The 68,783-nt window shown below is 48.9% G+C and overlaps 4 protein-coding genes and 1 long non-coding RNA gene across 6 annotated transcripts in view; 2 read left to right on the top strand and 3 right to left on the bottom strand.

Moving 5' to 3' along the window:
* LOC109245697 (chymotrypsinogen B-like) overlaps positions 1 to 2,783 on the bottom strand; it is a 4,059-nt gene extending 1,276 nt beyond the window's left edge. The window contains exons 1-5 of the mRNA XM_053906678.1: positions 2,675 to 2,783; positions 1,748 to 1,851; positions 1,582 to 1,661; positions 1,140 to 1,218; positions 530 to 710 (exon numbers count right to left, since the gene is read on the bottom strand). Of these exons, the coding sequence (XP_053762653.1) occupies positions 530 to 710; positions 1,140 to 1,218; positions 1,582 to 1,661; positions 1,748 to 1,851; positions 2,675 to 2,726 (496 nt within the window). The 5' untranslated portion in view covers positions 2,727 to 2,783. The remainder of the gene's footprint in view (positions 1 to 529; positions 711 to 1,139; positions 1,219 to 1,581; positions 1,662 to 1,747; positions 1,852 to 2,674) is intronic.
* Positions 2,784 to 3,154: 371 nt separating this feature from the next.
* LOC109245696 (chymotrypsinogen 2) lies at positions 3,155 to 6,237 on the bottom strand. Its single transcript, XM_019413161.2, has 7 exons — positions 6,113 to 6,237; positions 5,351 to 5,454; positions 5,157 to 5,236; positions 4,736 to 4,814; positions 4,271 to 4,451; positions 4,051 to 4,184; positions 3,155 to 3,403 (listed from the first exon to the last, which is right to left on the bottom strand). The coding sequence occupies exons 1-7, from the start codon at positions 6,162 to 6,164 to the stop codon at positions 3,242 to 3,244; spliced, it is 792 nt and encodes a 263-aa protein (XP_019268706.1). The 5' UTR covers positions 6,165 to 6,237; the 3' UTR covers positions 3,155 to 3,241.
* A 12,870-nt stretch (positions 6,238 to 19,107) lies between these two features.
* On the top strand, positions 19,108 to 23,826 carry LOC109245699 (chymotrypsinogen B). The gene is made up of 7 exons (XM_053906677.1): positions 19,108 to 19,224; positions 21,071 to 21,174; positions 21,289 to 21,368; positions 21,470 to 21,548; positions 21,799 to 21,979; positions 23,120 to 23,253; positions 23,608 to 23,826. The coding sequence occupies exons 1-7, from the start codon at positions 19,170 to 19,172 to the stop codon at positions 23,767 to 23,769; spliced, it is 795 nt and encodes a 264-aa protein (XP_053762652.1). The 5' UTR covers positions 19,108 to 19,169; the 3' UTR covers positions 23,770 to 23,826.
* Positions 23,827 to 30,032: 6,206 nt separating this feature from the next.
* Positions 30,033 to 52,468, top strand: LOC128778182 (uncharacterized). Its single transcript, XR_008423563.1, has 2 exons — positions 30,033 to 30,712; positions 51,360 to 52,468. It is a non-coding gene; the product is annotated as an uncharacterized LOC128778182 (long non-coding RNA).
* On the bottom strand, positions 47,500 to 68,388 carry ZFP1 (ZFP1 zinc finger protein). 2 transcript variants are annotated; one of them, XM_019413165.2, is made up of 4 exons: positions 68,238 to 68,388; positions 63,070 to 63,128; positions 52,154 to 52,280; positions 47,500 to 50,586 (listed from the first exon to the last, which is right to left on the bottom strand). In XM_019413165.2, exons 2-4 carry the CDS (start codon positions 63,082 to 63,084, stop codon positions 49,511 to 49,513), a joined length of 1,218 nt encoding a protein of 405 aa, XP_019268710.1. In that variant the 5' UTR covers positions 63,085 to 63,128; positions 68,238 to 68,388; the 3' UTR covers positions 47,500 to 49,510. The 2 variants fall into 2 exon arrangements, with proteins under 2 accessions (XP_019268710.1, XP_019268711.1); XM_019413166.2 differs by lacking the exon at positions 68,238 to 68,388 and adding an exon at positions 67,598 to 67,937.
* Between the last annotated feature and the right edge of the window lie 395 nt (positions 68,389 to 68,783).

The raw sequence follows: 68,783 nt of genomic DNA, 5'->3' as shown, positions 1-68,783 counted from the left end.
CCCAGACTTCACGGCGAGCTTGACACAAGCGCCCGCCTCAAGTCTGGAGAGGAGTCCAGGCTGGAAACCCGACCGTGGGGACCTCGTTGCAACGTAGTGAGAGTGCCACCTGCTGGTACTTGGGCGTTTCTTCAGCAACTTCGTCTTCAAGTGTGCAGTATTTAAGCTCATCTTTATTCTTTGATTCTTTCATTAAGAGGGTTTTAAGTAAAGAAACGGAAAGGAGGGCCTGAAGGGCTCAGTCAGTTAAGCATCCCCTTCAGCTCAGGTCATGATCTCACGGTTCATGGGTTTGAGCCCCACATCAGGCTCTGTGCTGACAGCTCAGAGCCTGGGCCTGCTAAGGATTCTGTGTCTCCCTCGCTCTCTGCCCCTCCCCCACTCACCCTCTGTCTCAAAAATAAACATTTTTAAAAATGCTTAAAAAGAAAAAATGAAAGATGTATGACTTGGAATTTATGTGCTTGGAATTTAGACCATAAAAGCCGAATGAGTCTCCCTTCTGAAAAGCCCCTGCAAGGACACTCACAGTTATACCGGGTCTTGCCCCAGCCGGTGGTGGCACAGAGGGAGCCGGCAGGGAAGCTGGTGTTGGCACTGGGCAGGCAGACGGGGGACGCGGTTGTCGAGAGGAGGGCCGGTGTGGCCAGCTTCAGCAGGGCGATGTCGTTGCGGCCCGAAACCTGGTCCCACAGTGGGTATTCAAACACCTGTGGAGACGCCATGGGGGCTGGGCAGTCCTCACGGGAGGATGGCCGATCTCATGGACGGGAGGGACCTCAGGCCAGGAGAGGGCTCAGTGCCAAGGGGCCCTTGTTGAGAGCGAACACAGATGGGGCCGCACGGACAAAATCTCTGGAAACTGGTGGGAAAATGGCCCTTGACACGTTGGTGATATTTAGTTTTTTCTATTTTTGTGCTTTTCTACAATGAGCCAAACTTCAGTGTTTGAATAGGAGTCTTCTTACTTGGGAAAGAAGGGAAGAAGGCTTTGGTGGGTGAGGCCTGAGCCGACTGGCTGGGGTCCTCTTTGCCCACACACCCTGCCCGCCACGGTCCTCACCCATCCCTGGCGCCCAGGGGCAGCCCTGCCATGGCCTTACCGCCCCACCCTCCTCAGCCGGCCAGCCTGGCGGTACCTCAGTGATCCTCAACACCTGGACAGCCTCCTCGTCAGAGCCGTGATCAGACACCCCAGCCACCACACGGTGGCTCTTCCTGGAGAGAGAGGAGGCAGAGAGGGTACCCAGGTGAGGGAAGCCCTTTCTGGGCCCCTCACTCCCACGGGGGCCTCTGGGCCTCAGTTGCCCCGTCTGTAAGGTGGAGGCACAGGACTAGACCAGCTCTCGTGGAACAGGCTGGGGCCTGAGGTGGTGGGGGGCATGAGGGTGGGGATTTTCTCGGGGGGGGAGGGCGGATAGCAGCAGCTTTGTCCCCACCTGCCATCTGTCTCAGACCCTTCCTGCCAGGCTTCATTCCCTGGAAGCCTAGTGGGTGGCTGGGCAGGGGTGGGAAAGGGCAAGGAGTGACCGTCATTCCCTGACAGCCAGGGCGTCCCCACTGCCCCCACGCAGGCCTCACCTGACCCTGCAGTGGGCAGCAGTGACGACCCAGTGCTGGCTGATGAGGGAGCCCCCGCAGAAGTGGAAGCCGGAGCGAGTCTGGGGAGAGAGGTGAGACAGTCAGCCTTCCCCCTCACGCCTGACCCCTCCCCGTCTAACCCACCTCTCCTCAGCTTCCCTCTCACCTGCAGGGACACCTGCCAGGGCCAGGAGCTGGGGACCGCATCCTCTCCATTGACGATCCGGGACAGGCCACTCAGCTCAGGGTGGATGGCAGGGACCCCACAGCCTGGGGGCAGGGACACGGCAGCCGGTCAGCGGATGGTGTCCCAGGGGGGGCCAGGGATAGAGCCTGGCACTTCCAGGCCTCTGGAACCTAGGTGGCAACCTAGCACCCAGAGCTTTGGCCAGTGCAGGGCAGCCGGCCCCTTGTCACCCAGCCAGCAGCTGCCCCAGGTGTCCTTGTGGAGGGTCCTTGAGGCTGAGGGCATCTGGAGTTGGGCGGGGCCTGGAGCCAGAAGGCTGGGTGTCCACTGTGTGTCCTGAGAGGAGCGTCCCTCCCCTGCTGACCCCAGGGTCCCGGGGCGTGGGGGCCGGGATGTCCTGCTGGAGTCGCTGTTGTTCTCAGGGCCCCTGGGTCTGCAGCAGGGGCAGGCTGGGGTCAGAGAGTTACCCTGCTCAGGGCAGCATAGACCCGAGAGGCTGCCCACGTCCAGAGGACCGGGGGGCGGGGCCAAAGGGATGGGCGTGGGAGACATTCTTGAGGCAGAGCTCCTACGGCTCGGGGGCAGGTGTGGAGGAGCCCGGACGAACCCCGGCTTTTGAGCGGGTGGACAAGGCCAAAACGAGGCAGGTCCAACCTGTCTGGTTGAGTCTGAGGGGCCCGATGGACCTCCAGGGGGAGGAGGAGTGGGGAGCCGAGGAGAGGCGCCCAGAGAGACTGAGAGGGGTGGGCGGGGGCCCGGCCCCCGGGGTGGGCGGGGGCCCGGCCCCCGCGGGCGGTTAGACGTGTGGGGACTTGGTCCTCCGGTTCCCAGCTTCTGGCGGTGGGGGCCGGGGAGTGGGAGAGGCTTGGTCCGGGGCTGCCGGGCCCACCGGAACCTTGCACTCACCAGAACTGCTGCCAAAGAGGAGGAAGCCAAGGACAACCGGGAGAAGGGCCATGGTGTTCCACTCAGGAGGTGGGATGGGGTCTGCCCGAAGGACCCCCGTTATATTCCCCTGGCCCACCAATTGCGACGCGCCTCGCCATCCCTCCCTTATCGTGAGTCCTTGGGTTCAGAAGCACCTGGCTCCTGCCCGGGCCTGGGAAAGAGTCGGCCCCGGGGGACTGCTCCTGGGAAGGTTCCCTGGGACCACAGGTGTGTGCAGCCAGCAGCAGGGCTCATCCCCCCCGCGGCCCGCTCCCTGCCCACCCCCCGGGCCGCCGTGCCTGCCGGGCGGGGGGGCCCAGATCTCACATCATCTACCTGCGCCCTTCCTGGCCACTCTCTGGGGAGGAAGACTAAAGGGGGGCCTCTCTGGGGACCCTCTGGTACCTGACCCAGTGAAGACCTAAGTTCGGGAGAAGGAGGACTCAGAGGCCCCAACACAGGAGACACCATCATCAGTGTGTCTTTTATTGGTTTATTGACTCTGTGGGAGCAGGTCAGCAGGGAGGTCACGGTGGGGCCGACGGCTCAGTTGGCTTCCAGGATCTGCTGTACCCAGGGCATGAGCTTGGTGACGCGGGCGTACACGCCGGGCCTAGAGGTGGAGCAGGTGTTGCTGCCCCAGGACACGATGCCCACCAGGGTCCAGGCTCCATCCTTCTGGCAGACCAGGGGGCCACCAGAGTCGCCCTGCAGGAGGAGAGAGAAAGCGGCTTGGATCTGGCCACCAGGTGGCCTGGGCCAGGGACCCCTGGACATTGTTCCAGAGACCATTCCGGGGCCTCACGGCCAGTAGACGCCCGGCACGTGCATATTGGAGGGATTATGAAAGAAGCTTCAGTAGCTCCGTCTGTGATCTGTGCCCCTGAATGTCTGGGCCATCAGCTGGGGTCCTATAATAGAGGCCCGATAAAGCTGGTTTGCTTGACAGGAAGGAAGCATGGGTGGTGCTGGCCTGGCTATGGAGCCACCGTGAGGGAGGGAGGGCTGCCCGATTCCTTCCAGAGCCCTCTGGGCCACTACATTCTGCTGCCCAGGTTGTACACTGCACTAATCCAGGGGATGGCATTTGTTCAGACATTGATGATGTCAATGGAATTTTGCAATATGGCAGTTTCGAGACCAGAGGCCCTTGCTCTGCATCCCTCTGTTGAGATCATCAGTTTTTACAACTGCTCAGGCAGGAATTCCAGAAAGAGCATGTCAAGCCTTCAAAAGGGGCCCTATGTGTTATTTCTATCTCCTCTCTCTGGCCAAGCCCCTTGGCCTGGGCTTTGGCCTGAATCCACCCCATGCTGGGAGGGAAGGGGGTGCTGGGTGAGTCCAGTAGACCATACCATGCAGGAGGAAACGCCGCTAGCCCCAGCGCAGACCATGAGATTGGTGATCTTGCTGCCCCAGAACTTCTGGCATTCGGTGTTGGACAGGAGGGGCAGGGCCGCCTGCTGCAGCCTGTCAGGGGTTTGGGCGTCTAGAAGGGCAGGGCGGGGGGTCAGCACCTGCAGGTGCCCGCTCGGCAGCCCCCACCTCCCACCCGCCCGGCTAGAGGTCACTCACTGGTGTGTTTGGTCAGGCCCCAGCCCGTGGTTGCACACAGGGTCCCAGCGGGAAAGTTGTCATTGGCATTGGGCAGGCACACGGGGGACACAGTCTGGGAGAGGCGGGCAGGCGTGGCCAGCTTCAGCAGGGTAATGTCATTGTTGATGGTGAACATGTTGAACTTGGGGTTCTTGAAAACCTATGGGGAGGGCAGAGGCTGACACAGAGCTGAACCAGGGTCCCAGGCTCCCCCAAATCACCTCAGTGCTTCTCTCTGGACAATGGCCTGTTCAACTTGGCAGGCCTTTCTGTGGCCCCAGGAGCCTGAGGCCGGGCCCAGGACCGAAGTGCAGACCTCGAACGCCCTGCTTTCTGCTCTGCCCCCTCACGGTGGACCACTGGGGAGGTCGAGAGCAGCGGGGGCGTTTTCAGGGCTGCACACTCCGGAGGGCCGCCCCACCTGGCCTCCGGGGGCCACCATACCTTGGCAATCTTCAGCACCTGGATGTCCTCAGCATCTGAGCCCTGGTCAAACTCCCCGGCCACGACCTGGTGGGTGGTTCTGGAGAGGGCCAGAGAAAGGAGGGGGTTCCTGCCGTGAGGTCCTGGGGCCGTGCGGGGGTGCCGAGTGCATACGTGTGCGCATATACCTTTGTGCATCTGCTCAAAGTTGTTGATCACAGAGACGGGAGCTCAAAATCTCAATAATTGCCCCTGAAACAAACTGCCCTAGAGCCTGCTGTGTGTGTGTTTCCTTCCCAGTAGCCTTTGGGAGACCAGCAGGACTTGGGTTTTCGACACAGTCCAAATAAGGAAACTGAGGAACGAGGAGTTAAAGGTCTGGCCCTCACCGCCAGGAGTCTTCCCCCCACCAAGGAGTTTCCTGGGGACCCTGGGCCCTCACCTGACACCACAGTGGGCAGCAGTGACCACCCAGTCCTCGCTGATGAGGGAGCCCCCGCAGAAGTGGAAGCCGGTGCTGTCCTGGAGGAAGATGGAGAGGTCAGTGCTGGCTGGACACCAGCAGCCCCCAGCCTGACCCCAGCTGGCCCAATACCCCAGTGTGTCCCCCACTCGTGCGCAGAAATCCCCCCTCACCTGCAGGGACACCTGCCAGGGCCAGGAGCCCGGGACAGCGTCCTCGCCATTGACGATCCTGGACAGGCCACTCAGCACAGGTTGGATGGCGGGGACCCCGCAGCCTGAGGGTGGGGGTATGAGGTGAGGGATGGAGGCCAAGGGCGTCCCAGAAACCCCCCAGGGACAACTCAACCTGACTTGTGCTTCAGCCCAGACAAGCCCAACAGGCTGGCGGGGAGGTGGTGGCCGTACTCAAGCACGGGCCGGAGGCTGGGCTCTGTGGGTTTGAACCCAGCCCCATCGCTCCCTCGCTTTACCATTCAGAAAAGCTCGAGCAGGCAAGGCAGGAACTTGCTGTGTTCCTGGCACATAGGAAGCACCAAGTGAACACAAGCTGTCAAGTGCTGGGCTCACGGGCCCCAAGGCGCCCACACCTGCCTGCTCACCATCTGAGTCTGTTGGGGAGCCACTAGCTGTTCAGAGTTTTCGCTGCCTCCGGACCCGTCCTCCCGAGCCCTTGCACTGGGCGTGAGGCCTCAGTCAGCCCCAGGAAGGCCCACCTCCCCCTGGGGGCCTCACACTGACTGGTCTGGCCCAGTCCTCCCAGCATCCCCATTGTGGCGATGGGGCCGGTGAGGCTCAGAGCGGGAGAGAGACCCGCTGGGGTCACACCACAGTGCTCGGCCGAACTGGGAGCAGGGACCCAGCTGCCCCTTCTGGTCTCGGGGTCTGGAGGGCAGCGGAAACATCCCTCCTGGCCTCTGCTTGCCCCGAACTCACCGAAGGCTGTGCCCAGGAGGGCGCAGCAGGAGAGGAGCCAGAGGAAGGCCATGGTGCCGTGGTCAAGGAGACATAGGGTCCCTGCCTTGGGAGCTCCCCATTATATCCCTGTGCACCAGGCTGTTATCGGAAAACCTTGAGGTGACAATCCCTTTCCTGGGCGTGTGCCCGAGTAGGCAGGATGTGCCAGAGCAGGCCTGGCATCAGGGCCTGGGATGGCAGCAGCTGCGGCCCATGGTTGAGCTTGGGTCTGGGTCAAGGGCGAAGGTGGGACCAAACAAGGTGGCCCTCGACCCACAGCCACAGGGAAGGGCTCAGGAAGCTTGGGCTTCCTCCTCTAGGCCCTGTTTCATGAGGGCCAGGGCCAGGCCTGGCAGGGTTTGAGCCCCAGCCTATTGTCTCATAGGCTGGAGAAACTTGGACAAGTAATTTATCTGGTCTGTTAGTTATTCGAAACCCCTGGGCAGGGGCTCTGGGGTGGCTCGGTCAGTTGAGCATCCGACTGTTGATTTTGGCTCAGGTCACGATCCCAGGGTCATGGGATTGAGCCCCGCCTCAGGCTCTGTGCTCAGCACAGAGCCTGCTTAAGATTCTCTTTTCCTTCCCTCTGCACCCACCTCCCTAAAAACAAAACAAAAGAAAACAGAACAAAACAGAAACCTGGGCAGTGTGATCAAGTAGGGAGGACAAAGGGGCGTCTGGCCAGGGGGCTGAGGATGCGACCCTGGTCTTGGGGGGTGGTCAAGAAGTCTCAGTGAAGGTTCCTTCTGTTCCACAGCTGGGGAGGTCACATGGCCTGTGTGCAGCGCGGCTCAGAAGAGCAAGCCGCCCACTGCCCGTTCACGTGAGGCTGGGTCACTTAGTCCCCATGGGCTTCTGGAATGGAGCATGTGGCATCTGGGGCAAGACTGGACCCAGTGAGAGCTGGTAGAGGCCGGTCAGGCAGGAAATGGGGGCGTGGGGAGGCAGGCAGGAGGCCTGTTTCTGGCTTGGCCGACAGGGTGGGCAGTGGGGCCCTTTCTCAGCACCAGGGAAACTGGAAGAGGAGAAATCTGAAGGTGAGGCTGCCAGGCACAGCGAAGCCCCGCGAAACACACAAGGAAAATGGTATCGCAGGGCTGTTTTTAACTTCCATCGCATCGATGACCGTAGCGTGCTCCACGGCACACATTTCAGCACCAAAGAGCTGTGGAGACTTGGGCAGGTTACCTGCCCTCTCCGGTTTTGTTTCTAAGCATGTAAAATGGGGGATGCTTATAGTGTGGATCCCACAGTATGAAAGGGCATGACCCATCTTGAGCCAGGACCAGGCCTAACACAAAATCATCCATACTCGCTGGTCTTCTGAACTCCTTCCTGCATTGCCTGTTGGTGCCCTTCCCACGTTCTAGAAGACTGTCCCATGACAGCAAGGGATGGCCACACTATATCAGGTGGGAAGGCAAGGCACAAAATGGGTTGCAGGGGGCGGGGTGGCCCCTTCTGTGAGACCATGCTACCTGAGCAAGCCTGTTCTTCCTTACAACCCACGCTTGCCAGGCCCAGGCCCCTAGTCAACTGGAACAAAAGAAAAGAAACAAATTTCTCCTGCTTTAGCAAGCTTCCATGGGGAGGAGTTGGAGAGTTTAAGTTAAAAAAAAAAAAAAGTAAAATGTACATTCCACCAGTTAAGGAATTATCATTTAAAACAAAAAATGTTAAATGTTTATTTATCATTGAGAGAGTGAGAGTGCAAGTCGGGCAGGGGCAGAGAGAGAGAGGGAGACACAGAATCTGAAGCAGGCTCAGCACCGTCAGCACAAAGCCGGATGTGGGGCTCAAACCCACCAACCCTTGAGATCGTGACCTGAGCTGAAGTCGGATACTTAACGGACTGAGCCACTCAGGTGCCTCATATCCTTATCATTTTAAAAAGATTTTGTTAAATGCCGATTTATTTTTAAGAGAGAGAAAGTGAGTGGGAGGGAGGGGCAGAGAGCGAGGGGAGCAGTGGATCCGAATCGGATCCATCAGCACAGAGCCCCCTCCGGGCTCGGGGGGTGCTCGATCTCACAAACCTTACCATTATTAATACCGAGGCAGAAGGGCCTCACCCACGCCCGGACATTTAAGTCACGGGAGCATGCGGGAGTGCTCCAAGCAAAGCTCGGAGGCTGTGTCCACGCCTGAGCTGGACGCAGAGCAAAGAGCAAAGTGTGCCTAATGTCGCAGGTGGTCGCCCGGAGGAGGCCAAAGGGCACCGATGAGCCCACAAGGCAGGGGGCCAGGGCTGAGAGGCCGAGGGGGGCGACCGAGGAAGGAAGGCCCAGGTGGAGGCACTGTCGGGAGAGGCTGGCCCTGATGCTGCGGCCCCCGGTGAGTTGTTCCATCTGTGGAGCCGCAGCGGTCGTCCCCTGAGGCGCAGTGGCAGCGACCGCGGGTGTAGCGGGACCCGAGAGGGGGAGGGGCAGAGTGGCGGGGGCGGGGCCAGGACGGCCCTTGCCAGCAGGTGGCTGAGGCCTTGGGAACAGACTGCCCGCCCGCGCCCCACCCCCCCGCGCCGCTCGCGCGCCCTGAGAGGTCTGAGAAAGCGCGCAGCTGCAGGTGGAGGCGGGGAGGGCGAGCCCGCACCTGCGCCCACTCCTGCCGGGGGCGGGGCCAGAGGTTCACTGGGGCGGGGCCCGGGCCCTCCACCCCGCCCCGCCGCGACCCCAGACCCACCCGAGGGACCCCTTTGCCTGCGCCCTTCCCTGCCTTACGACGCCAAGGCTCCTCCGCGCCTGCGCGCAGAGCGCCTCCTCACGGGCGCAGCTCGGCCTCGGCTACGGCCTCTCGTCGGCGTCCCAGGACAAGCCGACGGGTGTCTGCGCCCAGAAGTTGTTCAGCCAATCAAGTTTACGGTAACGAATATTTTCCTGGCTTGCATTTTTCGTTAATATTTCTAACTTCCCAGCCAGGGGTTTGGAACCCTGCTTCCTAAGCCCCTGGAGTGCACCCGTCCGCGCTCGTGCACACTCCCAGGGAGAAGGTACGGCTTTGCTTGCGGGTTGTCTGCCATCTGAGAAAGTCGTAACTCTGCGCTTGTTACCTCGTTGCAAGCAGGCAGCGTCTCGTGTGTTTAGCGGGCAGCGCTGAAGCAAGCCCGGGGAAAGGTGTAACTCACTGAAATGTATTTAGGAGACGACCCGATCCCTGTGCGCCCTGGGAGCAAACCTGATGGGGACAGCTCTTTCCCAGGCAGCCTGTGTTGAGGGGAAGAGCTTTGCTGGGGGCCCTGAGCCAGTCTCTGCCCAGCTACCTCCTGGGATTTGGCCTCGGGTGGGGGTTGTGCCAGGGATCCCGGTCCTGTCGGCGTGGACGGGGTGGGGGGAGGTGAGCATTACGCAGGCGTCCTCCCACGGTTGCCAACTCTAACACTAGGGCATTGCTCGAGGCCAGAACTCAGATGTCAGTTTCCTTAGGTGAACTTCCTTCTTGAAGTCCTGCCTCGTAAGGAGTCAAATCCGAACTCTGTTTTATTATTAAAAATAAGATACACTGAAGTATAATTTACACATGATGAAATGCACAGATCTTAAGTAAACAGCAGAATGAATTTATATATATATACATACATGCAGGCGCACACCATAGTGTCACAGACACCACAACCAAGATGTAAATTAATGCCGTCACCCCAGAAAGTTCCCTCACGCCTCTTTCCAACTACCCCTCTCCTGAGGCAACCAGCAACCACTGTAACTATTTCTTTCCCCATAGATGAGTTTTGCCTGTTGTAGAAATTTACATAAGTGGAAGCTCCTGTCTTTGCATCTGGATTCTTTCACTCAGGCAAATGGTTTTATGATTCACTTGTGTTCTTGCCTCTGTTGGTAGTTCCCTCACCCCACAATGCATGCGCCGTTCTCCCACCTGGAAGTTTGGGCTGTTGCCTCTTCCCCATCCCAGCCCTCTTTTTCGTTACTTGTACTGAGGTGACTCTCAGCCCTACACACAGGCATGTGAAAAATGTAAGGTTTTAAGTTTTTCTATTAGAGAACATTGTTTCTTTTCTTTTTAAAAACTTGTTTTAATGTTTACTTATTTTTGAGAGAGAGAGAGAGAGAGAGAGAGAGACAGAGACAGAGTGCAGGTAGGGGAGGGGCAGGGAGAGGGAGACACAGAACCCAAAGCAGGCGGAGCTGTCCACACAGAGCCCGACGTGGGGCTTGAACCCATGACCTACGAGATCATGACCCAAGCCAGAGTCAGATGCTTAACTGACTGAGCCACTAAGGTGCCCCTGTTTTCTATTTTTTTTAAGGTTTATTTATTTTTGAGAGAGTGCGAGTAGGGGAGGGGCAGAGAGAAGGAGACAGGATCCAAAGCGGCCCTCTTTGCTGTCAGCAGAGCCGGATGCGAGGCTCAAACCCACGATCCGTGAGATCGTGCCCTGAGCTGAAGTCAGACACTGCTTGCCCTGAGCCACCCAGGTGCCCCGCGTCATTTCTGTTTTGATCATTTATTTTCTCAGGAGCCTGAAACCAAATCTCAGCCCATGGAGCGTAACTACTGTCATCCTTGGCTGGCAGTGAACCCAGACGTACAGAGGGGAGCTGGTTCTCCTCAGGTGTCCACACTGCTGGTTGCCGAGGAACCTGCATTTCGTGGCTGCAGCTGGCCCTTTCTCTGCCCTGTCCCGAGGCCTCCCCAGGGCTAGGTTCCTTTCTCAGCCACTGCCGCACTCTTGCGGGACCCTGGGAGACTTCTGGCTGCTTCCTCTGCTGTGCTAGGCTCGGGACGCTCTGCAGGGTCCAGCCTCCCGGTCTTCACAGGCGGCCCTCAGATGGGATTGGAGGTGCATGTCTAAGGTTGGTCAGAGGCAGTAAGACAAGGGCCCTGCCTTAAACTCCCTTGTTTTCCTATCATTTTTTCCCCCCAGCCATGGCAGAGTAAGGAACAGAAGATGGCTGCGGGCAGGATCTCAAGCCTGTTGTCAGAGATGCACCCTGAACACTCCTTTCTCCTCTAGCTCAGGGCATCTTAAGTTAGTGTTTGGAGGTGGGGGGAACTGTCATATATTTCAAACTGCCGGGCACGTACTGGCATTGTGTTCAGCTGTGAAATATAAACACCTGAAAAACTATAGCTTAAGCGAAGTAGACATTTATTTTCTCATTTAACAAGAATTCTCAAGGGAGAAGGTCCGAGGCTGATGTGGCAACTCAAAGCCCGAGGCATCTTCCTCGTGGCTCCAAGATGGCTGCTGAACCTCCAAGCATCACGTCTGCATTCAGGCAGGAAAAGAAGAGGGAGCGAAAAGGGCAAAAAAACAATGCCAACAGAATCTGTTCCATTTTAAAAAGTCTTCCCAGTAGCCCCATCCAGTGGCGTCTCCTTACAAGTCATTAGCAGAGCTGTCTCTCCAGGCCACCTCTAGCTGCAAGGGGGTCAGGAAAGGAAGCATTTTAGCTGAGCCTTCTCTATCTCCAATAAAATTTGAAAGAATGGGGGACTAGGTTTTGCTAGGCTACCGTCACTGACTGCCAACCAGGGAAAGTATTTCCTCTGAGATGAGAAAAATGGAAACTGATTCTTTCATCTTTTTTTCTTTTTTTTAACTGTTTATTTATTTTTGAGAGACACAGAATGTGAGCTACGAGGCACAGAGAGAGAGAGAGAGTGAGAGAGTGAATTAACGCAGACTCCGAACTGTCAGCACAGAGCCCGATGTGGGGCTCGAACTCATGAACTGTGAGATCATGACCTGAGCCGAAGTCGGATACTTAACCGAGCCACCCAGGCTCCCCTTGTCTGTCTGTCTGTCTTTCTTTCTTTCTTTCTTTCTTTCTTTCTTTCTTTCTTTCTTTCTTTCTTTCTTTTTTTTTTAATGGCACATATCTTATGCCTTGATTCCTGCAGGACTTAGGCATTTGAAATGGAACAGCCTGGCATCCCACAATTCAAAAGCTGTGGCTTTTTGTGCAAGTCAAGATTCTCAGTCACCAGCAAAACAAAACTCTGTGGACTTAAGGGGAGAACGAGTTTCTTAAGAGGCTCACAGTGTTGTCAGGATGGTGAGCTGGAAAACCAGACGAGGGGCTCAGCGGCCAGGTGCAAACTCCCCACTGGGCTCAGAACCCATGAGGCCGGCAACCCCCCGAACGTAGCCAGGGAGCCTGATGCTGGGGGCCTGCACGGAATGGCACTCACCCACTTTTTGGGCTCACCCAACATATGTTTGTCTCATTGAACATATTTGATCAGTTTTTTAAATTTATTTATTTATTTTGAGAGAGTGTGAGCGTGGGTGGGGAAGGGCAGAGAGAGAGGGCAAGAATCCCAAGCAGGCTCTGTGATGTCAGTGCCGAGCCCAACGCAGGGCTCGAACCCAGGAACCGTGAGATCATGACCTGAGCTGAATTCAGGAGTCAGACGCTTAGCCGACTGAGCCACCCAGGCACCCCAACCTACTCGTTTCTAAGACAAATGATTTTCACATTTTCGTTTTTTTGAGATTCAGAGTTGTCTTACAGTTGACGTCCACTTTAAGTTGCCGGCGAGGTGGCCCTGGTGCCTGTACAGACCTGGTTGGTATTCCTAATGGCATCTCTGGGCAGGGTCGGCCTGTCTCGGGCTTCAAACCACAGCCCGGCTGAGGACCGTTTGAGGCAGAGGAGCCTGGTCAGCGTCTGAGCATCCTCGTGGCCCCTTCCGGTAAGGTCAAGGGAGCGGCCACACCCAGTGGACGCTGGCCTTTTGGAAACACCTCGCAGGCGCCATTGCACAAGTGTCTCCTAAGCAGTGCCGCCCCACGGATACCCAGGACGGCCAGATGGCACGGGCCACACGAGCAGAGGTGACTCCCACCCGGAGAGGCCTTAGAGGGACCAGCTTCTCGGGGTGACTGAGTGTGAGGAATACCTTCATTTACCTTCCTTACGTCTGGTCCTTTCTGTGTGCCCAGGAATAATAGGTGATAAAAAGCCTATGTTCAATACGTAACAAGGCCTCTTCCCATAAAGCAAAACTAAAAATCCTAAGTGAAAAGAAAGCATTATTTCGTAGCTCAACTGGCAACGTTTCCTCAGAAAAAAGGCATGTCCCAGGGGCCGCCTGGGCGGCTCAGTCGGTTGAGTGTCTGACTCTTGATTTTGGCTCAGGTCGTGATCCCGGGGTTGTGGGATCAAGCCCCGTGTCAGGTTCCACACTGAGCGTGGAGCCTGCTTAAGAGTCCCTCTCTCTCCCTCCCTCCCTCCCTCCCTCCGCCCCCTCCCCTGCTCGTGTTCTCTCTCTCTTTCTCTGTCTCTCTCTCTCTCTTAAAAAAAAAGGTCACGTTCAGCTGATAATACAAGCAGTTTTGGGCCGCCTGACCGTATCTACCCGGAACCCCCGGCCCCAGAGGAAACAAATAGCCGGATCAACCGGGCAACTCGTGGAACCTTTAACAGACCACTTGTGAAGGTGTGGGCGCGGCCTCGGGAAACCAGGAGAAGGGGAGCTCCCAGCTGACAACGGTGGGGGGACGCACCGCGGGGCTGGCAGTGCAGGAGACCTTACCTGGACCCCGGAGGGGAACGTGCGTGGGGGGCGCCGCCAACAGGAGCCTGGCCTTTGTGGAAGTCCGGGAGGACCGCGGGAACGACAACAAGCCGAGGCTCTTCGTTCGGAGCTCGCCACGCACGGCACGGAGCCGGGCAGAGACTCGCAGGCAGGCAGGCGAGAGGGAAACCTCTGTTCCGGACGAAGGGCAGGCTTGAGGGGTGCCCTGATCGCAGGCCTTTGGCGCGGGGAAGCCTGGGAGGGGGGCGCCTGGAAGCGGGGCATCCTACGCGAACGGTTAGCGATGCCCACTTGCTTCTCTGGCTGGTCCTACCTTGGAAGTGGGGCAAAGGTTAGGGAAGCCGTCCGAGACTCGAGGCCTGGCCGTTTGGGGCCCGGTGTTCCCGGCTCGCTGGGCTGGCGGCTGCAGACGGCAGGTCGGAGTTGTTCTTCCGTCTTCTGTACGGCCTGGCTCTTGTCCGTTTGTGTGTTCAGTCTCTCACCTTCCATATGGAGTTTAAGGGAGAAAGGTGTGGGTACAGGGAAATGTGAAGGATCTAGTCTCGTAGGGGTGATACGGATTGGTGGGGTAGGTTCTGAGGACAACTGGCATTGTCTCAGAAGGTGACAGCCCCAGGATGTCCCAGAGAGCTTTTATGCAGAGAGAGATTGGTTGTCTCAGACAGGGGATGCGAACACCTGTGCTGGCTTGGGGGGGGGGGGAGGGTCACAGAGATTTGGGGGTTCACAGTTCTCTAGCCTTGCTTTGCCCGAAGCACCCCATCTCATGTTTTCAGGGGCCCCACCCCTTCCCCACCAGTTCCTAACGTGACGGGGTTGAGTGTGTGTCAGGTTCTGCAACTTTCCAAGCCCCAGGTCAGGCTCCAGGCTCGTCCTCGGCCACACGGTATGAACCACATACTATACAACTCACCTATTTAAAGTGGACAAATCAGTGGTTTGGGGTATATTACATTAAATTTTGAAAATTGTGGTAAAACATGTATAACATAAAATTTGCCATTTAACCATCAAAAAAAATTTTTTAACGTTTATTATTTATTTGGAGAGAGAGCGCGCGAGGTTGTGCGCACAGACAGGGGAGGGGCAGAGGGACAGGGAGAGACAGAATCCCAAGCAGGCTTCTGGCCGTCAGTGCAGAGCCTGACACGGGGCTCGATCTCACGAACCATGAGATCATGACCTGAATTGAAGTCAAGAGTTGGATGCTTACCTGACTGAGCCACCCAGGCATACTGCTGTCTTAACCATTTAAAAAAAAATTTTTTTTTAATGTTTTTATTTATTTTTGAGACAGAGCATGAGCAGGGGAGAGGCAGAGAAAGAGAGGGAGACACAGAATCTGAAGCAGGCTCCAGGCTCCGAGCTGTCAGCGCAGAGCCTGATGAGGGGCTCGAACTCATGGAGTGTGAGATCATGACCTGAGCTGAAGTCGGACGCTCAACCGACTGAGCCACCGAGGCGCCCCCGTTTTAACCACTTTTAAGAGTACAATTCAGTAGCATGGATTACATTCACGAGGTTGTACAACCGGGCCCACTGTTTCCAAAACTTTTTCATCACCTCTACTAGAAGCTCTGTGTCCATTGAACAATACCTCCAATTTCCCTGCCCCCTCTAGCCCTTGCAGCCTCTTCTTCAATTTCTGTCTCTATGCATTTGCCTATTGTGGATGTTTCATGGAAATGGAATCGCACAGTCGGTAGTTGACGTGTCCTAGACCGTAAATGATGTTGCTACAGACACGGGTCTGCAGATTTGTCTGTGGGGACCTGTTTTCAGTTCTTCTGGGTATACTCGCGGAAGTGGATGGTGAGATCATAGGTTGAATCTGTCTTTAATGCACGCTTCCAGTGGGCGAGGGATCTCATTTCTTCACATCCTAATTCTTGTTACTTGCTGTTTTCTGGTTTTCGCTTCTATTTGCCATCCTAATGGGTATGAACTATATCTCACTGTGGTTTCGATGTGCATTTCTCTAATGACTGATCACCCTGTCGTGCGCTCCTGGACCACTGGTGCGACTCCCCAGTGTTTATGATCAGCACTGAACCTGCGGGAACTCGGGGCCGCAGCCACTTACCCTCCGCTGCCTTATTCCCGCCCGCACTCCAGCCTTTGCCACCCCCAGTGTTAATCTGAGTATCGTGATGCCACCGCATGCCATCGGCCACCCGGGCCTCATCTTCCCTGACATAGAGGTTCTCCGTGGACTTCTCCAGTATGTGGGCAGCCCTTTCCCAGAATCCCGTGTTCAGTGGTCCTGGGGGCACAGCCTGTATATCAGCCTGAAAACAGGTGGCACACTCAAAACTGGGCTGATTGGGGTGAGTTTAAATAAAGGGAATTTTACCAAACTGTGGGCAGGGCTTAGGGAAAACAAAAACGGTGAGTGAGGAGGGGCGCCTGAGTGGCTCAGTTGGTTGAACGTCCGACTTTGGCTCAGGTCATGATCTCACGATTTGTGAGTTCAAGCCCCACATGGGGTGTCATTGCAGAGCCTGCTTTGGATCCTCTGTCCCCCTTTCTCTCTGCCCCATTCCTGCTCATTCGCTCTCTCTCAAAAATGAATAAACATAAAAAAGAAAAAAAGATCCTAACTGCCAGTTCCCTCCTCCGCCCTCGTGGACAAACCCCTCCTCTTAAAAAAAGAAAAGAAAAAGGCGAGTGAGGTGCACAGGGCCCTGGCGACAATAGGGACATCCCCAGAGCTGACAGGACAAGGGGAGAGCAGTTCTGGAACCCAGAACGGGGGCCTGAGCAGAGAGGGCCTCCTGAAAGGAACTGCAGCCGGTGGAGAGGGGTGCAGCCAACCCTCAGAGAATAAGTAGCAGACCTCTCTCCCTCCCCCCGCGACAGGACCCTGCTCCTGTCCCTGAGGGTCAGTCCGCGGGAGGCCAGCACGGTGGAGAAAGCTGGAAGGTGGGTCAGAAGGGGAAAACGAAGACACGTAGCTCCATTCTTGCGGTTACTTTGTATTAGTCCAGATGCTTCTTGTCATAAAACACATGACACGGTGATTAAACAACCGGGATTTGCTTCTCTGAGAGCGAACCAGCAGAGATTTGGAGGTTGCAAATGCGGGTTTTGCTCAGCAGCTCAGTGATGCCGTAATCCCGAGGCAGGATCTCTGTCTTTCTTGTCTGGGCCTCGAGATGGTGGCCCCAGTGCCAAGTGCCACAGCCCCACGAGACCGCCACAGTGCAGGAAGGGCGGGACGGGGGTCCCCGGGACTCCTCTTAGCCTCTCCTGCTTATGGGAATCAGTCTCCCCCTGAGAGCTGGGGGGGCGGCGACTCTCCTCGGGAACCCCCTGTGGGGGTGAGAAGGGGGAACGGCTGTGGGCACGCAGCCCTGGGATCACTCTTGGTAACACGGAGATCACCCTGCCCCCAGGGAGTGCTCCCCTCACGGTCTGGTTTGTTGTCAAAGCACAAAATGCAGCGACAAATAGGCTCAAACGTGACCGGGTTGCTCTGAGCCGCCCTGGCTCATCTCTCAGTGGGGAAGCTCTCCCTCCCTTTCAGGTAGCCTTCTGAGGCCAGTTCCTCCTCCTTCGCTCAGGTGGGCCGGGAGTTCACTTCCACAACAGACCTAGAGAGCCAGAGACTCTCTGGAAAAGTCCCTGAGGCAAGCAAAATACAATTGGCGTGGCGACCAGCTTGGAATGAGGGAAGGAAAAAACGAGAAGAAAACCCAGCACGTGTTAATGTTTCAATAAGTGACCCTGACCTGAAACTTGGATATGGATTCCTTACCCTCAAGGCCATGGCTGACACTCAGCTGGGACCCCCGGGAGGACCACACAGCCTGCTGAGGTATCACAAAGCCTCAGACCTAGTTAGTGGGGACGCCCTCTATGCCCCCAGAAGTACGGCTGCCTCAGCCCTTCCCCAGAGACGGGGTTCCTCTAGGAGCCCCGCGCCACCTGCGGCCACCATCCCCACTGGTCAGAGCCCCCGCTTGCCCCTCGGGGAAGCACTTTGAACCTACCCCGTGGTGACTACACACAGCTCTTCTGTAGAACCAAAAGTACAGATCAAGACAAAACCTCCAGGCCCGTGGAGTTCCAATCAGAAGCAGTGACCCTGTGCTGCTCACTCTGGCCAGCTTCTCCCAGGACGACTCGGCCCTGGGACCACAGCGCCTGGAGGCCCCGGGAGGAGACTGCTCTGGCCGCCCACCTTCCTCTACAAACCGCCTTACGGGGGAGGCCCAGGGAGCCTTCCAGAACAGCAGCACTCTCCCTTCCCTGCCTGGACTATAGGACTCACGACATCATATGCCTGTCCCTTTAGTGTCTGTCTCTGTCACTAGGCTTTTGGCCCCACGAGGGCAGGGTGCTATGTGCGTGTGAGCACCCAGCGTCTAGACCAGGGTCTGCCGAGAGGTCACTCGGCCTCTACTTACGGCAAATGCATCACTGTCCTGTTATGTACACCCTCCTTTTCTCATTGTTCTGGGACCATCAACATTGTTTCTTTTCTGTTCCCTCGTGTGTCATTTAATGGTGTGGAATCAAAGCCCCACTTAAGAAAGATATATTTTTTTAAATGTTTATTCTTGAGAGACAGAAACAGAGCACGAGAGGGAGAAGGGCAGAGGGAGAGAGGGAGACACAGAATCCGAAGCAGGCTCCGGGCTCTGAGGTGTCAGCACAGAGCCCGATGCGGGGCTTGAACCGACGAACCATGAAACCATGACCTGAGCCAAAGTTGGTTGCTCAACCGACTGAGCCACCCAGGCGCACCTCAGAGCCCCATTTTCTAGGACACGAAGCTATTTACAGTTCCTTAAATTGTGAATTACCACAGAAGGAGGTTCAGTTGAGCCCTGGGTGTTTGCCAGCCTTGCATCGCTAGTGGCCTACAGGGGGGCGATGCCCTCACCGCCCCCCCCCCCACTCCCTCCCCCGCACTCAGAAGCTGCTTGGCTGGGCTGGTTTGAAGGTGACCCTCTGGAAAAGCCAGGACATTTGTAGAATACTTGTGGATGATACTGGGTGAAAGTACTCTTTGCTGGGAACCTGCAGCCTGTGTTCGCCATGCTGGAGGCCTCCCAGTGAGCACAGCTGGGGTTCCTGGACCCCGTGGTGGGATTGCCTGTAATTAGGACCTGGGGTCCCTCCCTGTTGCACTGGCAGCGGCTGGGTCTCCGCCTCTGGGACTGGCAAAGGCTGCACAGAGCTGGGCTCTGCGGGGCCCAAGCTCCTGGCCCGGGTGCTGGCATTGCCGACAGAGCCTTTAGGATGCCAGGCACTGCCGGGTCTTAGGGGGGACGTTGCATCAGGACAGCTGCCCTTTTCCCAGGGGCTGGGGCATCTCGGGCCGAGAGCCAGGCCAGGCTGTGAGAGGGGCTTGGCCCCCACTTATCGCTCAAGGTCCTTGAATAACAGTGGATAACAGAGAGGGCGGCTCTCAGGCTTCTCTGGCTGGGCAGGGCCACAGGGGTTGGGCAGGGCTTGTGGTATCCCCGGGGACTTAAAAACAGGGCCCTCAGGGCAGTCGGCCCACACCTTCCTTCCCAACTGCAGCAACATGGCCTTTCTCTGGCTTCTCTCCTGCTTCGCCCTTGTGGGGGCTGCCTTCGGTCGTGAGTGTCGGGATCCCAGGGGTGGGCCTGCTGGGCCTGGAGTCGGCTTGCGGGGAGGCCCTGAGCTCCCAGCGGCCCCGCGGCCAGGCCCATCGAAGGAGCCCGAGAGGCTCTGTCCAGAGTGAGCCTTGGGGGCTGGCTAAGAGGGACTTTAGAGACCCCTTCTCTGCACCCTTGGGTCTCTTACCCAGACAGGCAAACTGAGGCTGCGGAGAGCACAGGGGTCCTCTTGGGGCCCTCTGAGCCCTTACACTCTGAGACAAGAGGGTACCAAAGAGTTCTTTGGCCCAGTTCTTTGGCCGAGTTCTTTGGCCCAGAAGTGGCTTGGGCAGGGGTGCCGTGGGCAGAGTGAGGGTATGGTTGCAGGAGACTCTCAGTGCCTCCTCCTAGGATTTTTATTTATTGTGCCAGGCACTTTCAAAGCCCTTCATTTTCCATTAAAAAAAAGAAGAAGAAATAATAGAAAATACAGAAAATGACATTCCAGCCATGTACCTACCATCAGGGTTTTGTAAATATTACCTTTTTGCAGACTGGCCTCAGGTACTTCTTTTTAAAACATAAAATAGATTCAGCTAGAGTTACCTTCTCCCTCCTCCCCTAGAGGAAGTTGAACCCAATTCCGAACTTGCTGTGTGGGTTTTACTAATTTAGTACATGTTTATAAATCCATAAACTCTGTACAATAGTTGTATAAGCTTTCACAAACAGTATTATACTCTATGTCAATTTTAAAACATGGCTGGGGCGCCTGACTGGTGAAGCTGGTGGAGCCTCCGACTCTTGATCTCAGGGTCAAGGGTTCAAGCCCCACGTTGGGCTTAGAGGTTACTTTAAAAAAAAAGCGCCTTTTCCCACCCACCTGATGTTTTAGATTTATCCCCTTTGGTGCGGAGACCCATTCACTGTAATCACGGTAAAGTACTCAGCTGTGTAAATACATCCTGGTTTAGCTCTAATGTTTTTGCTGTTGCAAAGAAAGCGATTAGTATGATGACATATGTTTTGGCAATAATGATCTGCACGGAGTCACCCGGGGGCAGCAGGGCGGGCACTGACCTGTAGAGAAGCCTGCGTTGCCACAGGGAGCGGGGGAGGGAGGGCTGCCTGGTGGTCGGGCCTGCACCAGCCTGACCTTCCTTGTGCGGGTGCTGAGAAGTCCCCAGGTCCCGGCACAGCAAGTGCGTCACAGACACATTAAGTACACCTGTCTTTTCTCATCCTCTGACAGTTCGAGCCCATGTTTTGTGTTTCCCCCCCTGTGTTCTTGTACGGTGCAAAGTCCTGTTTTATTAAATAATTAAGAAACTAACACTTGACACGATGAATAGTTCCTGAAACCTCTGGAAAAGAAAAGTCAGCGTAGGCACAGAAGGGTGGAACGTACCGGTTCTTACCGGCTTCAGCAAAGCGTCAGGGTTCTGGACTCCCCGTGTACTTGGGGTTGGCCGATTTCACTGCTCCCATCTAACAGGTGAGCTTTGACCTGTGAGGTTAGCCTCGGGTGCTCCCCAGTTTACTGAGGAAAATGAGCCCTGGAGATTCAGTGACGCCCTGAGGTCTCTCATAGCATGAAGGCTGGGCCTGGGAGTCCAGCCAGGCAGTCTGATTTCTCAGCCTGTTTTCTGCTCCTTCATCAGGAAGTCCCCCGGCAGGACCTGCCCCTGGCCTCTGCATCCCTGGCAGGGTGCCTGGGGGCTGGCTTCACGCGGGGATCCCTGTTGCTAGAGGTTGAGGACTGCGGCCAGAAGTCGCCTGGAGGGTGGTGTGGGGTCCTGGTGGAAGGAAGCAGGAGTTCTGTGGACTCTGGGCCTCAGCCTTCTTCCCTCTTCTCCTACTCCCCCAGAATGTGGGGTCCCCGCCATCCAACCTGTGCTGAGTGGCCTGTCCAGGATCGTCAATGGCGAGGACGCTGTCCCGGGCTCCTGGCCCTGGCAGGTGTCCCTGCAGGTGAGGGGGTTTTCTGTGAAAGAGTGGGGGACACACTGGGGTGTTAGCCCAGCTGGGGCTAGGCTGGGAGCTTCTGGTGTCCAGCTAAGCCTGACCCTCCCCATGTCCCTCCAGGATAAAACCGGCTTCCACTTCTGCGGGGGCTCCCTCATCAGCGAGGACTGGGTGGTCACTGCTGCCCACTGTGGTGTCAGGTGAGGCCTGTGCGGGCTCAGGGCTCTGCTTCTGGCCACATGTGGGGGTGAGGAGGGAGCAGGGCCCACTCCCAGTCCTTAACCCCCATTGATTCCTCTAGGACATCCCACGTGGTCGTGGCTGGGGAGTTTGACCAGCACACAAATGAGGAGAACATCCAGGTCCTGAAGATCGCCAAGGTAGGCCCGAGCCCTGCCCAGCTGGCCCAGGAGGCCCAGCTGCGGGGCTGCGGACAGCGGCAAGAAGGTCAAGACCCTTGGGCTGCTTGAGAACACAGGAGCCCGAGTGGCTGGGCTCGCCTCCAAGTTCTCATTCCGGGCTCCTGTGGATCTGTTTTCCCCACGGGGGCCGCCAGGAAAAGGGCTTGGACCCTGCCGATTGCTGACTAATCCGAGGGCCTAACTTTGTCGTTTTGGCTCCGCCCCACAGGTTTTCAAGAACCCCAAGTTCAACATGCTGACCATCCGTAACGACATCACCCTGCTGAAGCTGGCCACGCCTGCCCGCTTCTCCGAGACCGTGTCCCCTGTGTGCCTGCCCGCGGCTACGGATGAGTTCCCCCCTGGTTTGCTGTGTGCTACCACAGGCTGGGGGAAGACCAAGCACAATGGTGAGCACCACCTGGCCTTTTCACCCAGGAAACGCATCTGGGGCTGGGGCTGAGCAGCGGGGGTCTCCAGGTGGGACCCATATGGCTTTTCCTTTTTTTCTCGTCTAAATTGCTACACACTCTGAAACCTTTCCATTTATTTATTTATTTAAAACCCTCTTTTAAAAAAAAGTTTATTTTGAGAGAGACAGTGCAAGTTGGGGAGGGGAGGAGAGAGAGGGAGACACAGAATCCAAAGCAGGCTCCAGGCTCTGAGCTGTCAGTACAGAGACCAATGCAGGGCTCGAACCCATGAAACTGGGAGATTTCATGACCTGAGCCGAAACCAAGAGTCGGACACTTAACCCACTGAGCCACCCAGGCGCCCCTAAAACCCTCTTAATGAAAACCTTCGGAACATGAATAAAGATGAGCTTAAATACTGCACACTTGAAGACGAAGTTGCTGAAGAAACGCCCAAGTACCAGCAGGTGGCACTCTCACTACGTTGCAACGAGGTCCCCACGGTCGGGTTTCCAGCCTGGACTCCTCTCCAGACTTGAGGCGGGCGCTTGTGTCAAGCTCGCCGTGAAGTCTGGGCCGGGAGTCAGATGTCCGGCTGTGGTTCGGGGCCCTGAGAGTCCGGCTGGGTCTCCCCTCCCCCGGCTGCTCCCTCCGCTGACGATCTTCCTCCGGGGCCCCGGGTGCTCCTGCCCAGGCCCCGGCTCACCCTCTGGTCCTTGACCGGGACGGAGGCGGCCAGGAAAGGGCAGCAGGAGGACGGTGCTCCCCCATCTGCCACCCAGAGCGGCGGGTCCCCAGCAGGGGCCCCGTGAAAAGGACGTCAGCCCCCTTCCCCGGAGGGGAGGCAGTGCCCCCCGCCCACCACACGGGCTGCCAGGGCAGGGCTCGCGTGAACAGCTGTGCTGGAAGCCATGTCACCACTGCCTGGTGTGGAATGGGAGAGGAAGGGGTCCCGCAGGGACTGACTGTTAGGTCTGAGGGAAGGTGGGGAGCTCCGTTTCCGAGGTCATGGTGATGGGGAAGGACTGGGAGCAGGCAGGGGGCAGGCAGGGTCTCCTCCACCCTGGGGTGGGCCGGCTGGGTGAGGGCTCCTGACCTCCGCTCCCCCGCCCGCCCCCGCCCCCTGTGTCCCTCCAGCCAACAAGACCCCCGACAAGCTGCAGCAGGCGGCCCTGCCCCTCCTGTCCAACGCCGACTGCAAGAAGTTCTGGGGCAGCAAGATCACGGACGTGATGATCTGCGCCGGGGCCAGCGGCGTCTCGTCCTGCATGGTAAGGCCTGGCTCCGCCCCTCCCCGCCGGCCCCGCCCCCGCCCCGCCCCCGCTCGGGCCAGGCGGCTGCTCCTTTCTGCCGCGTCGGCTCCACCCCTCCGGGCGGCCGTGGTGCTGGGGGCCCCCACGCCAGCCAGCCGGGGGAGAGTGTCAGCCACGTGCCCCAGGCCCACCAGGAGTAGGCGACAGAGCTGGGCCTGCCACGTGGCCCAGATCGGAGAGCCTCCTGCCCGGTCTCTGCCCCCACACTTGTCATTTGTCTGCACAGAACCTGCGCGGGGGCAGGTCAGGGCGCACACCGGGGCCCCGGCACCCCGCTTCAGGCTTGTAAACAGGTCCTTTCTCCTCCTGCAGGGCGACTCTGGCGGCCCCCTGGTCTGCCAGAAGGACGGAGCCTGGACCCTGGTGGGCATCGTGTCCTGGGGCAGCGGCACCTGCTCCACCTCCGTCCCCGCCGTGTACGCCCGCGTCACCGAGCTCATTCCTTGGGTTCAGGAAATCCTTGCCGCCAACTGAGCCTCTTTCTCCCACCGTCCCAACCCCGAGTGTTTCCAATAAAAGCATGTGACGGGAGGCACTGAGTTACCCTGTGTCTCTGTGTGACCTGGGAGTCGCGGGGCTGCAGTATCACTGTGACCCAGGGCCGGTGTTACCAGCGTCTTTCCCAGTTAATCCTGCTTTCTTAGAAAGATCTAGCTTTATTTTCCATCCTCCCTGCTCAGGACTCCACTCGAGGTAGAACTGAGTTTCTATCTGCTGGAGCCAGCTTTACCCAAGGAGCTCTCTGGAAGGGTGCGGTCCTCGGCCAGGCTATGCAGTTCGTAGCCCTCACCCTGTGCTCCAGGCACCTTCCCCTGCCTCTAGCCCCCTGCGCCCCCTGCGCGCCCTGCGCCCCCCTGCCCTTTGCCCTTCCCTGCCTGGGGTCTGCCGCACAGGCTGGATACACATTAACCTGTGCAGGTCGGGAAATACCCAACAGGCACCAGCGCTTGTCCCCTGTGCCCTGGCGGCCCCCTCCTCGTCCTCTGTATTTCTGGGTTCCGCAGTTAAATCTAGAGGCCGGATCAGACGCGGGGTCACCCCCTTGGCCAGGCTGTAGGTGGGGGCCGCTTCCTTGGTCAGGAGCCCTCAGGGCTGGCTGGCTCTCTTTCGGTGAGGTGAGCTGACTCTGACACTCACCGCCTGGGTCCGTTGGTTCTTCCAGGGCTTGCACGCTGGAGGCAACTTAATTTGAACACTCATTTCTCGTATATTATCTAGAATACTTCCACAGAGACACCCCCATCTGTCAGTTACCCAGTGGTGCTGTTGGTTTAGCACATGGAGGGGAAAGTTTACCTCCTTTTCCTTCACGAAATTTTTTCACGTTTTTTCTTTCACTGATTTTTAGGATAATGAATTTGTTCTCTATCATCCTCCAAAGGCAACCCAGTTCATTATGCGTTTTTTTTTTATGTTTATTTTTGAGGGGAAGCGGTGAGGGGCAGAGGGAGAGAGAGAGAGGAAGACACAGAATCTGAAGCAGGCTCCAGGCTCTGAGCTGTCAGCACAGAGCCTGATGAGGGGCTTGAACCCACAAACTGTGAGATCATGACTTGATCCGTAGTTGATCACTTAATGGGCTGAGCCACCCAGTCAACCCAATTTTTTAAAAGTAGGCTCCACACCCAGCACAGAGCCCAGCGTGGGGGTTGAACTCACAACCCTGAGATCAAGTCCTTAGCTGAGATGAAGAGTCGGACCCTTAACCGACTAAGCCACGCAGGCGCCCCAAGTTCATTATGTTTTCGCATATCAGAATTATGTCATTTCCTGTGGATTTAAACATATATGAGGGTTTTGATCCATCGTAATTATGTCCTTATTGAAGCTCAGGTTGTGTCCCCTCAACCAGTGGGAGCTTCTCCCATTGGCTCAGAGGCATTGTGACATGGTCCAAGTAGGGGTGTCATAGCTTCCTTGCTGTCCAATGTGACAAGACACCTCAGGCCCGGAATCAGCGCTCTGACCAAAAATCCCTGGTTTCTTTTAGTTGGGAAAGGAATTTCAAGACCACAGTCTGGGTGTGGGGGATGCTCATGGTTATCGGATTGTTTCTAGGCCTTTCCAGTGGACCGAGCAAGGAAATATTTGAAGGTAAATAATTTGAAAGATGAAGTACCTCATGAGTTCCTACTGGTATTTCAAATCACAGACCAAAGGTGTTTTTACTTCACTGTACATAGAATACATCGGCATGTGAGAATGAGAAGCTTCACTCTCAAGGACACGGGGGCTGATGGAACTAGAGTATTCTAAATTTATGTCTGCTTCATCTCATATCACACACATGAGCTGCGGGAGAACAATACTGTCTTCACCGATATAATGAGTGAAAACAAATTGTATTTTGCTGTCCTTGATTAAAAAAATTAATGTTTATTTTTATGAGAGAGAGACAGAGAGACAGAGCACAAGCAGGGGAGGGGCAGAGAGAGGGGGAGACACAGAATCAGAAGCAGGCTCCAGGCTCTGAGCTGTCAGCCCAGAGCCCGACGCGGGGCTTGAACTCGCAAACTGTGAGATCATGACCTCAGCCAAAGTCAGACGCTCAACTGACTAAGCCACCCAGGTGCCCCTTCTGTCCCCAGTTTTAAATAGTTGTTGGACCTTTCAGCCCTTGAGTGATTGTGAATTTGGGGCTCACCGCTGGTCTTCGTGGCCGTGCCTCTGTAGCCGGTTTGATGAGGGAAGTTCATTCTCTGGTAGGTTTCTAGGAAAGGCTCGTGGGATTAATGCTGAGATCGTGCGCGGCCAGGGCAGTGTGTGTTCAAAACTATCAATTTATTGCCTCTCAGCTCCAAATTCACACTTACACACCTGCTCTGCCATACTGGATGGAATTCCTGAAAGCTTTTCTTTTGCACAATGAACACAATGTCACATCTGCTCATAGAAGTTTCTGGAGGGACACTGCAGGAGGAAGGTTCCTGCGGTTAGAGGATTGGTCAGCATGGCAGGTGTGAGGGTGTTCACGGGGCTCCGCGCCAGCCCCTCCGAAACACAGGCGGTCCCTCAGCGATCTCACAGCCCTGGTTCCTCCCAGGGGCCACCCTCCCACGGTCCATCCAACCTGGAGACAATCTGGCCTCCTGCTCTCTGCCCACCTGTCCTCCAGGTGAGGGGTTTCTTCTGCGGCTGTCCGCACGTGGACACCAGCTATGCTGGCCCGTTTTCCACAGCAGCCGCTGCATTTTGCTTTGCCACCAGTGATGTGTGAGGGTTCCAATTTCTCCCCATCCTCACCCTTTTTTAAAATCATAAGCCCTTGGGGCACCTGGGTGGCTCAGTCGGTTAAGCGTCTGACTTCGGCTCAGGTCGTGATCTCACGGTTTGTGGCTCAAGCCCCGCCTTCGACTCTGTGCTGATGGCTCAGAGCCTGGAGCCTGCTGCGGATTCTGTGTCTCCGTCGCTCTCTGCCCCTCCCCTGCTCATGCTGTCTCTCAAAAAATGAATAAACATTGAAAAAAATTTGTTAATTATAAGCCCTTATCCTGTCTTGCTAGGACATTGCTTTGAATGTGTAATATTTCACTAATTTGATGCTATTGTTAATGAGATAGCTTTCTTAATTTCCTTTTCAGAATGTCTATTACAGGTGTAGGTATATACAACCTCAGCTGATGTTTGCATGTTACTCTTGTACCTTGAAACTTCTCTGAAGTTATTAGCTTGAATCACTCGCTTGTCCATTCTTTGGGATTTTCTAATGAAAAAAACCTTTTTTATGTTTATTTATTTATTTTGAGAGGGAGAGAGACAGAGCATCAGCAGGGGAGGGGCAGAGAGAGAGAGGGAGAGGGAGAAACCCAAGCAGGCTCTGTGCTGTCAGTGCAGAGCCCGACCCTGGGCTTGATCTCACAACCATGAGATCCTGATATGAGCTGAAACCAAGAGTCCAGCAATTAAACGACTGAGCAACCCAGGCGCCCCTAATTTTTTTTTAATTTTAAATAGGCTCCACACCCAATGTGGGGCTTGAACTCAAAACCCTGAGATCAAGAGTCACATGCTCTACTGACTGAACCAGTCAGGTGCCCCTGGGATTTTCTGTATGTAGGATCAAGTCATGTGCAAATAGATATAGTTGTACTTTTTCCTTTCCAATTTCCATGACTTTTTTTTTTCCTTGTCTAAATTGTTCTGGCCATACTTTCCGGTATAATATGGGTCAGCAGTGGTGAAAGCAGGCCTCTTTGTCTTGTTCCTGATCTTAGAGGGAAGGCTTTCAAACCTTCACCATTGGATACAATGTTACCTGTGTGTTTTTCATAAATGCCCTGTATCATTGAGTGAGTTCTTTTGTATTTTTCGTTTCCTTTGTGCTTTTTATCATGGAAGGATGTTGAATTTTGTCAAAGGCTTTTTGTTTTTGGGGTTTTTTTCCTGCACCATTTGAGATCATCATATGGGTTTTTCTTCATTCGGTTAACGTGGTGCATTCCACTGTTCCATCTCTTAGGTCCAACCACCTTTGTGTGCTTGGGATAAATCCCACTTGGCCATGGTGTATAATCTTTTTAGTATGCCTTTGGATTTGGTTTGTTGGTATTTTATGGAGGGCTTTCACTTCTATACTCATCAGAGATACTGGTCTACAATTTTCTTTTTTTGTAATGTTTTATCTGGCTTTGGTTTCAGAGTAACACTAGCCTCCTAATTTCATTGTGTTGTGATTTTCTAACATGGCTGTTTGGCTCATTAATTTTCTGCATTTCCTCTTTTCTATTATAAATATTTCAGGATTTAAACTTCCTTCCAAGCATTGCTGTCATTGCAGCCCATAAATTTTGATATGTAGTATATAGTTCTAAGTATTTTTTATTTCCACTATGATTTCTTCAACTCATGAGCTGTGTAGCAATGTGTTCTCTCCTGCTCTAGTGAGCTTTTTATGAAAGAATGACATAATACAAGAAAAAGCACAAGTTGTGTATAGTTTGATGAATTTTTTAATGTTTATTTATTTTTGGGAGAGAGAGAGAGACAGACAGAGGGAGGGAGAGAATCCTAAGCAGGCTCTGTGCTGTCAGCGTGAGCCCAACACAGGTCTCAATCCCACAAACCCCGAGATCATGTCCTGAGCTGAAATCAAGAGTTGGTTGCTCAACTGACTGAGCCACCCAGGTGCCCCTCCGAGAGAGTTTCTTAACCTACCTTCTAACCCATCAATTTCTCAACTGCATTAATTTTACTATTAATCCTTCTATTATGTTCTTTACTTCAGTCACTGTGGTTTTCATGCCTAGTATTTCTAGTTGGTCCTTCTTTTTCAAGTTTCTTGTTCTTATGTGATACTGCTAGCAAATGATCTCATCTTGCTTGGTATGGTTTTTAACCTATTTTGTCTCAGTCCATTCCCCCCCGCCCCCCCCCCCCCGCCCATCTGTTTCCAATGGAACCTGTAATTCCCATTTGTGGATTTCTTTTGAAGGAGCTGAGGTCCTCAGAATTCTCCTTATTTTGGACTAAGAGCACATATTCCCACGGGGCACAGAGTCCTGGGTCCTGTGACACACACGGAGAGAGGCCAGTGTGCCTGCTGGGTGCCAGTCCCCTGAGCTCAGGACCCAGAAGCCGTGGATGAGCCTCAGGAATGCAGCTACAGCTCAGCACTGCCCTTCCCACGGGGAGACTGTTCTGGGCTGCATTTGGTGCTCAGTCCCCAGGAAGAAGCAGAACCCAGAGGGGGTTGGAGGGGTGGTGGGGCCACGGAGGTGGTCTTTCTGTCCTCCTCGGCTCCTCACCTGCAGAGTTTCCACACGACCCATTTATCCCGGAGGACATCTGCACCAGCTGTCATAGGTGGGCCGGGGGCGGGCACCCATTGCCCCAGACAGAATTCTAACCATTCACTTCTGCTTTATTCTCCCACAGCTGAGCCTCCTGCCATTGGCCACAGCGCTGGCCACACACCACCGGTGGTTCAGAGCGTCCTTTCCCCTCCCAGGTCTTTCTCCCACTTGTCTCCTTATCTCCATGTTTCTCTCCAGATTTCCTTCAAGATTGATCTTGCGGGAGGCTGCCTCCTCGAGTCTGAAAATCGCAGTCCTGGGTTAAGATTGTCACCTAGTGGCCAATGTGAGAAGTGCATGGCTGTGCCCTCCCCTGACTTCCTTCTAACTCTGTGCTGTGCAAAAATAGAAGGTAAGCGATAAGTGATTTTGCATTATCTGGTAGCCTTACTAAAAAAGTTAGAAGAAATAGGTGATTTAATTTTATTAAAGCATTTTATTTAACCCAGTATATCCACGTATCATTTTGACATGTAATCAATGTTTTATTTTATATTTTATTTTATATTTCATTTAATTTCATTTTATTTTACAGGGGATTGAGAGGCAAAGGGAGAGAGAAAGATAGATAGATAGAGATAGAGAGAGAGAGAGAGAGAGAGAGAGAATCTTAAGCAGGCTCCATGCTTAGTGCAGAGCCCAACATGGGGCTTGATCTCACAACCCTGGGATCATGACCTGAGCCTAAATCAGGAGTCAGATATGCAACCGACTGAGCCACCCAGGTGCCCCTAATGGTATATTTTACATTCTTTTTCTCATACTAAGTCTTTGAAGTCCAGTGTGTAACTTGCAACTTCCAGCACATGTCACGTAAGATGCTAAATTTTCATCAGGGATCCTTGGTCTGCCTTTAAGTTTCATAAAAATTACAGCTGAACGGGTTTGATTTATATCCAAGTTGTTCCAAATACGAATTTTTGCAATTAGTTAAGTACAGTTAATCAAGAAGTTCCACTGTTTATCTGGGAGTCTGTCCCACTTTGCTAAGAGACCCTCTGTAGGACAGCTGCCCCCTCTTCTTGTTCTGAGCTGAACCGTGTTTGACACAACGCATGCTTCCCACTTTCTCTCTGTCCACCGGTGAACTTGCTTCTTCCTACCTACCTGAAACATCTGAATGCATCCGACGAGAACGTTCGCCCTTCAGAACTGCAGGATGTCACAGTCACCCATGTCACTACTCACCGTGAGTCACTACTCACGGGTCACCCATCAGCCGGCGTCTGTACCCACAGCCTAGTGGATCCTGGGGCGGTTTACAGCCCAGCCGCTGGCAACCTCAGCTGTCAGTCCTCTCTGGGAATTTCCTCAGCTGAAGAGAACGATTGAGAAGGCCACGCCTCCTTTCTGGGCAGCCACAGCCCTGATTGGTCAGGGGGTTTGTAAACGCCCAATCTCTTCACCTAAAATGGGGGTAAGGAGGGGAGCGCCCTTTAGCTCTCCGCCTGACTCTGCGGCCGGTCCTCCTGAACCAGGTAGGGAGGTCCCTCTGATAAACTTTTCTCCCGCTGGTCTCCATCTAGGGTGGGCCCCAGGAAGCAGATGCCAGGATGGGGTTCTGGAGCTGGACCTAGGGCTGCTGGCTGGCAGCGGGGACTCCTGGCCTGTGTCCCTGGCACAAGGTAACAAGCTGTTAAAGTGCCCACCACCGATGAACGGGGCAGTGTTCTGGTGGACGAGAGTTCACCAGTGGGTTCCATGTATCAGGAGTTTGATAAACATGGAGGGAGGGAGAAACCATCAGGGCAGTGAAACGGCGTGGCTGTTGCTAAGCACAGTTAAGGTTTGGGGAAAGAGAAACGAAAAGGCTGAGACTGATTCACGGGCAATTCAAAGCTCCGCGGGAGAGCCAGCGTTGCCCTGTTGGGAGCACGGGAAGAGGTGCTCCCTGCCTGTGTTCTCAGCCTCAGCAGAGAAAGCTGAGGACTGGGTCTGGGACTGCGTCATGGAGCAGCGGCTTCCAAGGCTGACCTAGGCGAACGTAGCTCGGCCACGAGGTCAGGGTCCTGCAGGACAGCAGGCACCCCCAGCGTCGGCCCCACCTCCCCTTCTGGCGGCGATGCTGCGCCAGGCCTGCTAAGAGATGAAGGACGCTGTGCCCCAAGGGCCCTTCGGGCCCGTGTGAGCAAGATGGCGCCTGGACGCCAGGAGTGCTGGGTCAAGAGGACCAGAACCTCACACCAGCACGGGGAGAGATTTTGTCGATTTGGGAGCATTGTTCCAGGTCAAAGGTGCAAGCCCCTGGCCAGGCCCCCAGTGAACGGTGCCCACATGCTGCCAGAATGGCTCCCGGGAGCACGGAAGGCAACCCTGGGCCACCGTCAATGAGGAGGAAATGCCAGAGTTGTGGCGGGGGAGGGTTGTGAGGGGCAGAAGTAGACGTAATAGATAGAGGGAGTGTGCTGCATAGGGCAGAACTCCCAGGGGATGACCGGTCCACGGGAAGCCTCGGGAGACATGCCCACCTCCTGAAGCAGTAGAGAATGTGCTGGAGAGCGGCCCCAGCAGGGCTCAGAAGTTCACTTGGGCTCCCCGCGCCAGGCCAGGACGGGGGTAGGAGGCACTACTACAGAACCGAGCTGCCGATGGCCGCGTGTTGGGACCCCGAGGGCCTGGGCCAGGTGGACGCGGTTACTCTAACGAGTGGCCTCCAGGGTCCTGCCCTGCCAAGATAGGGAGACAGTTTCTTCAGGCTGGCAGCCCTGGGACAGAACAGAGGGACCGTTACCAGGAGCATTGCTCGGTCTGTACAATGAAAAGAAATCAAGGGTGATGAGGGGCCCGTGGGTGGCTCATTCAGTTAAGCATCTGACTTCGGCTCAGGTCATGATCTCACGGTTTGGGAGTTCGAGCCCCGTGTTAGGCTCTCTGCTGACCGCTCAGAGCCTGGAGCCTGCTTTGGATTCTGTGTGTGTGTGTCTCTCTCTCTGGCCCTGCCCTGCTTGTGCTCTGTCTCTGTCTCTCTCTCTCAAAAAGAAATAAATGTTACCAAATCGAGGACGATGACCAGCAGGCCAAGTTGCTCCCGCAATCTGGCACTCTGGGCACCTCAGATTTGTAGCCTCAGCCAGACTTAGATGTACCCACTCCCCGCCCCTTCTCAGTCCTCCCTCCCCCTGGGCACCTAGGATGCCCTGCTGTTAGGGCACTTGTACTCCGCTGGACTGTCGCGTCACTGTCTCCAACTAGACTGTGGGCTCACATGGCAGGAGTCGTTCCTCTGTAGGCCGGGCTTCTCCTCCCGGGGAGCTCAGCCCAGCAGCAGGCAGGTTCCTCCAGTGAGAAGTGATACAAGGGCCTGGCGTTTCAAGGTTCACTCTTTATTGGTGGGTTGAAAGCATATCTGCAGGGGGTGCGCCTGGGTGGCTCGGTTGGTTGAGTGACTCTTGACTTGGGCTCAGGTCGTGATCCCAGGGTTCTGGGATCCAGCACCAGGTTGGGCTCTGTGCCAGGTGGAGCCTGCTTAAGATTCTCGATCTTGGGGTGCCTGGGTGGCCCAGTCAGTTAAGCATTGGACTCTTGGTTTCGGCTCAGGTCATGATCTCACAGTTGATGAGTTCAAGGTGCCACGGCGAGCTCTGCCCTGAGAGTACAGAGCCTGCTGGGGATTCTCTCCCTCCCTCCCTCCCTCTCTGCCCTTCCCCCAGGCTGTCTCAAGAAAAAGGAAAAAATAAAAATTAAATAAAAAAAGATTCTCCCTCTCCCTCTACTCGTCTCCTTGCTTACCCTCTCTAAAATAAAAAAAAATTAGAATAAATTAAAAATAAATAAAATAACTGCGCGAATGAAAGCCCAGGAAGGGAAAAAGAGGTCGAAGTGTCCATTATCCAAGTCAACCAGAACTCTCTAAAACAAAGGAAACCAGAGGTGGGAGGGGTGAGGGGCGGGTGGGGCCCGTGTCTACAGACTGGCCGTGTGTGTTTTGGAGATAGCCGTCTCTCACGTGGATGCCTTGCCATCGGAAGCTCAAGCCAATCTAGTCCGTGGCCACTGTCCCAGACCTAGAGTCCAGCCATGAAAATAGGTCGGTGAGCTCAGGATCCCCAGGAGTCTCTTCAAAGATTTAGGTAATGTTGTGGAATTTCTTAACATCTGGGGCCATCAGCAAGGTCTCTGACACACAAATTTGGCCAGTAGCTTGTAGCAACATTTGATGTACAGAAATTGGGGGGCAAGTGTCATTTAGACATTTCTTGTGGGGGCCATTGCCTAAAAAGAGGTCGGTCCCTTTGCCTCCCAGCCTCAGTGACCTGCTATATGCTAGCAAAAGCCCAGGAGTCTGTGAAGGTGTGGGCCTGCGGAAGGCCCCATCTTGCCGGCTCCTCAAGGGCAAGGCCACAGCCACAGGTTCCGCCAGGGGGCTGGGTCAGAGCCCCCTCCTCGGCCAGCAAGGCACCTGAAGCCGGGGTGCCATGGCTCCCAGCCAGCTGCTCGAGTGCGAGGGTGGGGTGCCATCGGTGAAGAATGCACTCCCTGTCCATGCAGGCCGTTGGGTCCCCAGGTACCCGGAGGAGGAGGAGGAAGCAGGGTGTTGCCAGCACTTCCTCAAGGCTCTTGGGCAAGGGCAAAGGAACAGCCTTTGATGGCGGCCTTAGTCCTCTCCTGAGGTCCCGTTTCCCCCAGGAGGCATCAGGGGCCCTGCCATGTTCTCTAGGCATGTCTCTACCTCGGGCAGTCCAGGCGCTTGTTTGCGGAGTCCTTCTGGGTGGGGGCTGGGTAGGGCCTTGGTTTCTAAAAGAGCTCTGTAGGATTCCAGGAGCAGGCGCTCAAGGGGCATTTATTGGGCTGCCCCTGGGGGAAGGCGCTTAGGCCAAAACCCCGCGTGAAGCCAGGTAGGCCACGTTTGCTCCAGAGACTCCAGGAGGCATGGTCAGGCGTGGCCCAGGACTTGAGTCCCAACACGAAGCGGGGGGGACTACAGGGGAGGCATGCTGGCCTGTGTGCTGGTGGCTTCCCAAGGGCACTGTGGGGTCTGGCTCTGGCGGAGGGTGGCAGACACGCGTGTGGTTGTGTACGGAGGGCGTGAGGGATGAAGGATGTTTCTTCAACATGAAACGTCTCAATAGATTTTGTGCCTGTTTGAGTCTAGTGGGTGGTTTGATGGTGAGTAATTCATGTGTGATGGCCGGGGGAATTTACCAGCCCCCAGGGGACCAGATGATGCCAGAAATGTGGCAGATGACGCGGGACCTTGGATCCTGTGTGGCATAAGTGGCTCGTGAAGCTGTGCAGATCTGGCCGTACCGCTTCCCCGGAGGGACCCCTCAGCAGACTGTCCTCATTGGAATGGCCCAAACCGTACCTCTTACTATAAGGTATTTACATCCTGGTGGCAGAGATCACACATAATTGGAAGAGTGTTTAAATATCCCATTGGGAACTGCATAAAAGTAGTTCCTTCCAAAGTGAAACCAGATTGGGCCTGGGATTCCTTGGCGATGGGAACAGACAGAACATATTAGCTATGTCAGTGATGCTCCTTGGGTCCTTTCTATGTCCTTAGGACTCAGAGCCTTAATCAGGGGAACCTGAGTCGATGGTCAGGTGCCAGCATTAGTGACTAGCTTAAGTACTGGCCAAACGGGGCTGTTAAAAGGGGAGATTGTGGGCTTCATGACTCTTTTATCTTTTTTTTTTTTTTTTTTAATTAAGCTCCATACCCAATTTGCTCTAGCAAATTCATTGAACTCACCACCCTGAACCAAGAGTTGCATGCTTTACCAACTGAGCCAGCCAGGCAGCCCTCCTGTCATCACATCTTTAAGGACAGGGCCTTGGCTTTCATTGCTTGTGTAATTCCTTATTCGGGAATGTTTTCTGTCCTCGCCTGGTGAGGAAGAGTCCATGGCATCTATTTGGTGAGTCCCACAAAGGTCAAGAGCTTGGGCTTGGTCCGTGTGCCATGAAGGTGTCAATTTATCCATGTCTGGAAAGGAGGAGACAGGGGCTGTTTGAGGCCAATGGTCCTAATAGTTACATCTGATTGGGTTTGTGCACCTTTGATTGTTTTCCTGGCAATGCCTTGTAGGTAGGACTTCCCTTTGGGGGAATTTAGAGGGATTTCCTGGAATGGCATCGACTTGGACCCTGGTGCCTAATAGGGCCAAAACACCGTGCATTTTTATTGTCTCTGTAGAGCACTAGAGTGGTATAGGGGCGATGATCTCTGGGAGGTGGGACAAGCCCTGGGGAGCTGCCTATTTCCTAGGAAATCCTAGGGTAGGTGCTTAAGTGACTGGCAGTCCTGGAGGTTAGGCAAAGGGGCAGGGGCGTGGTGGGGACAGGCTCAAGGTCACAGGGGAGCTGTGTGTAAGAGGGTGGGCAGCAGATGGGGACCTTAGCCGAGAGAATGCTAGTTTTAGGACCTGGTGCTGAGAGAACAGCTGTCCAGAGAGCGAGCCGCCAGGAACCCCGAGTTTCCAAAACTCCCAAGAAAGGTTTACCTTTGTGTTATCATAATGGGCAAAGTTAGACCAGGGATTACTGGGGAAGGAGCCGGAAACCTTTTCTGTTGAAGGAAATTTGTCAGAGGGGAGACCCTTCCAGTGTAGCAGGAGTGGAGGGGCTTGAGTTGAAGTATCTGGGTGTCTGGGCGCGGGTTGGGGGGATCTCCTGCATGTCTAGTAACCACGTTAGTGCCTTCTAGTGCTTTGTGGCTGATTTTGGCAGTCCCAGTAAAACGTAGTAGTAATGCCCTGTAATGAAGGGGAGGCCCTCCAAAAAAAAATCCTGACTATGGGTCAGGCGAGCCTCTTCAGGGTTGGAAATGAAAAAGGGGTCATTTGGGTCACTGTGGTCATGTGAGTGATAAACCCGTTGTGATACTGTGACTTATAATTAATGCGTAGCTGGTCTTTGTCCCTGTTGCTGGCACAGCCCTTGAAACCTTTGGAATGTCCTAAGTGGTGAGAGCTCTAGGGGTGTCTTCTGGTAGGTTAATAAGGTGACTTGTGGAACTCATTGAAGGATTTTTATTTTATTTTTACTTTATTTTTTTCCACTTTTATTATTTTTATTTTTTTAATTTATTATTTTTTTAATTTTATTTTTAAAATTTATATCCAAATTAGTTAATATATAGTGCCACAATGATTTCAGGAGGAGATTCCTTAGTGCCCCTTACCCATATAGCCCATCCCCCCCACAACCCCTCCAGCAACCCTCAGTTTGTTCTCCATATTTATGAGTCTCTTCTGTTTTGTCCCCCTCCCTGTTTTCATATTATTTTTGCTTCCCTTCCCTTATGTTCATCTGTTTTGTGTCTTAAAGTCCTCATATGAATGAAGTCATATGATATTTGTCTTTCTCTGACTAATTTCGCTTAGCATAATATCCTCTAGTTCCATCCATGTACTTGCAAATGGCAAGATTTCATTGTTTTTGATTGCTGAGTATTACTCCATTATATATATACCACATCTTTATCCATTCATCCAGAGATGGACATTTGGGCTCTTTGCGTACTTTGGCTGTTGTCGACAGTGCTGCTGTAAACATTGGTGTGCATGTGTCCCTTCGGAACAGCATACCTGTATCCCTTGGATAAATACCTACTAGTGCAATGGCTGGGTCGTAGGGTAGTTCTATTTTTAATTTTTTGAGGAACCTCCATAGCGTTTTCCAGAGTGGCTGCACCAGCTTGCATTTGCACCAGCAATGCAAAAGAGATCCTCTTTGTCTGCATCCTCGCCAACATCTGTGGTTGCCCGAGTTGTTCACGTTAGCCATTCTGACAGGTGTGAGGTGGTATCTCGTGGTGGTTTTGATGTGTATTTCCCTGATAATGAGTCACGTTGAGCATTTTTTCATGTGTTGGTTGGCCATCTGGATGTCTTCCTTGTAGAAGTGTCTATTCATGTCTTTTGCACATTTCTTCACTGGATTATTTGTTTTTTGGGTGTTGAGTTTGATAAGTTCTTTATAGATTTTGGATACTTAACCCTTTATCTGATATTTGCAAATATCTTCACCCATTCCATCAGTTGCCTTTTAGTTTTGCTTATTGTTCCCTTTGCTGTGCAGAAGCTTTTTATCTTGATGAGGTCCCACTAGTTCATTTTTGCTTTTGTTTCCTTTTACTCTGGGACGTGTTGAGTAAGAAGTTGCTGCGGGCAAGATCAAAGAGGTTTTCGCCTGCTTTCTCCTCAAGGATTTTGATGGCTCACATTGAGGTCTTTCATCCATTTTGAGTTTATTTTTGTGTATGGTGTAAGAAAGTCGTCCACGTTCATTCTTCTAGATGTCCCTCTCCAGTTTTCCCATCACCACTTGCTGAAGAGACTGTCTTTATTCCATTGGATATTCTTTCCTGTTTTGTCAAAGATTCATTGGCCATACGCCTGTGGGTCCATTTCTGGGTTCTCTATTCTGTTCCATTGTTCTTTGTGTCTGTTTTTGTGCCATGAAGGATTTTTAAAGATGGGGCTGGGCTACCAGTGGAGCCAACCAGGTGATTAGATGGTTGGAACTTTCTGTCACACCCCCTGACCTCTGGGGAGGGGAGAGGAGCTGGAGCTGGAGTTCAATCACCAGCGGGCAATGATTTAATCAATCATGCCTATGGAATGAAGCCTCCATAAAAACCCAGAAGAACAAGGCTTGGAGAGCTTCCCAGTTGGTGAACATGTTAAGATTCAGGAAGAACGGGGCCCCCCCGAGAGCATGGATTCTTTGCGCCCCTTGCCCTCTGCATTTCTTCCTTCTGGCTCTTCCTCAGTCACACCTTTTTATAATAAAATGGTACCCTGGTGAGTAAATGGGTTCCTTGAATTCTGTGAGCTTCTCTAGCAAATCCACTGAACACAAGGAAGAGGTCTGATTGATGGCCATTCGGTCAGAAACACAGATAAGATCCTGAGCTTGAGGCTGGTATCCGAAATGGGGGTGGGGTGAATATGCAGTCTTTGGGACCAAACCCTTCAACTATGGACCTGCTGGTTTCCAACGTCAGGAATTCTCTGGGTGAAATCTGAAACTGGCCTCCATACACAGAGGGAAGGAGAGACTGAAAAATGAGGCTGACCCCTGCAGACTCGTAGGTGGCAGGCTTCACAAGCAAGGGAACTTAAATGAAGGCTTGTCTTGGGCAAAGAGATCTCCACACCCGCCCACCAGAATCTTAAAATTCTATATAGAGGCTTGAGTGGGGTTCAGTCATGTATCCTGTCTAGACGGCCTCAAAATCCATTAACCCCTCAAGGCTGCACCCTTCAAGTGGCTCCTAGTAGAGTAACGGGGAATAGGCATCCAAGGGCAGGGGAGGGTAAGGAACTTCTGCCTGTAGGGGTCTAGCTTGTGGGTCAGTAGGTGGTCATGTCTTCTCGGTCTCCTGCAATAGGAATCTGATGCCATCTCCAGGCAGAGAGTGTCAGAATTGGGCTGAACTGAGATGCCACACCCGATCCAGATGCAAAAGAGGTGATTGTTGAGGGAACAGCAGCTTGGTGGACTGGATGAGACCCCTTGTAAAGTGTGTTTATCCTGAGAAGGGGGACTGCTCACTCCCCTCATAAATACCCCATGGACACCCCAGAGGAAGCTGCTCATGTGCTTTGTATGCAAGGCCTGTGGGACTGGCTTTACGATAACCAGGATGTTCAGCCACTGAATGTGCCCGTTACCCAGATTAGAGTAAATGCTGCGATTAAGGGGGCTGCTTTTGCGCATGTAACTTTGCTATTACAAAACTGAACAACAGGAAGGCCTGCATGGCTCAGTCGGTTGAGTGTCCAACTCTTTGATTTTTGGCTCAGATCATGATCTCACAGTTCATGAGTTCGCTTCAAGCCGCACGTCCGGCTCTGCTGGAGGCCCAGAGCCTGCTTGGGATTCTCTTTCTCCCTCTCTCTCTGCCCCTTCCTTGCTTGCTTGCTCTTTCTCTCAAAATAAATAAACTTAAAAAATTAAAAAAAACTGAACAGCAGTTCAAGAAGCTTTGTTGAACTTTTTGGGGTAGGGTGGGGACAAGAGCCTTTGCTGGGACTCCTTTTTTTCTTTGTTTTTTTTTTTAAGTTTATTTATTTTGAGGGAGAGAGAGCACAAGCAGGGGAGGGGCAGAGAGAGAGGGAGAGAGAATTCCAAGCAGGCTCTGAGCTGTCAGGGCAGAGCCTCAAGAGGAGCTTGATCCCATGAACCACAAGATCACATCCTGAGCCGAGATCAAGAGTCGAACACTCCAACAACAGCTATCCAGGCGCCCCTCTGGGACTCCTTAATGCAGGAGCCCATGCACTGTGATTCCAAAACCTGTTGGTGAGGTCTTAATGACGGCTGAGTTTAGATGGGGAGGCTACAGAGATGCAGCGTTAGATGGAATTGAGGTGAAAGTTTGGGTGAAAACTTGGATTTTTAAAAAATGTTTATTTTAGAGAGAGAGAGAGAGAGAGAGAGAGAGCAAGAGAACGTGCACATAGGGTAGTGGCAGAGAGAGAGAGAGAGAGAGAGGGAAAGAGAGAATCCCACGCAGGCTTGGCACCATCAGCACAGCCGGATGCGGGGCTCAAACTCAGAAACCATGAGATCATGACCTGAGCCAAAATCAAGAGCTGGATGCTCAACCCGCTGAGCCACCCAGGTGCTCAGGAAAGTTGGATTGTTTTTTTTCAACTATATGCCAAGCTGTTGGCATCCTGTTTACCTGAATGTATTGGGTTGGATATTATGTTTACCTTAGGGACTGCTTCTCCTGGCTTATACTGTAAGGCAGAGGCCTGTGAGCCCACCTGCAGGCCAGCGTTAACTGGAGATACCCAACAGAAAGCACTAGAACTGCCTGAGGCCCACACAGGTGGTTAACTGAACACAGTATAGAATACCAGGTAGACAGGACGAGACTACCACTTTGGTTAATGACACGCTGGACTGCTGGTAGCAACGAATTCTCAGCACCGTAGACGCGTGGCCTGTGGAAGCCACGATGGCTCATGGGGACAGACAGTAAACCACGGAGGGGTGGATAAAGTTGTGCTGCTCGTAGCCTCAGCAGCTCCGATGTGGCTCCAGCCATATGGGAAATAAACGGGCTGAAGGAGTCTGGTCCTCCGTGGTTGATCTTGGAAATGCTTTCTTCTCTTCATCTCGGAAAGGAGCCCACTGCAGTCTGCTTTCACGTGGGAAGGACCCCAGTGTATGTTTATGGTGCTGCCATGGTTTATTCTGAACTCACCGGCTACTGTGATAATGTGGTCAGAAGGGATTTGAACTTGATGCGCGTCTCAAGTGTAATAATATGCTACATTAATGACATGAAAGATTGGAGAGACGAGGACCAGGCTGGAACTGATTTGAATGTGCTAGTGATGCACGTGACCATTAGGCCCGGATAAGAAATCCAGCAAAGGTCTAAGGGCCCTACTCAAGCGGTGAAATTCTCAGAAATAACCTGGACAGGAACCACCTGGGATATCACACAAATGACTAGAAATTAATTGTCACTACCCGTCCCTAAGACCAAACAAGAAGGTAGTGTTTGGTTGGTGTATTTGGATTTTGGAGAATGCATGTGCCACATCTGAGAGTTTTGCTGACTCCCATTTCTACGACCACCCAAAGCTGTATTTTTGAGTGGGGACCTGAACAAAAGGAGGCCATGTATGAATTACAAAACGTGGTAGGGCAGCTCTCAGTGCCTTTGGAGCCTTGTGACCCCCCACTCACTGGTGACTGTGGGATGTCTGCCACCTGTACTCACACAGACTGGGGCTTGTGGCAAAAGCTCGTGTGCACCTCTGTAGAGAGCAAGATGGAGTCACTCATGTCAAGCAGTGATGTGAGCAGCCCTAGGATATTGTAGCTAAGACCAGGTGTCATCAGAACCAGCACAGACAGGCAGGACTAAGGACTGATGATCCGTAAGGCTACAAGAACCTAAAAGAGCCAGGAGCTGATGATCACTAGAACCAGGAAAGACTTGAAAAGGCCCAAGACTGACGAAACTCCTTGAAAAAGGGAAAACTGCAGCCAGCTGTCAGACTCGCCAGACGCTGACCACTTCATGTCTGAGTGGATTAGCAAGGCAACTGCCACAAAGACTCTGCCCGAATGATCTCTGAACGTAAGAGAGCTGCTCTGCAGTGAACAGAACACGCAGTAAGGGTTGAGAGCTGACCCAGACCAGACCATTCTACAAGGTCACAAACAGACTTCACGTTAACTTCTTACCCCTTGTCATATCTTTGTTGTGTGACTTTGTATTATTGTACTTGGCTTTTGTGGCACACATGAAGCCAAGTGAGATGCGTAGCGAGACGTCATTGAATTTGGAATCTTGAAACTGCTTTACAATTACATTAACCTTGCTTTATGATTGAATGAATCATAAATGAATCATTTGTGAATGAATCACGATTGAATGAATCGGACATTGTGCAAAGACACAGCTTGTGTTGGTGCTTTTACAGAGTGCTCACGACAGCCTCCCAGCTGTTGGGATTTTGGACCAGAAAATTCCCAGATACCACATCTTGCTGGCCAGTCCACACCATTTGAGGGACACACCTGCTACTGGGCACTAATGAGACCGCCTTGATGATGGAAGGACATAAAATAATCATGAAACCTGAGATACTCGTAATGTCTTGGGTGATGTCACAGAGACACTCTAATAAGGAAGGCTGTGCCCAGAAGAGTTCCAGAATAACGTGGAAATGGTTCATATAGGGGTATGCTGCCAGGGAACACAGGGAGCCTCCTTTCCTCTAGGACCGCCTTTGGAGCCACCTGAGGAGCCACCGGAACCAACTGTCATGTGGATGGTGTCCTAGGAATGGCTCTTGTCTGGAAAACAAAGGGCTGTTTGGTTTATGGGTGGCAGTTTCAAGATGAACGGACAACATCCTGTTTGGAAATCTGTAATCTAGGCCAGCACAGTGGCCAAATAGAACATCTCTTCCAAAGGGGGAAAAGTTTGGGTTCAAATGGAGAGAAGGAAAAATAGTAGCTACGGGTAAAGGATTGAATAAATGGGTTATGTAATGAGGGAAATCCCATGTTACACGAACATCTCGAAAGAGGCTCAGAGCAAGAGGTGATACGGTCTCTTAGCTGGACTGTACCAGATGCATGAAAGGGTGAAGCCATGTGTTGTTGAGACGACAACTGCTTTGGGAACCTGGCAAGATTGAATGATGGCTTGCAAATCTGAGTGGCATCGCCGTAGGAGACCTTTTTAGAGGAGATGATTGACTGGATAGTTATCAATGGCTGAATGGCATTCTAGTAAGATGCCAGTAACTTTTAAGATTGTTTTGCTATAAGGGACCCATGTTTGAGAATGGGGTGGTGGTGGTCTGTGATGTTGTGATTTATAATAGACGTATATTTGGTCTTTGTCCCCATTTCTGGCACAGAGCTGCTAAAACCTTGGAATTTCCTAAGTGATAAGAGGGATAATACAAAGGTGTCTTTTGTTACGTTAATGAGATGACTTTTGGAACTACCTAAGGATGGGGGCTGGTTGCCATTGGAGCCAACCAGGGGACTAGCGGGTTGGAACCTTCAGTCCCACCCACTGACCTTTGGGGAGGGGAGAGAGGCTGGAGATTGAGTTGAGTCACCAACTGTCAATTCGTTAATCAACTGTGCCAATAGAATGAAGCTTCATAAAACCCCAAAAGGGGTTTAGGACTGAACCCTTAACCTGTGGAATCTGATGGGATGTCTAAGTGGATAGCATCAGAATTAAGCTGAATTTTAGGGCGCCCACCTGGTGTCTGAGAATCACTTGTTGGTGATTCCCACTGCCTTTCCCACACACGCGGTGTGATCAGGTCCAAAACCTTCCCACCCGTGGAGCATGCCGACTCTGTACACCGGGAGATGGGCTTCATTAATGTTTCCCAATCACTGTGGGCCTTACCTGTCCTCACTGTGGTAGAGTGATGGAAGGTGGGCACAGCCCCGTGCAATAAATGGCCAAGTGAGGAGAGGGAAGGCCCTGGTAGGAATCGGAGGCTCTCGAGGCCTTCGCCTTCCCTTCTCCCTCTTCCTCACCGCTCCAGGTCTCAACCCTGGCAGATTTTCCTTTGGCAGCAGGGGGGCCTTGTGAGGTATGTTTCTCGATTCTGCCCCCCAGCAGGTGAACGCAGAGGGTGGGGCCTCATAATCTGTAGCATCTGGGAGGAAAGGAGCATAAAGCCCGGAATGTATTTGAGCATGTTATGGAGTGTGTGGTCTCAGGAGATACCGGCCAGTTAGTGCCTTTTAGCTGCCGAGAGCGATAATGCAGAGCCCAGCCCCCAAACCTGTGATAGCCAATCAGTCCCTTCTCTTTTTTGATGCACAAAATCTTAAAGGCTTGAATTTCAGTTAAGGTATAGTTTCCAATCTGTTTCTATTTTGTGATTTTTCTCCTGATTCCTTAATCTTGTGTTGTAACCAGAAAAACGTGTGATGATGTTCCTGCGCAGCCACTTCCCTTCCCAGGAACTCTGGGATTGGAGTCTGCCTCCATGAGTGCAATGCTCACAGGTCTTTGGGAAAAGTCCCCAGACCTGAGAGTGTTAGTACCAGAGCCTGGGCAGTGAGTGTGCCGTAGCACTGAGCAACGCCCAGGAGCCCAGGAAATGCCGAGGTTTTGCATTTACCAAGGAGCTGATAGACCCTCTCAGGGATTTTAGGAGATGCTGGCTGCAGATGTTTGGGATAGTTGTATTTGTCTGGTTTTTTTCTTTAAGCAACATCGCACCAGGGATTGGACCCATGATATCCCATTGGGTCAGTGGACACAGAACGACAGCAGCGAGTAAAGCAGTGACACACAGACCATGGTCCTCTACTGCATTTCCCTTTCGTGGTGCCACTGGTTTCGATGGCAAGGCTACTAGGACGCATAGTCCAGGCACAAGCCATGGCCAGGTGGTCACAGGCAGAGGGCTCCTGTCCTCTTTACGAGAACGTCCTTTCCTCGTGTCTTTGGTCCAAAACATGGACCACACTCCACTTGGGTGTCACAACGGTCCTGGGGTCCAATCCCCAGGCCTCTGGGCACGGAGGACCCTCACTGTACATTAATAATCAAGGCCTTTTCATCTACTGGTCCGATCTTGTTAGACAATATGGCCTTGACCCCGCTGGTCTGGGAAGATGCTGAATGACTACGGCAGCGGTGACATTCTGGGATGGATGCTGCAGGCAGCAGTGAGAGCGGCAGTCACCAGCAGCACAGGCAGCATGGCCTCTAGCAATTAGCGTTCCTTTCCCAGATGGTTACCGCTTGGGTTAGTCAGTCGGTAAACCAGGTGCAGCTAAAGGGCATTGCTCTCCATTAAGTGCAAGGACAATTGTGCAGTCCTGCCCACTATGCCAACTGTTTTGGTCTCAGCCTGTGGATAGTGCCGCTATCAGCCGGAAATACCTGGGGGCACTCAGCTGGCCCAGTGAGCCCCCCACAGACCTCTCCCCTTTTGGAAACCGTGTTGTGGCTGAACCAGTCCTTGGGGTTCTTAAAATCTGTAACAGGAAACCGGGGGAAAATCCCAAGATTTATTACTTCTGGGTTCTGGAGGGTACAAGGCATGCCTGGGGCCATACAGTGAAGTTGGGAGAGAGGCATGAGTAAGCAGACCGGGGTTCGGCTTCTACTGGGGTTAAGGGTGGGGGCCTAGGGTTTTGTGAGTTCAGACTTAATTGGTGAATTTAAAACACAGGACAGGAATTAAAGTGTGCAAAGGGAAAAACAAGAAGCCAAATAGTTACCGAGGTTAAACAGATTTCTCTAAAATAAAGGAAACTTTTGCGGGATGGGGACGGGAGCAGCTTGGTTCTTTACTCACTTGTGCTGGCACTGTGTTCATTTGAAATAGCTATGTTGGGGGTGCCTGGGTGGCACCGTCAGTTGTACGTCTGACAATTGATTTTTGGCTCAGGTCATGGTCTCATGGTTCATGGGTCGAGCCCCACAGCAGGCTCCAGCTCGTGCTGATGGCACAGAACCTGGTTGGGATTCTCTCTCTCTGCCCCCACCTCCACCCCGTTCTGCATGTGCCCATGCGTGCATGCGTGCGCTCTCTCTCTCTCTCTCTCTCTCACCCACCCCCTCTCAAAATAAATAAAACTTAAAAAAAATGAAACAGCTATCTTTCAAGTGGATGCTTCAGCAATGAAAAGCTTAAGTCAGGTACTGGTGTTATAACAAAAAATAAACCAATCGTCAGGTGCTTATGCTACATTTATCTTGTTACTGGTTTTCATTTAACTTTGTTGTGGTCAGGGAACACACTGTATGCTTTCAATCCTTTTAAATGCTCTAAGAGTTGTATGGCCAGGCATATGCCTATTTTAGTAAAAGTGCTACATGCACTTGAAAAGAATGTATATTCTGTAGCTGTTGGTAAAGTGTTCCATCAAAGTCAATTAGATCAAAGTGGTTAAGTGTTACTCATATTTTCTAGGTCTTTATTGAATTTTTGTTGAATTCTGTCAGTTGCTGAGAGGTGTTAAAATCTTCAACTGTGCTTGTGATTTGTCTTTTCTTCCTTTAAATGTCAATATTTGCTTCGCCCATTCTTTTTTTTAAGTTTACTTACTTTGAGAGAGTGAACACGTGAGCAGGGAAGAGGCAGAGAGAGAGAGAGAGAGCAAGGATCCCAAGCAGAACCCCTGCTGTCACGAGGCTTGAACCCACAAACCTCAAGATCATGACCTGAGCTCAAATCAAGAGTCCGAGGCTTAAGTGACTGAGCCACCCCGGTGCCCTGCTTTCTCCATTTTGAAGCACCGTTATTAGGCACATACATGTTTGTCTTCCTAAATCAACCCTTTATCATTATTACCCTTTATCTCTAGCAATACTGTCTTAAAGTCTACTTGATCTGATATTAACAGTTCTACCCCAACCTTATGTTTAGCGGTTATATGTAATATTTTCCCCATCCTCTTTCTATCCTTGTCGTTATTGTAAAAACATGACTCTTACTGAGCATGTAGCTTGGTCTTATTTTTATTATCCATTAGACAATATCTTTTATTAAAATGGTTGAACTTTGGGTCTACCATTTTACTTTACGTTTTCTGTTTTCCCTTCAGGCTTCCTTTTCTTTCTTCCTTCTTCTTTGGGTTAAAGATACTTTTGGCTTTCTGTTTTATCTATTGGCATCTTAGATATACCTCTTCTCATGATTTTTTTTTTTTTTTTGGTGGTTCTAGATTAAAATATGTAAACTTTTCATATTATTCGTAGAGTTAGTATTGTACCACTTCATGTACTTTGAGCAGATTCCTTACCTCTCTGAACTTCTTCATTTTAAATAAGAATAATAAACTTGTCTCATGGGTTAACTATTAAATGAGCTAATGCATATAAAGCAAATAGCAGCATGTTGCCAAGAGCAGAATAAGCAAGCGATACTACTCAGCATCATCACTAATAGAAGTACTGTTATTACTACTGGTCTGGTGGCAGCTGTTGTTGCTAGTATTTTTTATTAGCACTTGACCTCCTGAGGCCACAGGGGAGCCATATTGAGCATTCTCAGCAGCTTAACCTGTTTGAGGTCAAATTTTTCCACCTGCTATCGATCACCTATTCCTCCAGGTGGCCTGTTTATCAATGAGTCTGTCGCAGCAGGGTACCCGTCAACTGCCCCTTCCTCGCCTAGGCCTGACTATCCTTTGCCCACTCTTGAGGCTGTTCCTGCACCTAGTTCAGCCAAACCAGCTGAGCACAGCTTGTCCTTACCCCACCCCTAGGCTGATCCTTATCGCAAACAAAACCCGAGTTGATTTTCAACAGTACAGCATCTGTTGTCCTGAGCAAAGTGATCTGAGGCCAGTCCCACAGGCCTCCCACTACCTTCAAACACATACTTCCCAGTGTGAGAGCACGTCCTACATCTTGGTCTCTCCCCCTCTTTTTTAAAATGTTTATTTTTGAAAGAAGAGTGAGAGCGGAGGAGGGGCAGAGAAAGAGGGAGACACAGAATCCGAAGCAGGCTTCAGGCTCTGAGCTGTCAGCACAGAGCCTGACACAGGGCTTGAGCCCACGGACTTGGAGATCATGACCTGAGCTAAGTTGGACGCTTAACCGACTGAGCCACCCAGGTGTCTGTCTTTACTATTTTTGTGTGTGTGTGAACGGTTTCGTTGTGTGAACAATGAATGCCAAATACAGGTTTTCATGGAGAACACAGCCTCACACACAGCATACAGCTATGAAAGCTAGAGCTGGAGAACAGCACAGAGCTGTTTGTTATGGAGGAAGGGAACCTGCCTTGTGTTATGGCGTTAACTAATGTTAATTACTTAGCTGCATGATGACTTAGCGTATTGTTTTAGTATAAATGAGGGTTAACTTAGGGACCGAGGAATACATGAGCAATGTTCCATTGGACTTAATGGTAATTATGTTGATATAGGAGAATGCTATTCTCCAGGTCCATAAATTAATAAAAATACACACAGATATACATACATGTAAGGTTTTTAGACCTTTATTTTAAAAACATGGTGTAGACACAACCTCCCCCCCACCCCCCAATCTGATGTGGAGGCATCTGCTCCTACACATTCTTTTCCATGGAACACCAGCCAGCCATGGCATATTTTTCTGCAGTTTATTCAATCATTCTCTTAGTGATGGTTGTTCACATTTTCTTTTGTCCTTATCAAAAAATACAATATACATTGATAAACATATAATCTTAAGTACTGGCACTTTATTTTTTCTTAGGGATAGATCCCCAGGAGTGAGACTCCTGGATTAAAGAGTATGTATATATTTTTTAAATGTTTATGTAGAGAGCGAGCACAAGCAGGGAAGGGGCTGAGAGACAGGGAGAATCCCAAGCAGGCTCCATGCTGTCAGGGTGGAGCCCAATGCGGGACTCGAATTCACGAACCGTGAGATCATGACCTGAGCAGAAACCTAGAGTCGATGCTTAACCAACTGAGCCACCCAGGTGCCCTGAAGGCTACACATATTCCTGATGTTCAGAGACAGAGTCGCAACTTACATTTCTAACAGCAGTGTGTGAGATGAATCTTCTTCCCTGCTTCCTTGCCAGTAGTAGACAAGATGACAATTTGAGAAAGACAAACTTACTGGACTATAGATGTTCGGCGAATCTGTTCAGAAAGTCACTCACATTCATGGGTGGTCACAGCACATCAATGATATTCAAAAACAAGGAAAAAGAAAGGCCAGTTCCCAGTGACAATTCTAGTGTGTGATTCATGACTGACAGGGAGAGGAACTTGGGAATCTGAAGTCAATAGTAAGATACTTTACCTCTGAGTTAGGCAAGAAGTTTTTTTAGGTTGTTAAACACATCTGGAGAGATCACTGAAAAGTCTAACTTAAAAGTGTGTGTGAACCTTTAAAAGAAAGGCTTAACTTTTACTCAGGTTCCAAAGGGAAATGCTTCTGGCTGATGACAGTGAAACCCAGGGAGTGAAAATGCCTCCTTTAAACAGGATGTGGCAAAAATGCATTTTTAAAGTGGGTTGTGCACGTGGACATTTGAAAAAGCACTAAGACATTTAATTTTCTTCTCTGAAGTCTCTGAAATGTAACATTTGTGAACCACATACACATCCTACTTTTTGTTAAGACAATCCATAAAATATTAAGAGGAACAGGAGAACACAAAAAAAAGCACAAGTAGTTTATGGGTTACACAGTATGTTAAAAGACATGCATTTGTACGTAAACACCCCACTGCAAAGGAACTGCGCACGAGGGACGTGGGCACTCTCTCCAGCTGTGGTGCCTACACTGAGTGACAGCCCACAGTGGTCTTTCACTCCCTAAATCCCCTCTTAATTATCTCTCACTTATATATTGATGTGAAGAATGCTTTTAGCAACCTCCGAAGCAAGTTAAACCTTCAACATTGTCTTCTGTTTATTGAAGAGGCAGCTGAATAACGACGGTCCGACCAACTTACCTATGCCAGCAAGTAGCAGGAGAAAACATAAGCTACACGCTACTAAAACTGTGACCTAGTTCATGTGGAATGCGTACTGGGTTGTAAAGGTACTGAAAGACACGTGGTGTTTAGTATGGAAAATCTTACTCATGTCCTATCAGAGGACAAGAATTTCCAACTCCCAGTGACTGTGTTAAATTTACATGTATAGATGTAAGACAAGATTTGTGTTTTGGGGCATAATCTCATACACAGCCACTCAACTCCCGGGGTATGGTCTGCAGATCCTTTATGCTGCTGCCCAGAATAATTCAAGATTTCAAAAAGCTCACTGTAACAGGACTACGCGTGTCTATTTACAACTGGATGTACGCTTTAGCTGGGCAGCGTATCTAACTTTGGGTATGAGGCTGTTCTTAGGGGATCCTGTTTTTACCTGTGTTTTGATTTGATGGATTGTGTCCCCCCCGCATTTCCACGTTCCTTCAGTACCTTTGTGCGGTCTGTCCCCCCACTGGAAGGGTTCGGGTTTTTCCACAGAACAAGCTAGCTGCAGTCTCAGGGCTTTTCCCCCATGTGAACCCTCTGATGGACACTGAGTCGGGACTTCCTGCTGAAGGCCTTCCCACATTCAGAACACTCGTATGGTTTCTCTCCTGTATGGATTCGCAAATGTAATCTCAGGGTTGACCTCTGGCTGAATGTCTTGCCACATTCGGTACATTCATAGGGTTTCTCTCCCGTGTGAGTTCTCATGTGTATGATCAGTTGTGAGTTCTGGATAAAGGATTTTCCACATTCGCTGCACTCGTAGCGTTTCTCCCCCGTGTGAATTTTCTGATGTATAATGAGGTTGGACTTTTTGAAGAAGGTTTTTGCACATTCGTTACACTCATAGGGTCGTTCTCCTGTATGAATTCTCTGGTGGGTAGTAAGTTCAAACTTCTGGGCAAATGTCTTGCCACAGTCACTGCACTCATAGGGCTTCTTCTCCATATGTGCTCTCTGGTGAACGATGAGGTTTGACTGGTGGGTGAAAGCTTTTCCGCATTCAATACATTCAAAGGGTTTCTCCCCCGTATGAATTCTTTGATGTTTAATGAGGTTTGCCTTATGGGAGAAGGTTTTCTTACACACGTTACATTCATAAGGTTTTTCTCCAGTGTGTATTCTCTTGTGACTAATGAGGAGTGACTTAAAGGAGAAAGCCTTGTCACAGTAATTACAAATAAAAGGTTGTACCAAATTTCGTATTTTCTGATGTTTAAAAATGGCTTCTTTAAAGACTTTCCCACTTTTATTATAGTCAGAGTATTCCAACCCATGATGGGTTTTCTCTTGCTTCAGATAGAGGAGTGCTTTTCCAAATCCATTACACTCATCAGCTCTCTTTCTTATATAGCTTCTATTACCATTAAGTAAGTCTGAATTAGACTTCAAGGTTTTTTCATATAAGTCGTATTTATAGGGTACTTGCCTTAAGGAAACAAAATCTGTGCTCAGATTAAATGTTTTTTCAAAGAGATTACCTCTTTCCTCAATTGGGGTTTGGTTCTTAAAAATGATAAATGGTCTCGCCTGCTCGTCTGGGTTGCTGGGGTCCCGCTCCATCTGGTCGTCAGCTTTCCACACCTCTAGGAAAGAGCACACGAAACACGCTGTCAGCCCCTTCCTGCCATGTTAGAGAATGTGAAGTCTCCACCAATGTTCCATCGTAGGGCTGTCTCTGTGTGTGGGATCCGGGCTTCCAGGATTAAGAAGTCTCCATTGCAAATTTTGCCTAGTTCTTAAGCTTGGAAAGACCAAAGAAGCCTGTGGCAAAAAAAGAATGGAAGCTGACAATGGACTCGAGTAGCACTGCCAGATTACAGAACGACCTTAAAAGGTAAAGTGAAATAAAAACACAGGGCAGCAGACAGGGCACAAATGACGTAGGCAAGCTGACAAGTCGAGGGATGCAGGAGGTTCAGCGTGTCCTCAGGGACACGGAACAGTCAGCACAGACCAAGAGAACAAGCGGACGAAGATGCGAAGGGAACAGCAACAGCCTGGGCAGATCTGAGTTTAGCAACCGCCACTTAGGCTCTGAGCTGCTGTGGTCAGACGGGCACTTCCTCTCCACACTCCTAGTCTCTCTCCCCGTTTTTTCTCCTCTGCTCTTGCAAGCCACACACCTTGCTAACAGCAATGCTCCTCACAGGTCTGCAGACATAATCCTCCCGCCAAGATCCAAATCTCATGTACAACTTTTGCAAATGGATGACAAGATCCAGAACCCATAGTCTGAAGGAAATGGAAAATAAATCCAAGGGTTCAAGATCCTTGCGACAGAATCGTGTGTTTTACTTTTTTCATTGAAACACCTTATTTTTTTCCTTCTAATGTGTTCGATCTCTTCTCTAAACAGGTCTTGGCGCTGCTGTTATCGGAAGCAATCTTAAGGATCAGACTGACCCAGCCTTGACATTCCTGACTCTGGTGATCTTGCTGGCATTTGTGTCTAGGACAATGCATCACTCTTAGACTAAAGAAGAATCTATTACACCAATTCCATCACCTAAAATATCAAAGTCACCATTCTGGCAAACTGGGAATACAAATGAAAGAGCAGCTAATCACAAAGGTTTAAGACAGGTTAGGTAAATGTCAAGGGTCAAGTGTGAGAGAAAAATATAAAAGTTCAACAAAAAATGTTAAGCAGAGACAGACGATAGTTGGAGGTAGGATTTTGATATCTGAGGAATCATCTGGTATTGGCCATCTTTTAAGGTTTAAGGATCTGAAAAACTGATCCTTAAAAAATATTTGAAAATAGTTCAACCTATTCATGACCCCTAGGATGTTGCGTGGATTGGCTTCTGATGCTCCTTCCCTCTTTTGACACCTTCCCCAGAAAGTTCTGACCTGACCGTTCTTACTACGCTATCTACACCTCTTGCTGTTGTTCCAACTTGAAAATCACATCTGGCTCGACAATATCAGAGAACTTGACGGCGGAACACAGCTGCTAACTGCTTAGACTTCAGAAATCCGCCAAATCAAGAAGGCAGAACTTCAGCGTCTCCACTGTCTCTCGGCTTTAACACCTGAAGCCGCAGACCACAACCACATGGTAGTAATTCAGAAGCGCAGAATTTTTGGTAAGTGAGCAAGGACACAGATGCTAGGCCGACACGGAGCTGCACTAAAAGCTGTGCTTACCCACTGAGAGTAAATTGCTGTAATTCTCCAGCATCACGTCCATGTAAAGGATCCGCTGTGAGGGGTCCAGTTGCTCCCATTCCTCCTGAGTGAAGTCCACAGTCACATCGGTGAACGAAACCGATCCCTGAAACGGCATATTGCTCAGATGGCTATTCGTTCTGAAATGATCAGCATTTGGCAATGGAGGAAGGATATGTGAAAATTTATTCTTACCTTGTAAAATCTACATAGGACGCCGACTGTACATCTTCACTGTTTTCTCATGTTTCCAAAAAATATGTTTATAAATTAAACATTTATGTAGATCCCCTAGAGCTCTGGCACATGCCATATAGAACAGGTATCTAAGATTAATAAAATACTGTTTCTCCTCTGAAAATATGTAGAGGAAGATAAATAGGTAAACAAATACACAGTATTTAATGTTATCTGGACAAAGATGATACTCCTAGATATTCGTGTTGGGGGGTATCAAGTCAGACATTATTAAAGAGTTAATTAAACCTTTAAATATTTAAAGGCAGCAGACGAACTTCCAATTACCAGGCAAAATGTCAGACGTAAGTAGAGATCTCTCTACCATATCCAAGCCATAACAATGGTGCAAAAGCAAAAATAAACAAATGGAACTATATCAAACCAAAAAGCACCTGCACAGAATGGAAACCACCAACAGAATGAAAAGGCACCCAACTAAATGGATAAAATATTTGCAAATCATCTGATAAAACAATCCAATTAATAAATGGGCAGAACATCTGAACAGACGTTTTTCCTAAGAAGACCTACATACAGCCAACGGAGTCAAGAGAAGATGCTCAGCACATCACTAGAGAAATGCCAATCAAAATCACAATGAGAGATTACCTCACATCTGTTAGAATGGCTGTTATCAACAAGAGATCACAAATGTTGGTGAGGATATGGAGAGAACGCCGGTGCACTGCTGGTGGAAAGGGAAACTGATACAGCCACTTGGGAACACACTGTGAAGGTTCCTCAAAAGATAGAACTATCACATGATCCAACAATTTCACTTCTGGGTATTTATCCGCAGAAAATAAAAACACTAACTTGAAAAGATCTATGCACACCCACGTTCACTACAGCATTATTTACAATAGCCAAGATAGGGAGACTTAAGCGTCCGATAATAGACAAACAGATAAAGAATATGTGGCATATATACACAACGGAGTATTTCTTAGCCATAAAAGAGAAAATCTGGCCACTTGCGACATGAATGGATTTTGAGGACATCATGCTAAGTGCAGCAGACAGATACTGTATCATCTCACCTCTATGTGGAATCTAAAACAAAACACAAAAACCAAAACAACCAAGTTCATGCATACAAAGAACAGACTGGTTGTCAGGGTGGGGAATGAGCTAAATGGGGTAAAGGGGATCAAAAGGTATAAACATCCAGTTTTAAAATAAATACAACATAGGGATGTAATGTACAGTGTGGTAATCACAATTAACAATACCGTATCGCATATTTGAAAGCTGCTAAGAGAACAGATCTTAAAAGTTCTCGTTACAGTTAAAAAAAGAAAATTATAATATATATGGTGATGGATGTTTACCAGACTTCCTCTCATCATTTAGCAATATATAGAATTATCGAATCATAACGTGGTACACATAAAACTAATACTATGTCATTCTATCTCCATAAAAAATTAAAAATCAGGTGTGCCTGGGTGGCTCAGCCAGTTAAGCGTCTGACTTCCGCTCAGGTCATGATCGCACAGTTTGTGGTTCAAGCCCCACGTCGGGCTCTGTGCTGACAGCTCAGAGCCTGGAACCTGCTTCCGATTCTGTGTCTCCCTCTCTCTCTCTGCCCCTCCCCGACTCATGCTCTCTCTCTCTGCCTCTCAAAAATGAAAATGTTAAAAAAAAATGAAAAATCAATAAAAAAGAATGTTCCCAGTTAAATTTTACATAGGCCCCCAAAGCCAGAAAAACGAATGCTCATCAACAGATGGATTTCTCACGGTATGCTAAAATAATTGAGTATTATAAAGCAATAAAAATGAACGAGTTCCAGCTACACAGTGAGGATTTCACAAGAGCTTCGAGTCCTGGCTGTTTTCTATTTCTTGGCCTGAAAGACGACTACATGGATTTTCTTTATCTATATCCACCGGGCCAAATGATAGATGCAATAAGAACTTCCGTATGGCTGCCAGACCAACAGGGGGAGAAACCCGCGGCACATCACTTGGACTCAAGTTATAATAATTTAGAAACGACTCTACCATCAAATACGAAAAATGTCCGTATTCTCCTTATTTTCCATACTCCATACAAACAAAAAACTCAAAAACTTGATGAAACACAGTTCTGATACCACAGCATTAGATGTCAAGCATGACAGACTTCAAAAACTTTTGCCAAGACAGTATACAGTTTCCATCTGGAAGGAATGTGGTGTTCTGGCCAGAAAGCCTATGGTCATGAAGAGAGGTAGAGCTAAGCATATCTGACATCTAAACAGACCATTTCTTAATACCCCTCCCTCAACTCGTCCAACTATTAGATCCTCCTTGACTTACGATGGTTACATCCTGATTAACCCATTGTAATATGAAAAGAGAAGTCAAAAATGTTTTTTTTTAATGTTTACCTTGATTAGACGTGGTTATTCATCACCTCCTGAAAACTGATAAACTAACCGCTAGCCCAGCATTCAACACCAGATTTCTTTTCCATCCCTCTTTCCCATGGCTTTCCTCTCTAAGCAAAGGTCTTCCCAGTAAGATCACATCTTACATCACACTTAGATGTGATCCTTCCTTATTGTGAGTTCCTATTCAGTTTTAAACCCTGGAGTATTTTGTTTGTATCTCTTGTGGCAATCATTTTGCTTTCTTTTGTTAAAAGTGTCTTATTCCTTCCACTCTCCCCTCTGGATGTTAGATTTTTTAAGATTTTCCAAAACAACTCTCCTCAGACCACAGAAGACCATTAACCCCAAGAAGAACAAATGCAATCACATTATGCACATCATCACAAAACTGTTAAAAATCCCAAAAGAAAAAGGAGGCACTGCCTAAAAGGGCACAATAAAACTGCTAGCTGATTTTTCCACAGAAACAATGTAAGCCATTAAACAACAGAGTATCTTCAAAGTACTGAAAATGCTAGAATATGAGTTGGCAAACTTTCTACAACGGGCCAAGTAGTAAATATTTTAGATTCCGCAGACCACATGTAGTCTCAACTACAACCAATCAAGTCTGCCACTGCACCGTGAAAGCAGGCACAGGAAATACGCAAACACACAGGCACGGCTATGTTCCAAAAAAGCCTGATTCCTGGACAATGAAATGTGAAATTCATGTAATTTTCACATCGTGAAATACTATTCTTTTGATTTTTTTCATAGCCATTAAAAAAATGTAAAAACCACTCTTAGCTGTGAGCCATATAAAAGGAAGGCAGAATGCCATCTGGCTCATGGACATAGTTTAACAGCCTGATCTAAAATGACAACTACTGCAGAGTAAATGTCACGTAAGTGCTAGCTTTTTTTTACTGCTGTAAAACGACGTGAACCATAAAGAAGACAAACCTAGCAAGAATCAGTTGGACATAAAAAGCATCAGGGAGCAAATAAGTCAGCAAAATAAGTTATTAAAATACGTATATATGGGATGTTTCCGGGAAGGAGGTATTAAATAATTAGCTGAAACTAATTTTTGGATGCCAGAAACCTGGGAGTTGTGACACAGAGAAAGTATTTTGTTTGGAAGGAAAATATAAATCGTGATTAGCTTTTTAAGTTTTGTTTAAAATATAAGCTAAAAAAGAGTAAGTTAAACCTCTAAAAGAAATATAAAAATATAATTTGACACACCAGAAGAAGAAAAATGCTCAAAGTGACAAGGAGAAGAAAACCAGTAATAAAATAAAATAGAATAAACATTTAATAAAAGGTCAAGACAAGTCTTTAAAAAAAAAAAAAAGACTTCAGACAAGTCTTCAAAAAAAAAAAAAAAAAAGACGCAAACTTAAATAACAAAGCCTTAAAATAAAAGGTACAGAAAAGCTAGCACAGGAACATTAATAATTCATTAAAAAAATTAGTGAAAACAGAATTCCAAGAATATGTATATATCATGACCCCAAATTCTATCAATTCTATTTAATGTGTAAAAAATATGAAAAGAAATGGACAGACCTGCACAAAACTTACAATATTGGCCACCTCTAAAGTGAGGAAACAATCTTTAATGGTCAACAGGATTTTAGCATTGAATAAGGTGACTTAATGCCAGGAGTGGGAGCCTGCTAAGGGAGGTCAGAACCATGATGGTGAGAAAGCGGAAGAGACAGAATTCATGTGTGAATTGTGCAACATAACAGCCTTCAATACACATAGTGTATGGAAGCAAATAAGCCAAGATGTTCAGTCTTGACTTGGATACTGTAATAGGTTGACAGTTATTAGGCTGGGCCACACTGAAATTACTGACAGGCAACTGTTGTACATACAAACACTGCTATTTCATATAGCTCAGCCTAATCCATTTTCTTTTGTATTTCTCTGCATTTTCACACTTCACAAAATCAAACCAAAAAAAGGTGAGAAGAACTATCTTAGGAACTGTCATGCAAACAGGAATTAAAACACAAATCATCAGAAAAAAATGAAAACAGTGGATACAAAGAGCAAATTCTACAAGTTTCAGGAGACAACTAAAAGGTCACGTTCTGATAGGTAGAAAGGCCTTTGTACTTCATGACTACAACACTAAAAAGCGATCACTTCAAAATTCCGAGAGAGGAAAACAATAAAAGCTGGACAAATACATATAACAACTTGCAGGTATTAGCAACCACTGCATGGCTACAATTAGTGAAAGAACAGTGAACATGACGGGAGGCCCACATTACCAACGATGATAAAAATGCTGAAAGAAAGAAATATATCGATCTTGAATTCTATATACAGCATAAATGTCCCTAAAGGTGATTTTTAAACAGTAGCGCAGAGAAATAGAACTGAAGTAGCAAGCGGCACTGTTGCTACATTGAAAAAAGAAAAATCAGCATTTGGGTCTGCAAAGCAACTGAGATACGGGGGCAAAGTAATGAAGGTAAAGAAGGCATAGAGAAGGGGCTCTAAAATTCTGCATAAAAATTCACCTCAGATCTTTGGGTGGTTCCTAATTATGTGCAAGTAGGAGGGAAAGCCTCTAGGAGAATTAGTAGAGGGCAACAATTTTGTTCTGCCAGACAGTTAAATTATTGGCAAAACAAAACGTAACATTCTTCAGAGCAGAAGTGTGTGTCATACATGTCTACCATACAAACAAAAATGACTAGACACGTGAAAAACCAAAATAGCACAATAAAACAATAAACAAGAGATCAACAGTCAAAAGCATATGTAGAGAGAATCCGTAGGTTAGAGTTAGTACACAAGACTTCAGATTAACTGTAAAGTAATATGCTAAAGAATACAGAGAGGGGCGCCTGGCTGGCTCAGTCAGCAGAGTGTAACTCTTGATCTTGGGGTTGTGAGTTTACGTAAGAGGAAAAAAAAATACAGAGAAAAAGATGAATAATGTAGATGAAAATATGGGAATATTTCAACAAAGAACTGGAATCTACAAAAGGGAAGCATATGGACATTACAGAACTGCAAAAAGCGTTTTCAACTAAAGTTTAAAACACGCTGTATAGACTTAATAGCAGATTAGATTCAGCAGAAGAAGTGTGCACTCGAAGGCAGGCCAATAAGAAAATATCCAAACTAAAGCAGAGAGAAAAAAATGGGGGAAAAGTCAAAAATAAGAAATGTGAAGTATGGCCCAAAAGTCTAATATACTATTGCTTAAGATGCTAAAAACAAAAAATATATAATGTGTAGTCTCACAGGTGGAGAAAAAAAATGGGACAGAAGCAATATTTGAGATATAACAGCTAAGAATTTCCCCCAATATGGCAAATAGCATCAACCACAAATCTAAGAAACTTAATAAAGCCCAAGCAGAATAAATGTAAAGACAATTATACCTAAACACATCACACTCGAACTGGTGAGCGCCAGAAAAAAACAGAGTATCTTGCAAGTGGCCAAAAGAAAAAGATTCCTTTCCTTCAGGGAAAAACAATAAAAGTGAAGACTCATTTCTTAACAGAAACCACAGAAGTGAGATAAAAACAGAACGTCATCTTTAACATACTTACGGAAAAAAGAAGCCCTAGAATTCTATCCCCAGGAAAAACATTTTTCAAAACAAAGGTCAAAAGGCGTATAGAGACAAATAAAAGCTGCAAGAATTCACCGCAATATACTGTATACTGTTCTTGGACCATATTGAGGTGGTATAACATTAATTCAAGGTGATTAGTATATAAGCTATAATCCCTACAGAAGCCACTTAAAAAATACACCACCTCATCATAAAAAGGGAGATGTGGCTATATTTATATTGCCAGAGATAAAGAGGAGGATTCCAAAATGACAGAAGGGTAAGTCCGTCAGGAAGACAGAACAATCATAAATGTGCATGCGCTCAATGACACAGCTTCAAATTACATTAAGCAAAAACTGACAGAACCAGAGCAACGGATGGACAAATCCACATTCATACTATCCATCAAGCAAGTATCACAATGGAATGAAGATATTTTCAGAAACGTAAAGCCTAAAAAAATGTTCTCCCGTACCCTTTCTTAAGAAGATACTAAAAAAGGTACGCCAATAAAACAACAGTGACCCCCAAAAAGACAAAGACATGGGAAGAGGCAAACAAAAGATCGATACCAGAGCTGAAGGAAATCCCCAGGAGTTCGAAAGAGACTGCAGGGTGGCAGGGATGTCTATTGATACCAAACTGCTTGTCGTACATGGGTACGACTGCTTTTGAGTGCAACTCAAAAGCAGGCATTTTGAGGGCCGTCATACACAAAAAGCCTACTGCCACGGGACCACCTTTTTAACCCGAGGGCACAATGCCTGGGTGAGCCTGGCCCAGTTTCTTATTTGCACTCAGTCTGACTTGTTTTCAACATGTGCTGGTGACATCTCCTACTTCTACCTTCCACACCAGGCTGCCCTGCATCAGATGACACTCCACCTTACACAAGCGTCCTGCTTTGATGGACTCCTGACAGTTGGCAGCTACCACTAGGCTAAGAAGCAGCGAATACAGGCAACCACCCGGTTTAATTCTATTTCTACCAGACATTCAATACCTGATTCACACTTTGACCCTGCCAGATAGGCCAACCATGTGAGCCCTATGTTTTCCTATGTTTCTCATGACCTTGCCAATGACTTCTCCCAATGGAATTTTTGGAAATTCTCAGAAAAGCTGAAGCCAGACTGACTCAGAGACTGTATTCAGCTCATCTTCTCCTAGAAACCTTTATCCAATACCAGCAAAATTGCAGGACACAACCAGACTTATGCTTATTGGATAACTTTTGACACACTGCTTCCCCAGTAAGGCGGTATCATTTTAGACTATCACCAATAATGCATGCGTGGTTTCATCTCTCTTTGGTTAATACTGGCTAATAAAACTTTAAAATAAACAGCGATTAAAACAGAACAAAACAACCCAAGTCTTGACAAAAGGGAACATGGGTGCATATAAGGACATCTTAAATCTTAGGGTCTGGAAGCAAAAGAAAAAAGAACTCCAGCGATCAGAAAGAAAATTATGCAACACAAGGCAATATAAACTCCAGTTACAGTTTCTCAAAACTAAATTTTATGTTGATGAGGCATGTATGTAGATAAGTGGTAAAATCTTTAAGAAAAGCAGGGGAGGGGCACCTAGGTGGCTCAGTCAGTTAAGCATCCGACTGTTAATTTTGGCTCAGGTCACAATCTCACAGTTTGTGGGATCGAGCCCCACATCAGTCTCTGTGCTATCAGCACAGAGTCTCTCTCTCTCTGCCCCTCTCCTGCCTGCTGTCTTTCAAAATAAATAAACTTTAAAAAAAAAAAAAAGAAAAGAAAGAGGGGCGCCTGGATGGCTCAGTTGGTTGAACATCTGACTTTGGCTCAGGTCACGATCTTACGGTCTGTAGGTTCGAGCCCCACATCAGGCTCTGTGACAGCTCTGAACCCGGGGCCTGCTTCTGATTCTGTGTCTCCTCTCTCTCTGCCCCTCCCCCACTCATACTCTCTCAAAAATGAATAAAAAAACATTTTTAAAAAATTAAAAAAAAAAAGAAAAGCAGGGGAGTAATTGACAAAAATGTCAAGATAGAGGATACCTACTAGGATGATTCAATGGGAGAATGTATCATCAAGAACAGAGAATGTTCTAATTTTTTTTTTAATGTTTATTTAGTTTTGAGACACAGACAATGTGAGCAGTAGAGGGCAGAGAGAGAGGGAGACACAGAATCCAAAGTAGGCTCCAGGCTCTGAGCTGTTAGTACAGAGCCTGATGCAGGGCTTGAACTCACGAACCACAAGATCATGACCTGAGCCAAAGTGAGACGCTTAACGACTGAGCCACCCAGGCGCCCTGAGAATGTTCTAGTTCTTAACTTGGGTAAGGTACATGGGTGCCCATTTTCTTATTATTCTTTAATGCACACATATTTGTTACACATATTGTTATGATGCACATGAAAGTATTACAATGCCTTATATACTCTGTTCATTACACAATAAAATAATAAGGAAACGCTAAGTTCTTTTACGGAAAGACTTCGGATATGTTACTGAGTGATAAAAATACAAAATTGAGAAAATGAAAAGACAAGGCACAGATGGGGAGAAAATCTTGGCAAAACACATACCTGATAAAGGAATGGTATCCAAAATATATACATAAGAATTCTTAAAAATCAACAATATGAAAACAACCTGATTTAAAAATGGGTTAAAGACCTTACTACACACCTCATCAGTGAAAATACAGAGATGGAAAATAAACATATGAAAAGATACTCGACATCATGTCATTAAGGAACTATAAATTACAATGAAATACTGCTGCACACCTACGAGAATGGCCAGAATCCACCACGCCGGCAGCACCAAACGCTGGCAAGGATGTGGAGCAGCAGAACTCTCACTCACTGCCCGTGCGGGTGCCACATGGCACAGCCACCTTGAAAGACATTTTGGCAGTGTCTCACAAAACCAAACCTACTCCTACCATACGATCTAGCAGTTACGCTCCTCAGTACCTACCTAAATAAGTGACTTTATCCGCACACAAAACCCTGCACGTGAGTGTTTGTAGCAGCTTTATCCATAATTGTCAAAACTCGGAAGCCGCCATTCAATAGGTGAGTGGATAAATAAATGGTGGTACATCCACACAACAGAATATTATTCAGTGGTAAAAAAAGATGAGCTATCAAGCCATGAAATGATATACAAGAACCTCAAATGCATATTTCTAAGTGAAAAAAACTACTGGTTACACACTGTATGACTCCAGCTATATGACATTCTGGAAAAGGCAAACCTATGCAAACAGTTAAAATGATCACCAATTTCCAGGGGCTCAGGGAGGTGGGGGCTGAGCGGGTGGGGCGGGAAGGATGAATAGATGAGGCACAGGGGATTTTTAGAGCAGGAAACTATACCGTATGAAACTTCAATGGTGGGTACGTGTCATTATGTATTTGTCAAAATCCACAGAACATACAAAGCCAAGAATAAAACCTAATGTAAGCTACAGATTTTAAAGTGTTCATATTGGCTCATGAACAGCATCAGGTGTACCACATTAATGCAAGATGTTAATAACAAGGTAAGCTGTGTGTGTGGAAGGAATGAAGGAATACACAAAAACCCTGTACTTTTCACTCACATCTGTAAACTCAAACTGCTCTAAAAAATGAAGTCTATTAATTAAAAACAAAACACATATAAACAAATCAGCATGATTAATATGCTTCCTATAATAACCTGTATTTGTACTCATGTAAATATGTACATATAAACTCTGAAAAGCTACTCAAGTGGGGAGTCTGGGTGACTCGGTTAAGCGTCTGACTTCAGCTCAGGTCATGATCTCACAGTTTGTGAGTTCGAGTCCCACATCAGGCTCTGTGCTGACAGTGCAGATCCTGCTTCGGATCCTATGTCTTCCTCTCTCTGTCTCTTCCCAGCTCGTACGCATGGGCACGCACGCACACTCTCTCTCTCTCAAAAATAAACAAACATTAAAAAAATAATAAAAAGTCTAGGGCGCCTGGGTGGCCCAGTCAGTTGAGTATCTGACTTCGGCTCAGGTCATGATCTCATAGTTCGTGAGTTCGAGCCCTGCATCAGGCTCTGTGCTGACAGCTCAGAGCCTGGAGCCTACTTCAGATTCTTTGTCTCCCTCTCCCTCGGCTCCTCCCCTGCTCACATGCTGTCTCTCTCTTTCTCAAAAACAAATAAAGATTAAAAAATAATTTTAAAAAATAATAAAAAGTAAATAAAAAAAAAGCTACTTATGAAAGTAATGACAGTAAAGCTACTCATGAAAGCTACTCATGAAAGTAATGGTATTGTGGAGGTCTGGGGGGAGAATTTAATACACACCCAGATATTTACTGAGTTTTTTGGCATCCTAATTTGACTGAAAAAGTAAGATACACACAAAATCCTGCATTTGCAGTGAAGAATGCTATACAAAACAACCAGAGACAAACTGATAAACCCATCGTTTCTGGGGATGTTGTCCAAAACACCATCTGTATGAAGGTCCATAAAATTTACTCAGACCTGATATCAGAGAATGAAGGAGATGCCACTCATAATCAATTCAAGACAATTAACTTGGTTTGCTTTTTGGCTGCTGGTATTGATCAATTATTCTTACTACATTTTCCTTAAGTGTTGCTCATCTCTGCCTTTATATTTCATTTTCTTGGTCCTTATAAACTTCCTCAAATGCACTGAAAAAACAAAATTGGGAAAAACAACTCACCTGGGATTTGTTCATTTTTTGTAGTTTTGGGGTAAAGGCTGAGAACTATGAAGGCCGAACTGAAAGACAGAAAAAGGAAGATACTGTTATTAATGATGTGACTTGCTTTGGAACTCCTACAATGACTTATTTACAAATCCTTACACATCATTTGGGAAAACACCACCTACTGGGAGAGTCCCTTGCCCTCTTCAGAAGGGACCTAAACAATCATGGTGGCAACACTTACCTTCAATCAAACATTACGAGACACCAGAAAAGGCCAAACTAAGACAACCCACTATCAAGAGACAAAGCAATCAACACAAACTTCAACTGATGATTATCAGACAGAGAATTTAAAATAACTATGATTCATATTTTAGAAGCTTTAATGGAAAAGGTGGACAACATAAATAAATGGGAAATTTCAGAAAAGATGAAAACTGCAAGAAAAAATCAAATGGAAAAGAAAGCAAGAAATTACCCAAAATGAAACATAAAAACAAAGTAGAATGAAAAATTAAATAAATAGAGAATCCAAAGACTATAGTTCAATATCAAATGGCCTAACAAACATGTCATTGGAATCCCAAAAAGACAATCAAGAATGGGACAGAAGAGGTATTTGAAGACATAATGATTGAGGATTTTTAAAAAATAATGATATCAAACTATAGATCTAAGAAACTTAAATAGTTTATCTAAACTGAATAAATACCAAACCAAACAAATATGTAAGACATCATATTCAAACCATTGAAAACCAAGGTTAAATAAAAAGTCTGGAAAGTAGCCAGAGGGAAAAATGACACATTATATAGAGGAACTACATAAAGAATCACAGTCAATTTCTCATCAAAAACTATACAAGCCAGAAGACAATGCAGTGACATTTTTAAAGTATGTATGTATGTATGTATGTATGTATGTATGTATGTGTGTATTTATTTATTTAATTTATTTTTGGGAGTGTGTCATAGCAAGAGCAGAGGAGGGACAGGGAGAGAGGAAGACAGATAATGCCAAGCAGGCTCCATGCTGTCAGTGCAGAGCCCAGTGCAGGGCTCAAACTCATGATCTGTGAGATCACGACCTGAGCCAAAATCAAGAGTTGGCCACTCAAATGACTGAGCCACCGAGGTACCCCTATTTTTTATTTATTTTTTTAAGTTTATTTCTTTATTTTGAGAGAGAGAGAGACAGAGAGACAGAGAGACAGAGAGAGAACAAGCAGGGAAGGGCCAGAGAGAATTCCAAGTAGCCTCTTCACTGTCAGCAGAGAGCCCAATGCAGGACTCGAGCTCTCAAACTGCGACCATAACCTGAGCCGAAATCAAGAGTCAGACACTTAACCAACTGAGCCACCCAGGTGCCCCTGAAGTACTTAAAAAAAAAAAAAAAAAAAAAAAAAAAAAAGCAGGGCAACTATCAACCCAGTATTCTATACCCAGCAAATACATCCTTCAAAAAATGAAAGTGAAATCAAAACTTTTTGAACAAAAACAGAGAATTCATTACCAGTAGACTTGTACTAGAAGAAATATTTAAAGTAGTTTTTCAGGTAGAAGGAATATGATACCAGACAAAAACCTGGATCTACACAAGAAATAAAGATCTATGGGAATGCTTAAAATAAAGATGACTCTAAAGAAAACCTTCTTACTTTTAATCACTCTAAAAGACAAATGATTGTCAAAAAATAGCCCGTTAAGTTTTGTGGGCTTACGGCATATGTAAAACTACAACATATGATAGTACAAAAGATGGGATGATGAAATTGGAGAGTATATTATTATAAAGATTTTATATTACACGTAAAGCAGTAAAATATTACTTAAAGGTCCACTGTGATTAACTCCAGATTTGTATTGTAAATGCCAGGGCAACAACAAAAAAAATTTTTAAAGGGGTATAAGTGATAAGCTAATAGTGGAGGAAAAAAATGAAATCATAAAAGTACCAACTAATACAAAAGCAGTTGGAAAAAGAGTTAAATACGAATGAAGACCAACCAGGACAAGTAGAAAACAAACTAGCAAGATGGTAGATTTTAATTGAACCATCTTTTTTTTTTTTTTTTTTAATGTTTATTTACTTTTGAGAGAGACAGAATGCAAGTGGGTTAGAGGCAGAGAGAGAGGGAGACACAGATCTGAAGCAGGATCTAGGCTCCGCGCTGTCAGCACAGAGCCTGATGCTGGGCTCGAACTCATGAGCTGTGAGATCATGACCTGAGCCGAAGTCGGCAGCTCAACCGACTGAGCCACCCAGGGGCCCCATAACTGAACCATCTTAATAACTGGTATAAAACACCAATTAAATGATAGAGGTTGTCAAACTGGATAAAAAAAAGGAAGGCCAACTGCTTTTAACTGTTTATAAGCGGTTTGTTTGAAATATAAAAACATAGCTAGATCAAAAGTAAAGGGATGAAAAAAAAGATATGCCTTGCAAACACTAACCAAAAGAGAGTGATTATATTAATATCAAAGTAAACTTCAGAATATTACCAGAAATAGAGTGATATTACATAACGTCACTGTGATAAACAACACCTGGTGAATGTGTCAAATGGCCAGAAGGCATAACAATCCTAAATGTATATGTACCTAACAAAAGCATTTCAAAATACAAGAAGCAAAAATTGACAGAACTGAAAGAAAAAAAAAAAACAGATAAATTCACAATTGGAGTGAATTTATCATAGTTGGAGACATCAATACTCTTTTCTCAGTGACAAAACAGGTAGATAGAAAACCAGTAAGGATATAGAAGAATAGAACCACGCTATCAACCACCCTGACTCATTTTGTATTTATAGAAGACTCCACCACCAGCAGCACAATAGTCATTAAATTATATATTAAAAATTCCCAAGATAGATCATATTCTTGGCCACAAAACAAACCTTTCATTCTAAAGAAATGAAATTTGTAACAAAGTGTATTCTTTGGTGAAAATAGACTTAAACTAGAAATCAATTACTAGAAAGAGATCTGTTAATTCCTTCTTTCCAAATACTTGGAAATTAAACAACAAATTTCTAAATAACCAAGGGTTGAAAAAGGAAGTCACAAGTTTAAAAAACCCATAGAACTGAATAGAAATGAAAGCACAACATACCAAAATTTGAGGGATATAACTAAAGTAGTATTATGGCATTAAATTATTACCTACATTAACTGTAACTACAAACAGTTATAGCATTAAACTGTATTAGAAAAGAAAGATTTTAATCAATTATCGCAGTTTCCACCTTAAGAAAGCAGAAAAAAAATTAATTAATTAGTTAAACCCAAATCAAGCATAAGGAAGGAAATAATAAAGTTAAGCATAGAAATCCATAAAACTCAAAACAGGGGGGTACCTGGCTGGTTCAGCAGGTTGAGCATCTGACTCTTGACTTCAGCTCAGGTCATGATCTCACAATTTGTGAGTTTGAGCCCTACTTGGGGCTCTGCGCTGACAGGGTGGAGCCTGTTGGGATTCTCTCTCTCCCCTGCCCCAACCATGCACTCTCATACTCTGTCTCTCAAGATAAACAAATAAACATTTAAAAAATCCCTCAAAACAGAAAAACAATAGAGAAATTCCATAAAACCAAAACCTGGTTATTTGAAAAGATCAATAATATTGATAAACCTCTAGCCATACTGACCAAAAGGGAAAAAAAAAAAGGAGGGCATTAATTACCATCATCAAAAATGATGGAGGAGACACTACTACAGATGCTACAGATATTAAAGAGTTATTCTTTAATAATAAAAATAGAGGGACACCCAGGTGGCTCAGTTGGTTAAGCCTGGTGTGAGACCTGATTGTGGCTCAGGTCATGATCTCACAGTTAGTGTGGGTTAGTGAGTTCAAGTCCTGTGTCTGGCTCTGTGCTGACAGGGCAGAACCTGTGTGGGATTTCTCTTTCTCTCTCTCTCTGCCCCTCCCCTGCTCATGCTGTCTCTGTCTCTCTCAAAATAAATAAACTTAAAAACATTTTTTTAAATAATAGATAACCATTAGCTATGCTAATTAAGGAGACAAAAACAAAAAGGGGGAGAAATCCCAAATATACAAAATAAGAACAGTGGAAAATATCAACAAATACAAGAGAAAAAATATGAAATGATGGAAAAATGATTACATTTTCAACAATACACTACATAAGGATAAATAAAAATGATAACCTTTTTTTTAAATGACAAACTTCTATAAAGATTATAAAGTGCACTTAAGGGAGACAAAACAGGGCTTGAACACTGGGATGGCCTACAATATGATCCAACATCATAAAGGTGTCCATTCTCCCTAATTAAATGCAGCCATTAATCGGATCATAATAAAAGTACTGGCAGATTTTTAATGCGAATAATTCTAAAGTACCAGTGGAAATCATAAATCAACTTGCGTAATCTCAAAGTGGTAAAAGGCTTCTGAGTGCCATAAAAGAGAAGAGCAGTAAATTCAACTACAAATTAATTCAAAACGCCTGCAAGGCAAAACTATCAGGGAACAAAATCAAAAGGAAAATGGAAAAACATGTGCCACTTACACAAAATACCGGGAGGCTCGGGTACTCCACCCATCTGAGCCTCCGGTTTTTCCTTCAGTTGCAACTGAGATACTAGCGACGTCACAGGCTAGGTGTGAGGATTAGAGGAACACTTAGCCGAAAAGGCTTTCGCAAAGAGGTCAGAGGTCTCCTCTGGTACGCCGCGTGCATCGGGAAACTTGCTGGGGCTTTCATTCCTCCCGGCACCAGGTGATGCTCGGGCACTCAGCACGCGGCTTCCGGGCGCCGCCAGGTGTGTGCGGCCCCGCCCCCGGCCTCGCCCCGCGCCCGCGGGGCCTGGTCACGCGCGCACCCGCCGGGGCTTCCGGACTCGCTCCCGCGCGACAGGAGACGCTGGCGGCCGGTCGGAGGCGCTTCTCCTGACAAAGGGAGGAAGGCGAGCCCTCGCCGCCGCCCTCCCTCGCCGCCGTCCCCGCCCCCGCACGTCCGGCCAGGCGGGCCCCGCCAGCCCCGTGCGGAGGACGGCGCGGGGCGGCCCCGGACACCGCCCCGAGGGTCACCGACGTCTGCAAGTCGCTGAAGTTTGGGCTCCCACCCTGCGCGGACAGGAGCCCATCCCTCATCTCCTCCTCCGCGGCCCCCAGCCCTCGCGTAGCTGCATGGCAGCCCCCCCTCATACCTGGAGGGGCACGGCCTCCACTTGTGGCTCAGTGCCAAGCCAGGTCACGGCGCCGGTCAGCGAAGATGCGCGGAGACCGGGGCCCTGTCACCCACTCGCGGCAGGAGGTGGGGGAAGGGCAGCCACCGGCGCGCTCGCAGCACTGCACAGGCGCAGATGCAAGGGCTGCTAGCCGTCCCAGGGTCCTCTGAGGGGTGGTTCATCCAACCTCGGGACTACACTTCCCATAAGTCTTTGGGGCCCCGCTGTAGGGACTCTCTGGAAAGTCTTCATTTAGTTTAGCGGGTGGCATGAGACTAAAATAATCCCTGGCTTGGACTGGCCATTTACCGCAGTAAGGGTTATGGATTACAACCACCTCTTCCCAAATTAAAAAAAAACAAACCTGACTTTGAAAGATTACGTAGGTAATCCATGATAACGTATTTAAATTAGAAAATATGTAAAAATAAAAGCAAGTATCTATTCTAATTTCTCAAAGATAACTGTATGTAACATTAAGTGCATACCTTTCTCACTTTTTAAAAATCTAACTGACCATGGGGC

Source organism: Panthera pardus, unplaced genomic scaffold (genome assembly GCF_024362965.1).
Source record: "Panthera pardus isolate Hobbes unplaced genomic scaffold, ASM2436296v1 HiC_scaffold_19, whole genome shotgun sequence".
Classification (NCBI taxonomy): Eukaryota; Metazoa; Chordata; class Mammalia; order Carnivora; family Felidae; genus Panthera; species Panthera pardus.
Note: the sequence above shows the minus strand (reverse complement) of the source record. Positions and strands in the feature narration are given on the sequence as shown.

Bases quoted from the DNA above. Each gene is read 5' to 3' on its own strand.
- LOC109245699 (XM_053906677.1), top strand. From the start codon at position 19,170: ATGGCCTTTCTCTGGCTTCTCTCCTGCTTCGCCCTTGTGGGGGCTGCC. The intron at 21,980-23,119 runs GTGAGCACCACC...GTGTCCCTCCAG, and splicing joins GGGGAAGACCAAGCACAATG to CCAACAAGACCCCCGACAAG. The intron at 23,254-23,607 runs GTAAGGCCTGGC...CTCCTCCTGCAG, and splicing joins GCGGCGTCTCGTCCTGCATG to GGCGACTCTGGCGGCCCCCT.
- LOC109245696 (XM_019413161.2), bottom strand. From the start codon at position 6,164: ATGGCCTTCCTCTGGCTCCTCTCCTGCTGCGCCCTCCTGGGCACAGCC. The intron at 5,455-6,112 runs GTGAGTTCGGGG...CCCCACCCTCAG, and splicing joins CCTCCTGGGCACAGCCTTCG to GCTGCGGGGTCCCCGCCATC. The intron at 4,185-4,270 runs GTGAGTGACCTC...CTGCCCTTCTAG, and splicing joins GGGCCTGACCAAACACACCA to ACGCCCAAACCCCTGACAGG.
- ZFP1 (XM_019413165.2), bottom strand. The intron at 50,587-52,153 runs GTAAGCACAGCT...GCTCTTTCCTAG, and splicing joins CAGCAATTTACTCTCAGTGG to AGGTGTGGAAAGCTGACGAC.